This window comes from Brienomyrus brachyistius, chromosome 18 (genome assembly GCF_023856365.1).
Source record: "Brienomyrus brachyistius isolate T26 chromosome 18, BBRACH_0.4, whole genome shotgun sequence".
NCBI classification, from domain to species: Eukaryota; Metazoa; Chordata; class Actinopteri; order Osteoglossiformes; family Mormyridae; genus Brienomyrus; species Brienomyrus brachyistius.
The window spans coordinates 16884775-16956863 of NC_064550.1; the positions used below are offsets into that span (position 1 = coordinate 16884775).

Here is a 72089-nt window from a genome sequence, read left to right on the forward strand (position 1 = left end):
CTTTGAAGATTAGTCCTTCTTCGCTTCCCTGCTGGTTATTGATCAACTATGGATTTTTAAAGTATGTTCTTGCAGTTTCACTGAGATTCTATCTAGTGGAAGTAATGGTGACCAGCAACGTTTGAGGGTATAAAATTACCTGAAAGTGAAAGAATACAAGAAGTGCGTAACGGGTACAGAGCAGCAGATCCTGCAAATGACTGCATTGGAAACACTTCGGCAGTAATACGGAGCTACACACGCGCTGCGAACCAAACATTTCTGATGTTTTTAGTAGCCGCCCCATCATCTGTCATTATGTTATGATTATGCCATAATTAAGGGTCCAGGCACCGGCGGTGCTGGATCCCTGTTGGTTTTCTACTGAGTATTATAATTATTTTTGTTTTATTCTTGGTTCGTTTTTGTTGACTTTTTGGGAACCCGTAGGATCACAGCCTGAGATATGATCTGTGGCACCAGTTATTAAAGAATCAAATCTCTGGAACCCCAGGCCACTTGATATGGGCAGGAATTCATAAACATGCATGGTCCAGGCGTACCCTCTGGGTCCGCAGCTTAAGTGCTGGCAGATCTGAGAAACGAATAACCAGAGAGACCTGTAAAGTGCGTGACTGATGCTTATTGGCCGTTGGCAGAATACGAGGTATTGAGATATTGAATATTAGGTAACTATGCGGTAAAAAGAGCTGGAAAAATAAATAATGGGAAAAATTAGAAAAAGTTCAAAGCGTCTGACACGAGAGGAAGGCACACCTTTTCTCTTTGGGTTGCCAGCCCTGACAGATGGGGCCCAGAGCATAAAAAATAATGTTTGAAGGAACACGCATCAGGTTTTTTGCTAACAAGTGAAGACATGGGGGGTAATGAAATGCCAAACTGCATGGATGAGAGACAGAGAGTTGAAGTGAGAGGGTACTGATTGGAAAATAAAAAAAAATATGCGATGCACGTACGTAGGTTAGAAAATTGTACCATAAAATTTATCTTCACAACCTGCATAATCAATGCTATTTTCATTATGACATCCAAAATTGGAATGGACTGCAAGCCAAAACACAAAACATGCAAGCACATCATTTTTCAGTCACAGATAACATCTTGACAAAAATGTCACAAAAGGTCTCTTCCAACAGGGAGGTGATATTGATCCACCAGTCAGAGAAGGACCAGCCATCAGATTAGTCTCTGGCAGAGACGAAGAAACCGATTCTCATGTTTGACAAGGTAATTTGGCTACAAGAACAGCCTAAGACAGCACAGCTAAACAATCACACAATTGGACTGAGATGTAGCTGCCAAATGAGCTCGACGGAGCACAGAGGAGGACTGACGATCCATAGAGCCGCATTCAAACATCAAGGAAACTTTGTTTTAAAGTTAATGAAAAAGGCACTACAACCAACAATGGGCCATGAAGGGTAAAAACAAAGGAAGGCAGGGTATTAAGAATGTAAAGGGCTAGAATTTACACTCAGGGACACACCAGGGAACAGTAACTGGGGTCCGAAACACATAACAATTATAATCCACAAGCAGAAACAAACGCACAATGACTGACAAAATAACAAGGCACAGGTAATGAGCACTAGACAAGAGACAAGTGTGTGTCATTGACCAATTAACCAGGAACATAGAGGAAAAGCCAGGATGGCCAGCTCGACCAAGGTTGGCTTAACACTTATTTCTACTTTGAAAAACGTGGTACGGGTGCATCATCTGTGCTGAGTTTAGAAACGTTTTCCCTTACGAGTATTTTGAATTGGTAAAATTTTAGCCGTTGCAGGGACATGCCTCAGGAAAAATGGGGAAGAATTTCTTTCAACTCCCAATTTATGCCGACCAAATAGGATCTGATATGTGGCAAAGAATAGGCCAAGAATCAGGGTGTATGTCTGTGTCACGCGAGGATTCCACATAACCTCCAAAGGGGAAAAGACAACTGGGTGTGCAGCTTCTCAAAACAAACATGAGTGTCCAAGCAAAAAAAATCTCATCTGTGAACAGACAGTTGGAACGTCCTCCCCCATATGACTTAAACCACCCTGACTGCTTCTGTGCCTCAGGATGAAAGGGAGGGGGGGGGGGGGAGTTGGTATCAACCAGTAGAGACATGGGAAAGTGTCACACAAGAGACAAAAGTATTTTTATGTTCAATTTAAAAATAAACAAACCTGTCAGTGGAGAGTCTAATGAGCACTAAACCATAACAGCTATGAACAGCTATGCCGAATAACTCTTAACCCTATTAATGACGAGACTGTATAAAAAGGCCAGCTGGCAGAAACGTCAGGAAAACAGCAACCGCCTATTCAAACACGCCATTTATAAGGGCTGGGGCAGCTTTCTAGGGCAGCTTTCTTCAAAAAGAGACTCAGCCCGCTATCAGGTTAAGCGAGCGATAAAAGAACATGTCAAACAATCTTTGAGCAGCCAAATGTCTTTTATTCGCAGTTGTGAATCACACAGTTATGAAGTCTTTCTTCTTTTGTTATCTCCGCAGAAGATTAACACATTTAATGCTTGACTAGAAGCCCTGTTTCCCTCGACTGTGCTGTGGTCTTTCCATCCAAAGGTTTTACTCCTTCTGCACTGGGGATGTTCCGACTTGGGATAAGCAGTTGGACGATAGATGGACGGAGCTGGAATCATTCAGCATTTTTCTGATTGGATGACTTCTCTTGATCCCGATTGGTTCACTTATTTTGCTTATTTGGCCTTAAGTGACGCCAATAACCAATGGCAGTAACCAACGATGGTTAATCCCCTCCCCCCACTTACAAGCCTAAAGCACTCATGGACGTTACTTTTTGCACTGAGAAATCTTCTAAGTCATACATGTAATAGCAACTTAATTTAAATGGAAAAACATTACCAATAGGTAAATAAATTGTTAAATTAAGAACACATAAAAATCACCAAACACAAATACAGGTGGTTCCCCTTAGCTTGGATATTGATACTGATAAATGTCAAAAATGAGCCTAATTATTGGTATTAACTATGAAAAAACAAATAATTTCTATTGTATAGGCAAATGTCAAGGACTCTTATCTGATGGATATGTGTGCTAACCAAAAAAATTAAAAAGTCGAAAGTACTTAATATATTTGTTTTTTAATGTTTAATTTGAGGTTTCTTTTTGGTCTATTGAGGTTTGCTTAATCTGGTAAAATAAAAACCAAACATTTCCAGTTGGGGTTCTATTAAGCAGTGTAGTCGGCAGTGCAGTGATCGTCTGCCTGCACTGACCGATGCTCGTCTATCAGTGCCTTCATTCCCGCCCTGCAACTTCAGTCTCAGGTTGTGCTTAACCTGCCAGGTGAGGACAAGCGGCAGAATGGATGAGAAACAAGAGAGTGATGGCAAGTGTGAGACAGAAAGCAGACTCACACTGCTAGGACAGAACGTTCTGGAAGCTGTCCCATGCAGCAAATGAGCTGGCTCAGTGTCTAAAAAAAAAGGAAAATGAGTTGAATGAAATTTTTGCTGCATCGCGCAAAAAATGCTGTGTGTGTGGCCACAGGATCATGGTTTGTTTAAATTAATTTGCTGCACTGGATTAGGGCAAAGGAGACAGCAACCATGCATGCACTGGACACGCTTGGTGCATAAGGGTAATGGTGCAAGAGTCCCTTGACATTTACAGAGTCTCTGCATGGTTTTTGCGCAGTGAATCCCTTCCAGTGAGGTAAAGGAGTATATTAAAGCGTGGACGCTTCCACAAATATATATGAAAAGAATATTGAAAATATAAATTACATGAACTCTATACTATTAAATTAATCACGTTTAAATTTCCTTTCCTAAGAGTGCAATAATTTACTTTGTATCTTGTTAGTAGAAGGAGAACAATTAAAAAAGTTGAATCTCACACTATTCATTTCAAGTTTCCTTTTAAATTGAATTAAACAAAAATCTAAGCTGTCAACAGATGCTTCAAAATGCCTTTTCAAATGTCTTTTTCATGGAAATCTTCTAGAACGTTTTTGTCTCCTGTGTTGAAAGGTTAGCTATAGATACCGGAGTTTTTCCTCTAAAGGAAATAAAATTACGCTGGGAGTCAACAAAAGTCCTGGCTTTGCGATGCAGTGTTTGAAATGAATGATGCTGCCCCCATCTAGGAATTAAATATGCAAACCCTGCCGGACAAATCAGAACAATATGTGAGTTTATTACTCTCCCTGAATGCCCTGCACAGAATAGAAAAGAGAGGATTCCAAATTTTTCCATGCAGGCATGTGCACACACACACACACACTCACACACACACACACACACACTCACACTCACATAAACACACACACACACACACGCACACACACACAGACACACACACACACACACACACACACACACTTACATAATATGAAATACCCAAAGGGTTCAAATCCTTGTCGAATTTCCAGTTTTGAAACAGTAAATATGTAAGTAAACGTTATCGCACCTTGTTAAGAATCCTTAAAGCACATGACCTGTTTGGCTGGTGGCTCTAACAGACCTTTGTCATAAATACAATCGTGGTGGAGAGAAAAAAATAAATAAATACAATGCCTCAAAGACACAAATGTATTTCAGACACAAAGATCTGCTGAAGGTCACTTATCAGACCCCTGGGGCCTCCACATACCAATGGACCTCTTTTCAGGCTTCTCTGCGGACTTCCTCTTGATGTACCTACTTTATGGCATCCTTGAGGTAATTTCCAAGTGGGAACCAAGAAGCAAAGTGCAGCCTCTACAACAGCGGGCATCCACAAAACCCTGGAGGATTAAGAGATGACTCTCTCTAAGAATGGCAAAGCAAACTCATCACTGAACGGCAGCAGCTATGCAGACAACAGAGATGGATAGTTCAGGTGCAGAAAGTAGAAACCCAGACTGTGATTTTGTTTCAACCAACTACTTGAGTATAAAGAGTCAGATTCACAGAGTCAACTGGTTGATTGAAGCAAAATTACAGTCTGGATTTTTACTTTCTGGACCTGCTATTTCCACCTCTATCTGTTACTGGGACTCCTTATGCTCCACTGGTTGATTGAAACAAAATCTTGGTCTGGACTATGACTTTCTAGACTTGATCATCCACCTCTGGCAGGTGAAACCCTTCACCGATCATGAATTTTACAGCTCACATGTTGCGTAAAAGTAGTTCACTGCCAATGCTCTACCTTCCCTTAAGGACTGCCGAAGAAATAATACAGAAACCATGAAGAAGAGTGGAAGTGGGCGGTAGCTCTTCAGTCAGGAACGGGGTGCTGAGGTCCAGAAGTGTGATGGGAGGCAGACTGTGGACGGCACCAGCACATGCTGGACGATGGCTCGGCGTTAACGATGCCCTAGGCTCATTACCATGGCGACCTGAGTAATGTTCATGACTCATGCTTTTAAGACTTTCTTTTTTTGCTTGTAACTGTTTGCTGGGACTTGGAATCCAAAACCCTGTTAAACCCCTGAATTTTGTAGGTCAGAAAACCATGAGTCCCGTGTGCGTGGAGCAGTGCAGAGAATGAACTCACTTTGGTAAGCTTTCTCCTCCATATTTTAGTTTTTTGCCATTGGGAAAATTTGTCTTGGTAGGATATTAAATCACAAACTACCATGAGAACAACAGAGCAAACAGCAGATACAGTTTTCTGAGGCTGTTTGTCCATGACATCATTTACTGCTGCACTGCTACTTCAGAAAGGACGTCTGTGGGCTTCCAGCCAAGATGAACCTTCTGCCCACTGATGAATCCCACAGTACAGGGCTCTCAAAGTCCAGTCCTGGGGGGCCACAGGCCTGCACACTCTTTGGTTTCCCCTCATTTAACACACCTGATTCAACTCCCTATGCTAATTACCACACAGCTCATGAGCTGAATCATTTATGGTGGAACAGGGAAAGAACTAAACTACACAGGGCTCCGACCCCCCAGGACTGGGGCTTGAGACCCCTGCCTTAGTACATTCTAAATCAATGCTCTTCTTTTATTCTAGAATAGGACTGAAATACTGGAATGAGATCTAGAATGGAATAGAGTTTTTCAATGGTTTTTGCATTTTGTAGGAGATGGAGCTACTGTGTTTGATTATGGCTGAATACAGTGAAAAGAAGATGCTGAGTTAGTTCTAGAGGTTGTTTTGCAACTAACAAGAGTTTAAACATGCAAATAATTTAATTTCAGGCTTTGGCTTTGCTAATCCATGACTTACTACCTGAATACACAGCCTACTCAAAGGTTTTAGGTGTAAATCTGTACATTGAACAAGCCGATGCCAGATATAATGGAGTTACCCTGTTTCTGCTCGGGGTCCATGACAGATAGGACACATAACACCTTATTAGTGTAGTAATGAGCATTTCAGTGAAACAAAACCAACAGCATGTTCTTGAAAACCATTCTGATTGAAATTGAAATTGTTTGTATGGCTTTTTGAATAATTATGAACCTGCAGTGAGTTATTACAGTTCTGTTACCTGCATGCCTGTATTGATAATTACATCTCATTCATTTAATGGGATATTGAGCAATTATCCTTGATTTCCTATGTAATTCAATTGTTACTTCCCCTGAAAATAGTATTATTTCACATCTTTATGCAACTCCTACAGTCATTGCACGTTATATGTGTTTTTCATTTCATTAAGTTTAAAACAATATGTGCAAAATTCACCTCATTGCAAGTATCAATACAGAATGAATCAAACTGATAAGATAATAAGCTTTATGGGACTGTATTCAGATTTATGAGAACAGAAGGTGCAGCAGAGGGGGGCGTGGCCCCCACACGCAGCTGCAGCTCCCCAGACTCTCATTCTCCTCGTGAACTCAGCGCACCCCAGTCCCAGCTGCAGACCCGTGTAAGGAATGGCAGCCAAGACACATGCACCTTTAAATAAGCCAAGACGTGAAAAGATCCCACGGCCTGATTAAAGGCAAGCGGCGGGACGAGTTAAAGAAAAACAAACAGATCAAAGACAGACAATAGTTCTCTTTCACACACTAAAGTTGCTAACTTAGCTGCACCACCCAAAAAATGCAATAGTGTGGTGCGTGTCTCAGGAAAGATAGACATTCTTATGGACGAAGAGGATAAGCAACAGAAACTGTATTTTCTGTGTCAGAGACTCGATTCTTTACCCGCTTTGAATAGTGCAACTTTACAGTGCATTGCAAAGAAAGACTCAAGAGTTAGGGGGGGGGAGTAAAAGACTAGTTGGAAAAAATGGTGCAGAGGGAAATGTTGTGTCACTCAGTGTGTTATGACACCATGCCTGTGACTGGAAGGTTGCTGGTTCATATCCCTGACTCGGCAGAATGATGTCACCGTTGGGCCTCTGTGAAAGGCCCTTAACCCCAAGTCGCTCAAAAAATGGTTTAATCCTGGTCCCCCTGAAAAATAAATGCATGGCACTTTGGATAAAAGTCACTATGAAATGATCAGCACAGGTGCATTGGAATGCTCGTAAATAAAAGAAGTTCATGGAATCTACAATCAATTGTTGCTCTTCACAGGACTGCTCTTAAGGGTGAAACGGGACCTAAGGAGGGAAGGTGATTTTGTAATGATCCCCCTTCCTTAAAGATGAGCATTGTGCATTGTGAATTGTGCATTGAGGCTCCTGCGCTCAGGGGAGAGATGACAGAAAAAGGGGTTAGATATTTTCGTGTATTAGATGTGTCAGGGGAGGATGGTTCGACATATACATCCTCCACCACACACACACACACACACACACACACACACACACACACGTAGGGTATACCTATCCTTATGGGGCCGGCTCATTCACTTCTGTGGGAAAAATGCTAACGCTGACTATGACAACCTTAACCCCCACCCTGCCCTAACCATAACCATAAGTAACCAAGCAAAATACAAGAGTTTCTGCATTTTTAGTTTTTTCATAGCAGTCACTAATTTTTATAAAATAGAGTTTTATAAAAAAAAAAAAAAAGGATTTTTATCATGTAGGGGGACATTGTGTCCCCATAAGGACAGGTATACCCGCTCACACACACACACACACACACGATTAGAAGACAATGTTTAGTGAAGATGTTCTAACTGTACAAATGACTGTAGTAAGTGGCTAACATTTTAAGAAGAGAAAATTGTAGGGTGTCTCTCTATATTCAGCTATTCCCCCTGGGCAATTTACATTATTACTGGACTAATGCAGATTAAGTACCTTTGCTCAAGAAAACTACAGAACTGCTGCCCCGGGGATTGAATCCTCATTAGTTTACTTACTGCCCCAGATAGCGTTCAACTGCTTTATAAAGATACTTTTTATGTGAGGCTTTCAACAACTAACAAGGCTAATTTCCCTGTCGTCCGCGTTTGGAGTCCAAGTGACCATTTTCCTGCGATGCACTCAGCCTTTGTTCTCCTGGTCTGAAAAGAACATTCCTGAAACGTACTGGATACCGGAAACTAAACCGGATAACAACATGGGAACTTCATCTTTATCATTTCAAGTAATTCCTCGGAACCAGATGCTGTCTCCCATAGGACCACCCACCTGATTGTGCTCCTTTGTTGTTAGGTCGCTCAGACCCACGGATCTGTGGTTTGCCGTCGTGTGGCAGTCAAAGGTCCATGAATTACCCACTGCCATACCACCTCATATATACAGAGATAAGCAAAAATACATCAAAATGTATTCCGATACGAAATGCAAAATACCCTATTTGTAAGTGTATCAAAATAACCAAGCAAAGTATCAAAATAATCTACAGTATTGTGCATTTTGAAAATACAAAAATACATTTCACATACTTTTATTCTGTATCAGTCTGTTCCCTCACAAGCACACTGGCTGAAATGACCAAGCATAAGAGCAACATTTTGTCACTGCAAAAGGAGACACAATAGAAATGTGAAACCAAACAAAATATGAAATATTCTGAGGTATCTTCATTTTTTTTCATTGCTTTGGCGCGTTTCTCAAATGACAATTAACATTTGCAAAAACAGCAAGTGTGTCACTCCTGCACACACAGCATCATCTCTCATTGCATCGTACAAATTTCTAGATGTTTTAGAAGATGTACGCAAATGGTTTTGTACAATTGCCATCATTTGGTACAATTTTCAGCTGCTTTCGTCTTGTTGGTCAAAATGGTAAAAAGTAGTTTCTCACTGTAATAATTGTACACCCAACATTGTTTGTGTAAGTGGTCATTGTGTCAGCCATGTATGCAAAACGATTCACCAATTATTTAGAATGACTGAAGGACATATTCCATAAATTGCAGTGATAGATCACTGATGTACTTTTGATTCCCGGAGTACATGCTTTTGTTGCCATTTTGTTGTTTTTGCGTGTGACTATTTTGGATGCTATTGTACTGTGTCTTGAGAGGTGAAGAAGTTCCCATGATGAGCCCCTCCCTCACTCTGAGGAGAGACCATTTCAGGGTTGGTGTGTCATTTTCTTGGATCCCCCCCCTCATCCTCCACTCTGCCATCCAGCCCCCAGGGGCGATGGGCTCTCAACTCTTTGTTAAAACACAAAACAGCCCGTGAGCCCCAATCCACACGGTGGATTCCGTGAAGGAGGATTCCGTAAAAATCTGAAAATTCACAAAAGCACAAGAAAATTCAATTTGTGGGTTTTATTTCTCTGTGTTATTGTTTCCTGGTTTCAGGGCCCCCGTCGCATTTCTGTATTGGTTTGTATCTGCACTATTGTTCATAATTTCATTTTCGTAAATAATAAGAATGACATAAGACGTCTTTCCTCTGACCGCTCTGCTTTTGTTCGTCTGTATAAACAAACAAGCGGTTTGCAGTTTCGCGATCATTGTCCTCAACCTCTCTGATGCCACACAAAAACAGGTCTGTAGCATGTGCTTCCACTGTGTTCTATATTTAACAGCCGTTTTATGTAAAACAGATATTATTAATTGCCAGAAAACAAAGTATTTTCCTGGATGGATTTGTGTTTTATCTCCAGGGAATAATCTGGAGAGATTCCTGAAGACACGGTGAACAGCATCACTGTTCATTTAAGACTGGTCACTGTAAACACGGCTCTCTCTAACGAATAAATGCTCGAGGATTTAGAGCCAAAAATAATTATGTGGAGTTGGACCATTTGTACAGAAAATGGCATTTTTTAAGGCTGACATGCAGGGCTGACAGCGCTGCATTTGATTCAGCAGTCTTCAGAATGAATAGTTTGCATTGTCTTTGACTGCATGCACTGATGATTAGATGCCACAGATCCTGGAATGCTTTGGGCATAGCTGCGAGAACAAGAAATTGAACTCATTCATTTCATTACATTTTCCATAATAAACTATCTAGTTCAGAGCTGTGTTTGGAGCCTGTCCCAATATGGCCTGGGCATGAAGTACGTAAGTCATCACAAGGCAGACACACAGTCACAGAAATAACAGCCGACATAATCTGCATTTATCATGGCTGCTATACTTTGAGGGGACCCACATGGACGCAGGAGAACATGAAAGAGCCGTAATCACAGCTGTCTCTTTAAGAAATAGTTGGCAACACTTAGCTTGACAGGGCACAAATAATATAGTATTATACTATTACTTGAGGAGTAATTAACCACAATGTAAGTTGCATACTGATCTCATGTTAAATGATCATTAATGAAACATGACACATGTTTTATCTCAAACAGTTAATATATTTGGTACTATATCGGTTTATTATGTAAACTTTTGTGAACTATTGAAGGAACTGCTGAGGTAACAAGTATAGAATGACACAAATGAGACACTGATCTCGTGTTTGTTCACCATTAATGAATCGTGACGCCTCTTTTGTCTCAAGTAGCAACTATATTTGTTTATGATTTGTTCATAATTTGTTCTTCAGTAGAAACTGAGACATTACTAAGCATCTGTGTCATGCCAAGTAAAGTGTTACCAAATACATTTGACTTTTCTTATCAGTATTTAAAGATCATAGCAACATGGCAAAAGATTAGTGGGCAGTTCAGTGAAGTCTAATTAGCTGAGTGTTCATCTGGAACAGAGACTCTGCCTGCACAGAAGCTCTCAGCGTCAGGTTTAGAAATCACTTGTTTAGAAGTTGAGTGGGAGTTTGGACTGAGAGGATTAAATGTGAGCTCTTTCCAGAAGAGATAAGGGCAGACTAATGGTTCTTTTAGGTGAATGACTGTAGTTTATATATCAGTATATCAGTTAATTAGGTCATAGGAGACCCTGCAATGGAGTAAAATGTCTTTGCCAAACGCTGGGCTCACCCTAATTTGGGTGCCTTCATTTATCCTGAACTTCTAGAAGGAGGTTGGTGTTTACTGGAGCTCTGACTCTTACATTACTGTCCTTTACTGTCGTCCAATCAAACAAATGTTCTAAAAGCTTCAGTACGAATGACTGCTTGGCCAAAGGGCCCTTACTTAAAATGAGGCCTTTTTTTTCCACATGTCGTTATGTCAGAGAGTTTATGGTTCTAGGGGGGGGGAGGGGAGGGGGCAGATAATAAATGGAAATCAAAGACAAATAAAACACTTACACTAGGATGCAGATGGCCGTCTTCACCAAAGAAAAAAGCCCCCGCTCTGAGAAATAAGCTGGCAGTGAAAGAGAGAACATTCGCAGTGTTGGTTTGTGGTCCCATCCCATTCGCAGTGTTGGTTTGTGGTCCCGTCCCATTCGCAGTGTTGGTTTGTGGTCCTGTCCCACTTTTCTGCGCGAGGTCAGGCTGTGGTCTTGTACCCATCGCAGCGAGGTGTTTGTCTCCAACACAATGAGCGTGATCAACTGTAGGACTTCTTTCATTCCTATCCAAATATAGGGTTTACCTTCAGGAGGCAAGACCAGACTTGGCAACAAAAGGCCTCAAACAGCAATATCAAAGAGGAGAAATGAAACACAAACAAGCTTAACCGTCGTGCTGCGGAGTCTTGAATAACCTAATGCGATATAGGGATCTCGGAAGCATTCAATAAAATCATAGGGTTTTCTCAGCAATGGAAGTCAAACAACTTCCTTCGTCCGCTAGTTAGCAGTGCTAAAATTCATGATGAACTCGACAGAGTCCACACGCAACCTCAATGGGCTTCTAACTTCACTGCTGTCTGAGGTGTTTAACTGCCACAGGTTTAAAACACAACAATGCTGAAAGGCACCGATACGTCAATAATGTTTTATTGAGCACTCATTCTCAAAAACAGAGGTACGGGAATGCAGAATACTCAAAGCAGTTTGTCCAGCAAGTTTCAAAAATTACGGTTCCGGTATCCCTATCCAGGTTGGTGGAGGGAAGGAGAGACAAATAGAGAACCAACGAAGGAAACACACATACAGAACTTAAAAACATAAACAGTCACACGTGGTAGAATATAAGACCTGTAAGCATTACGGATTCAGTTCACTGATGAGATGACATGGAAGAGTTGGAACAAGGATGAAGCAACATTAATCCTATCAAGAATATACACATTCTGGCTTTAGACTGATAGCACCTGAAGTTGAAGATCATGCAGACGTAGCCTTTCATATGTAGTTCCTACCCACTTTCGATGAACACAAAGTCTTGGGAGCCTTTCTAACATCTGCAGGCCAGACTTCACTGGTTTCTCATAATCATCACAAATACGCATGGAATCGCATATATGGGCGATTCTAAATATTTTCACTATCGAAGTAATTCTTCTGCGTCCAGACTTTTGAACCGAATGATGAGGTTCAAAAGACTCGAACTTTATTGCGTCGACGAAAGGTTTCCATCGAGTCCACGCCCTTTTCTCTGTGCCCTGGCACAGCATGAGGCGCCTGCTGGGGGGGGTCACAGCTTGTTGCAGGTTAAGAGGTTCCTCATGCAGCCCCCAGGTCCATAGCGGCTCACTGCCTGGGCTTGCGGTGACGACGGACCAGTCTTGTTTTCCTCTTGACGATAGCTGGAGGGGAATAAGGGCAGGATCATTAATAAAATTTTTATTCACCCCCACGGGGAGATTCTTTTTTCTCCTACCCCATCTTGTTCTCCATGACACACATGTAAGGAGAGAGCGAGCTTGGCAGCCAAGAGCAGCCAACCTCGAGAGGCACCCATGGAGCTGGGGGTTAAGGGCCACGCTCAAGGGCCCCAAGACCTGACTATTGTGCCAAGGCTGGTCTTTAGCAGGCAACCTTCCAATCACAGACACAGAGGCTCAGCCACACAGGAAGCCCTTTCAAGCTTGTCTATCAAAATGCTTTTTTCTCCCACCATGTCTGGAAGCAGTGTTACCCTGTGCAAGAGTAACTTAAGCTGTGGGTAAGCACTATAATTATTATTATTGATATTTAAACCTTTGGAACAAGGCCATAGCATGGAGTTTCGCGGGGGGGGGGGGGGGGCATGGTTTTAATTATAATATAAATTGAGGGGGACAGAGTATAGTGAGCACATCGGAATACTTGGTGGGGAGGATGTGTCCCTCCTCAGTATATATTACTATTGCAGCCTTGCTTTGGAACACGACCTTCCAAAATCAATGTCATTAAAAAAGTCTGTCATGTGAATGTTTAAAAATTATATATATATATTTTTTTTACCAGCAGGTCTTCTAGCGACAATTTGCTTCCCTACTCCACCCTCTGCAATGGAAGGAGACAAGAACACCAGGAAAATAGGGTTAGGATACAATAAACAGAGAACAGCGCCAAATGCCAAGTCAATGGAGCATCAACGGATATGGCAGTGCAGTTATTTGAACAACATTCGCTTTTTTCAGGTAATTCAGAAAGGTCAACACCAGGGTGGGGTAACAGTAGGAGGGTGGGGCCCACCTTGGATGATTTTGGTGATTTTCTCTGACTCTGCATCAAACAGCTCAGGACTGGTGATCTTAGAGAAGTCTGGCCCTGGAGGATAAAAGTTTAACATTGATTTGTCACCCTTTTGTACAACGCAATGTACAAATGAGGATCAGTGGACAGGGTAAACCTGGGTCCCAGGAGTGTTTGGGGTTAGGGGCCTTGCTCAAGGGTTCGCTGAAGACGTCACTCTTCCACCCACAAGATTTGAACCGGTAACCTTCTGATTATGGGTATAGAACTGTACTCGCATCTCACAGAGCCACACACCACGCCCACTCACTCATAGCGCATCAGTGCTGTCCACCATGAACGCCACTCCTCACTGCCAGCTTCAGAATTCCAAGCATACCTTTGATGATGTGAGGATCTCCACGAATCACGGTGGTATGTGTGCTGATCCCTGTTTCACCTTCAAAAGTCCAGCAACAACCACGGTTAGTGCATTTAACAAGCGGAGAGGGAAACGCAGGCATTCAAGCCCTTCTATAGCGCTTCTTTGCCAGTTAAGGCTTCCAGCAGGGTGTGACTCAATGTCCTTCAAGTCATGAAGGAGATGCTCCTTGTTCAGTGAGTCAGAGGAAAACGCCGTCAGCACCAAAGTGTGACCTAACTGCGTCTGAAGCCATTAAACATGCTTCATATTTTAAAGAGCCTGTCAGCAGGGCAGCCCGTAGTGTCAGAAACTCCATTTATTACAACTGTATTGGCACCCAAATTACTGTCTGCTTCTATTTTAAAAAAAAAAACATTACAAACCTGCAAAACATTAAAATAATAAATCTTATATAAGATTAATCTTTTTAATTTAGGCCAATTTAATTAAATTATAATAAAAATAAATAAGAAGACATCATATTATTTTTTGTCAAAGATTAGACTTACATTTTGATATTATGTAAATTTGTAAATGAATCACTATGCATTTTAAACTAATAGCAGGTCATTTAAATTTGCATTTCACCATGTCTCCTGCCTCCACTGCACCTCATTTTGAGGCAGCATCGAGAAAGCGGCTTCCCTCTCATAACTTTTAGAATATCTGCCTTTTTAGTAGCTTTCACACACTGGAAGGAATGCTACAGCTGAACTGTAATTCAACACTAACACTAACATACACTAGCTGGTCCATTGTTAGAGAGAGAACGTGCCCCCCTTATCAATTGTTTCCATAGTTATTCATGCATCGTAACAGCCCATTGCTGTTAATATCATTTGCATACATCGCTTTGTACACAAATTGGATGCAGTCGGCCAAGGCTTCCGTAACATAATGGTGCAGAAAAGCAGGCAGGAGCGCAGAACCTCATGCAGTACCAGAATTTCTGATTTCCATGGATAAACTCTTCTTTAAAATAGATACATATAAACAGTGCATGCACATGACAGCATGAAGAGATCTAGAATTGTCGCTGTGTGAGTTTCCATGGGTACATGCTCTTTACAGTGTAGCAATGCATCTAGGTACCATTTAAGCTATTCAGTTCTCTGCTCATTGCTCGGAAAGGGGCTTGTTAATTTAAGGGCAACACCTGGGGCTTTGCAGACCGCGAGTCGATGCAAATTGCCCGATGCCATGAAAGCATGTCGTCACCCACTGACCTCCCTCTGTGATTCGCTTGATCTCTTCCTCCCCCAGTATGCGCACATTGCTGCGGAGGGGCTTCTTACCATCGGAAGTCTCTAATGGAATGACATGGCAGAGATAAGGCAGGTACTGACCTTTCCGGAGGGGAAAAGATAAGAGGCTGTCTGGTGCAGCTGCCACCTTTATCGAGCACCCTTCAAAGATGTGCGTGCGTGTGTGTGTGTGTGTGTGTGTGTGTGTGTGTGTGCGAGAGGAAACTCAACTTTATAAAAAATCGGTGACTGCAATCACGAAACTAAAAATGTCAAAAGCCTTGGTCACTTATGGTTCAGGTTAGGGCTGGGAGATCAGGGTTTTCCAAAGGAATGGACGGTCCCCTATGAAGGTATGAATTCAAATGTGTGTGTGTTTGTATGTGTCTGTGTGTGTGTGTGTGTGTGAGAGAGAGAGACCATGCTTCATCCAGTCATACTGACTGAGAGGAAAACACTCTTTAGCATAAACAATTAAGAAAACAAAAAAAGCTGTACCTTAATCACTAATTATTTCTTATAGAGCAAAGAACTAATTTCTGTCCTTTAACTGAACCACAGAGACAAAAAAAATGTGATGTAAAATTTATGTATGAATATGCTGAAATATACAATGGGTTGATTTGAGCTTTGACCTTTCTAAACAGCGGAGTAGTGGCCCTTTTGCTGTTTAAAGCTCTTAAGCTACACTATTTTGAGAACCGTCTGGCTGCAGGCACCACTCTCAGCCCCTGCCAGTCTCTGGCCCCTACTGGTCCACACATGCTCCAGAATAATTCACCACTCTTAGAACAGCCTTGGGACAAAATAACTCAAAATGCTGTTTACGAAAAGTTGTGTGAATTCATAAGATTTGTGTAAGACTTTTTTTCAAACACGTTAAATGAAACCGATAACGTACATTTTCCTTTGGTCTCTGTGGATCTGCCAAAGCAAGCAGAAGGGGCCTGTGAGTAGCGAACATGAGAATAGCAGGGTCTGTGAGTGGTGGGCCTGAGAGCGGCAGGCCTGTGAGAGGCAGGGCCTGCGAGTGGTGGGCCTGAGAGCGGCAGGCCTGTGAGAGGCAGGGCCTGCGAGTGGTGGGCCTGAGAGCAGCAGGCCTGTGAGAGGCAGGGCCTGTGAGTGGCAGACCTGAGAGTGTCGGGCCTGTGAGCGGCAGACCTGTGAAAGGCAGGGTCTGCGAGTGGTGGGCCTGAGAGCGATGGGTCTTTTAGTGGCAGGCCTGAGAGCGGTGGGGCCTGTGAGAGGCAGGGCCTGCAAGTGGCGGACCTGAGAGTGTTGGGCCTGTGAAATGCAGGACCTGAGAATGGCAGGCCTGTCAGAGGCAGGGCCTGGGAGTGGCATTGCCTGGGAGCGATGGGTCTTTTAGTGGCAGGCCTGAGAGCGGTGGGGTCTGTGAGAGGCAGGGCCTGCAAGTGGCGGACCTGAGAGTGTCGGGCCTGTGAAAGGCAGGACCTGAGAACGGCAGGCCTGTGAGAGGCGGGTATGTGGGAGGCAGGGCCTGTGAGTGGCGGGCCTGTGAGTGGTATTGAGAGTCTGCAGCTGTACGTTATTGACTATTTTAGCATGCTATATGCAGCTAGCCCTGTGGTAACTTTTATGGGAGATTTTTGGTTTTCATACTGTCATCAGGAAGCAGTAACACCTGGATATGCCAAAAAAACAAACATCTAACTGAGAGTGCTTGCCGACTTCAGCTCGCCTGTGTGTATTTCTGCAGCCAGCCATCAGAATTTCTACATGAATAACCAATATTATTATTTTTTCCATCAACTGTCACTGACCTTCTTGCCAAATCTTGATTTCTCCCTCCATGTCAAGCTCACCACCGGAGCTGCTGATCACATACGGAGACCCTGCAAAGAGGAGAGGCAAAAGCGATGGTGGCAGCACTGGGGAAAACAGGGTACAGTTTCTCCTTTTCATACGTATGACTGTTTTCTTAGGGACCTTACAAATCAGTTATATTTACAAAACAATACTTTATGCTCACTTTATTGAAATTCTAGATATACCTTCAGTAACCTTTATGACTTTCTTGATTGGTTCACTTTTCATAACCCTGATAGGCTCAGTGAGATAGGGATCATGACTGATGATCTTGGTAATCTCAGTGATAGTTGGCTCACCTTCAATAATTGTGGTGACTGGAAAAGTAAGGGAAGAACAAAGGAGAACTAATATTAAAGACATAAACAGCCCGATAGCCACACAGCCAATGAGAATAAGACATCAATCCATCAATCAGGGTCAAAGTTCAAAGTTCACGGTTAATAGAGAGCACATTTTGTTGACCAAAGCAGGTGCAAGGCAGCCTTGGGACAAAATAACTCAAACTTTCTGTAAATGGACAGAAAGGAGTTTTGGCAAAACATTTACATTCTTATGGGTGAACAGGCTAGATTTCAAACAAAGACTCCAAGCACAGATTAGCATGTATTTCTTATGTATCATGGGGGGAAAGCAAACCAGCATATGAGAATATTTCCATCGTTTTAAAAGATACAGATGTTAAAGATATTTTACAACATGGCACCGGCCCAGTCATGCACTTCCTTGTGACACTGAGGTTTATATATCATTTTCCATGTTCAGAATTCACATTTACTCCCTCTTTATGAGTGATAATGTTCTTTCCTTCTACGCTCTCAAATGATGGTGATGTCATATACTCAAACTGGACAAACAGGTACAGCAATACAGTATAATAATGGAATTGTACGCATTGTGTGGGCTTGGTGTTTTGGTCCTTTACCTGTTTTATTTATGATTATGTCTTGTCCTGTGATTCGCTGGGTGGTGACCGTTTTCCTAATCTGCTCTAAAGGACAGAGAGGGACACCGTGTTAACTCCATTATGACAGCACTAGTCGCTGAGAACATCGCAGTGGACTTACTGATGAAGGTGAGGGGAATCTCATGGTATGTGTATCCAGCCACGTACTGCATGTGGAGAGAAAGTGCAATTGGTGAGCATTGCATTAGTGCCCCCGGGTTGAAATCAAATGGCGTGTAAAGGGTGGGTCTTCGGTACCTTAATCTGTATGTACTTGATGAGTCTTTTCAGGAGCAGTAGTAAGTCCTCTCTCCCAACTGGTAAGTCTGTCGTGTGGGAAAAGGGACAGTGAGTTCCCTTTTAGACACCCACCCAACATGTTGTGAGGCTGAAAAGCATGGCAAACATCCAGAGGTAGTGAGATGCTCGGCTTAAGCGAGGCAGTTGCCCCAACTTGACGCACTCTTGGGAGCGCAGCCAACGATGTGAAAGCTGTCGCCGAACTGAGCAACGTCAGCCTAAGCCCCTGTTATAAGAGAGACAGCTGACTGACTTACCCGCAGGGTAGAGCAGGGTCTTCACGATGTGGATCACGCCATTGGACGCCATGAGGTCATTGTCAGGTACATTGATTGAATTGACCAGGATGCTGTTATTAACCTGGATGACAGGAAATGACAGTCAGTAACATAATAATCCAGTCAACTGTTTTTCATAACTCTATTTTCCCAATTAAGGTCACGGGGGTCCCAGGCCGGCTAGCATGGGGGTCTTGCTCATCATAGGGAACACATACGCATCATAGGGAACACATACGCATCATAGGGAACACATACGCATCATAGGGAACACATAGGCACTTACTAATTGTTTCGTAGAGGCAGAAATTCAGCTGAAAGGCTTATTTAAGTTACAACAGGCCTGATTGCACAGTATGTGGGATATGATTAGATCTAGCACTTATATCATCAAACTGACAGCCTGCAATGCTAGATGTGTTTGCTACTATGATTGACTGTCCTTATTAAAACGAAACCATGAAATCTCATCAAGAGTAATAAATGTCCTGTAATTTAGCCTCATTTCTGAGGTGGGTGCATGTGGGTCGCTACAGCTGCAAATCTGTTCCTGCCCATTCACTCAGCTTTCATAACACTCCTTCCTACACAGAAATCTCCTGTTTCAGAAGGTCGCTGTAATCACTATTTCAGACGCACTCATCTTCAAAAGGCACGACTTCGCAACACAATGCTGGAGATGAATTCAAATCTGCTGGCTGTGGTCACCAGATGCAATGACGGGAAATTAGAGAATGCATTTGTTTCAGTCTATTGCAAAACAATATCATTGTCTTATTCATGGAACGTTCTTGGAAATAGACCCAGGAGGACCAGTTTCAAATACAGGTAAAGAGTTAATTTCTATGCCCCTGTGCTGAGTGCTAATTCAAGCTTGTCTGAGTGAAAGGTTAATAGAAAAAAAACTCTTGTCATTTTAAGAACCATTTAGGACTGATATAAAAATCCATATAGAGCTTCTCTCTGGTAGCTGATCCCCCCAGTTAACACTGACAGTGAGGAGACCATTTCAGAGGAGTGCATTAGAACTCAAGTTTGATGTTTGACGACCTATTGCTGGAGCGTGATTGTGACCTGCTTGTGCCCTAGAAACCATATTTTTACAGTTTCCTACACTGGTTTATGAATGGTTTTACAGTGGTTGGTCTTCACTCTTGCCAAATCGATACAGAAATCTCACACTGCTCTTTGCTTCAATGATTTAGTTGTGGACTATGTATACAATGTGATAAGGGAACTGAACTGAGGTGTGAATTTAAGCAGATATTGATTTAAAACCCACCCAGAGAATCATAAAAAATGTAGATCCAAGTCGGGTTTTAGTATTATATTACCTGGAAAATATTAATAAATAAAATGCGAAGACTCTGCTTTGTTATTTGCAAAAATCTCCTTGTTGTCTCTGTTGTTTTCCCTAATTCGGCTCAGGTCTAGGGTATGAAAGTTATGGGTTTTTTTACCGACAACACTTGAAGGTTCTTGCCCTGGATAGTCTTCAGTAGGTTGGTGACGCCCCTCTCCAGACCACCATTGATGAATGTACCATTACTGAAGTGGTAGAGCAGGATGGTCCTTAGGACATTGTGGTCACCTGAATGAAATCGAGTGGTGTTAAGCATATAACAATGAAATCTATCAAAGCTTGGATATTTTTTATCTGAAATTAAAAAGGAGGGCAGATAACGGATAAAACACATGAAGAAAGAAAATGGATGAACATACTGCTGAGCAGAGCAAAGTCCTCCTTGGTCAGGCCATCGAAGGCATCGTCTGTTGGGGCAAACACGGTGTAGCCTCCGTCTTGATGGAGAAGTTCTGTTAGACCGGCAGTTTCCATCAGGGACAGGAAAATCCTACAAACAAAGGGGCCACGTAGACATAGCCAATGAAATTACCTACAGAGCAATGGCACCCTAACCCTAACAGGAAGAACTGTACATAGTACAAGTCCCATGGACAGTGGTGAGCATTTCAGGTCTAGAAGCGACAAATCCAGACCAAGATTTTGTGCCATAAAGAGTAACGGTCACAGAGTATTCAACTGGTTGGTAGAAGCAAAATCTAGGTCTGGATTTGTACCATCTGGACATGAAATGTCCAACACTGTCATGGAAGAAAACAGAAATTTGAGGACTGGGGCTGAATGACATATCCTCACTTGAAGCGTCCGTCGTTGATCAGGGACTCATAGATGCTGATCTTGGCTGGTTTGATCAGAGTTGCCATTAGATGGAGGGCCCCGTTACTCCCTTCCTTACTGCCTCTCACCATACAGGCATTCTCAATGCAAACAGACTGTGGAGAGCAGGCTGGGTGTCACATATTACCATAGTCACGTAAAAGATGCACTGGCTTCAAGTGTCAATTTAGCTCATGAAAACATCGCGCGGCTTCAGCAAGTCGTCAGCTGTGTATTAGTATTGTGATGTAGGTGTCATTGTTCCAATTTACCTACAAACTCTACTTAAACATAGACTTAGGGAAAGAATCTCAATGGTAACCTGGTGCCTGTACCTACAGCATATTGAAGAAATGACTTCATTAGCATGAGAAGACTCTCAGTGAATGCCTGTCTACCCGCTAATTGAGGATGAAGGAAGAGCAACTCACTGTTCGGTAGATGAACACCCGCAAGAACTTCCCCCCAAGTGTCTCCAGGAGCTGGCCATTGTATAGCTGACTCAGGGTAACCTTCTTCTTCAAGATGTGGTTCTCCAGAATGACCTTCAGGAGGCGCTGGTCCATGGTCATCACCTCATCTGAGGTGTGACAAGGCACAAGCAGGTCACAGTCACGCTCCAGCAATAGGTCGTCAAACATCAAACTTTAGTTCAGTTTCGCTTGACATGTGTGGTACTGAAAATTTCACTGGGAATTTGTCCAACGTCTCTTTCCGAGCAATCAGTTATTATTTATTAGCGTAGTAATAACTAATTCTTCATTTCTTAATGCATAGTTATTAATAAAAAATAGCCGTTCTTCAAAATCTTAGGAATGATTATCCCTTGTCACAATGATAAAAGCTAGTTGTTCACTGGCACTCTCTAAAACGCCAACCCTGCAAAACACCCGTAAAATCATACAAAAGCATCCAAAACCAAAACAAATATAACAAGCAAGTGAACCAATGACAGTAGCTTCTTGGTTTCTGAACTGGACGTTTATGGGAATTTTGGGACTCTGGATTATTTTACAAATTGAAAAGAGAAATGAAGGGTTTTCTTTTTTACTTTAGCTACCTCACCCCACAGCCCTGAATGAATCCGAACGATCCCCGAATGATTTGTTTAGCTCAGACGTACTAACAACTACGCTCTCAGTTTGAGAACCGGGGAAAAGCCCCAAATGTCTTATGATCCCAGCGATGCTTCCGGCGTGGGATGAATAACGCCTCAAACAGGATGCTAGACAGATTTGCCGGACGCAGTTTTCACAGGCCTCCACACCCCATCACCAGGATAGAATATCTGACAGTTTTCCTGAACAGATGGCTGATGAATGTTTGCCTTGGCAGCTTTAGCCCTCTAAAAAATAACAGGCAGACCGATAGGATAATTACTGTCGTTACTGTTGTTAATCTGTCATACTAGGTTTATGATTGTCACTGCATACTTGTTCCAATTGGAGTTTTTATTAGCATTGATCATTATAGCAATAAGCAGTTATCCACATCAAACACTCCAGATCATACTCAAGAGCAGCTTTTCGGTACAGAACCTTCAATCCGCATGCTGACCTACAGCTAACTGAATTTGTTTAGTTTTTTTTTCAAATGAATTTTATGAGGAAAAGAGCTATTTATTGCTTTCCCCCCAGAATAGTGCCTATAAGTGGTGCAAGCTGTTTTCGGCCATGGACCTCACCAGTGAAGACTCCGTTGAGTGGGGCCAGGGCTGTGTATTCCACATCCGGCTTCATGGCTGCTGCAAGGCCCGTCTGAGAAACCAAATCGCCGAAGACGCTCTGGGATTGACCAATCAGCTCTATCACCAGCTTAGCTAAAAACGCCAGAAAGACAACCTCATTCATCGTCAAACGGCATAACTACTCCCTTCCCAAAGTCCTATATATTCTTTGTCTCGTTTTCAGTTACATATTTATATTATAGCAACAGACATGAAGGGCCTAGCTCATTATTTTCATGAAAGAGTTGCAGTTGACCGTTCTGCATCGCAACTCTCACCATCGCGGTTTCAATGCACCGCTGGGTCAGCTATTGGAATTAAATGGGAGTTTTGCGAAAGCCGCAAACGACACGCAAACCTTAGGTAACTCATAAATGTATAAAAGACGAGTATGTGCACGGTGCTGGTTTGGAGGACACCACGCATGTTTACGGCAGCCTGTCACAGGGATGTCATAGTGATCCTGTAAAAACCATAGACACACTTTAGTCAAAGAATGAGACGTTCATCCTATTTAAAGGATTAATAGAGTGATTCATTCATAGATTGTGCAGGAAGATAGAAGGAAGAAGTGTGAGCAGGTGCTTGTGGGAGTTTTACTTACACTAAAATGTTTTGTAGGCAGAATGAAAAATGAAGGTAAGTCCAAGCAACTAAAGGAGGCAGGACTAAGACATTGCATTGGTTGTTCCTGCCTTCTCTTGCCGCTTGTACCCACCTCCTCTACAATCTGATTGGTTATCTCTTGGAACCAATTAAATTTTGTTCTGCCCTCAGAACATTTTTGTGCAAATAAAACCCCCATGAGCTGAGCAGGTGACTGTGGCTAACCTGAATCAGGCATGAGCACCTGATCAATCAGGTAGATGACACCATTGGTGGTGACGATGTCCTTCTTCAGCACCATCTTTATACCGTTGATGGTCAGGCTCTCGCCATCACAGCCGATCTCGATGTTGTGACCCTCCATTGTCTCGTAGGAGGTGCCGAACATAATGGCTTCAGAACACAGCATTGTGTCCAGAAGGTGGAATTTCATCAGCGCTGGGGGGGATGAATAGAGTCACAAAGGGATGAGAGACATTCTCACACATGCCCACATTCTCACACTCTTGCACATTCTCAAGCGCCCATCCGTAGTGACATAAGGCCATTAAAATGTATCTGCAAAGACAGACACAAACGGGCCACACATGCCGGTGAGCAGTACTGCTGACACGTCTAGTTCATATTGAAATGAAATTGGAAAAAATACAAACTGGGAAAATATTTGTGCCTCTAGCTGCTTGGCAACCTGGTTCATGCTTCCAGCATATACTGTACTTAGCTTAACCAAAGTGATGGTTTTAGTTGAAAAACACTTATTGGGCAAATTTATATATATTTTTCCCTTATATCTATAAGCATACAGTTGACATATTCTTAGCTGAGGAGTACTAATCGAATCATGCTTGATAGGATAAAAGGCAAAAAAACATCGAAGAGATTTCTTCTTTACAGGTTTAAACAGAAAGTTCGTTCCAAAAGTAATTTATGAAGGATTTAGTAAATATTTAATCATCGCAAGACATGCATTTAAAACACATGGATATTGGGCTTATATAAATGTACATACATGGACACAGGGGTGTTGAGGGTCACGATTCAGGGGGCCCAGCACTTTGAGGGGCCCCAACCCTATAATTGTGGGCCACCCATTTGGCAAAATCTACTAAGTGCCAACGCAAACCAAGGGGGGGGGCAGGTTTTCTATCTACGCCACTGTCAATATCAATGGCAGCCTGCTGGTTCTCACCTCCAGGGAAGGACAGGGGTGGCGTTTACCACCATCTACTCACCCTGTCACCAGCTACTGCACTAAACATTCAAGAAACGCATTAATCATTTAGGAGGCTGAAGCAGCATGTTCTGCTAACCAGCTAGCTAGCTATGACTTTCCGACTGCTTGTTAGCTATTGATTAAATTGCTGAAATGTCTGTGGGGGGATGTGGGACCCCCAAAAAATGAAGAAAAAAAAAAACAGACCCTGGGGAGGGGTCTGGAATCCCACCTCTGCTCTGAGTGTGTGCAGTTTGCAGGCTCTCCCTCCGTCCAAAAACACGCGTTGAGCTACTTGGCATTTCTAAGTTGCTTGAAGTGTATAATTATGTGTACGTGCCTTACAGTGCTCAGACATCCTGTCCAGGATATACCCCAGCCTTGTACCCTGTGCTGTCTGGATTCGTCTCCAGATGACCCTGAGCAGCCTAAGTGGCTCCATCTTACAATCTATAACCGTCTATGTGCTTCCTGTTGGAACAGGGATCGGCCTTAGCATTTCTGAACTTCTGTTGCCGGCACCGCGATGGTCGTCAAACTGTTTGCCGTCCGTCTGAGAATTTGACAGTGGTCAACGGCAGCCTTCCCAAACTGGGGAATGTAGGCCTCTAACCCAAACAACTGGGGCGAGGAGTCCAGGGTGACTCGATTCATGGCCTGTTCCCTTTCAAAAATACAAGTACTGCCAAGGTAGCGCGTTTGGGCACCGGTCTCTTAGTTAATCTTGGAAGATGCTTGTGGATCAAGTTCCACTTTACTCTACCATAGGCATGTTTCTAGGTCCTTCCGGCTTGAGCAGCACTTGCTTCTTTGTTTGAGAAGGAGAGGGACGCGGTCGAATTACCTTCTACAACGCTCTTGTTGTTCATGATCCTTGTCAGCGCGCCTCGGTCCAGCTTCTCAAAGGCTTTGTTAGTAGGAGCAAAGAGTGTAAAGTGTCCAGACTGTCCCAACGTGTCCAACATTCCAGATGCTAATGCCACAGCCTGGAGAGAAGATGGGGTAGAGTCAGTTTGCACCCCCCTTGCTTAGCTACTCTTCCACATGACAGAGGGATAACAGTGACAAAAAAAATGTTGGCTGTGACCTTAATGAGGCCATATTGTACTTATTTTCACTGTTTATAATTTTATTTTTGGAATCTACTATAACAGATCTTCATGCTTCAATGTTCCAAAAACATATTTTTTCTCATAATGTACATTTTCTCATACTGTCTATTCACTCTGTCTCAAATGCTGTTAGAGCTTTAAGCCCCACCCCCGATGAGCTCAGTGGGTTCTGATTGGTCAGCTTGCCCTACATGTTCTGTACATAATCTTACAGTCTGCAGTTAGATCCTTGTAGGTAGGAAGGCAACAAGGATTGTATTACGCGGTGACCTCACCATAATACCTCATCATTCTTAACTAAGGTACCTAGAACATTCCAAACATCATCCTGGTCTACAAATATAACATTTTACGTATTTTCAGTGTGTTACCTTGCCTATGACACTTACACTCAGAGATGAGAGGTCATCATCGTCTTCAATGACCTCCTTGATGGTGTTGCTTACAGAGGAAATGACACGGTCAATGACATGCACCACCCCATTTGTGGCCACCTGATTGCCATGGACAATCCTGGCACAGTTTATGGTTACAACCTGAAAGGAATTGGAGATGGAGACAAGGGTCATTGACCTTGTGTTACACCTTTCTCGCATAATTATAAATTATGATGATGGTAAATTTGCATTTTGAATGTGAGCACAAACGTTTTGACTGAAACGCACCCCGTTGGAATAGTGGTTGACATAAAGACTCTGGCCGTTGTACGCTGAGGAGATCTTCAGGCCATTCCTGAGGTCCTTGGTCAGGAGTCGGCCGTTTGCCATGTGGTAACGGAGGGCGTTGTACAACTCAATGTTTATGTTGCTCACCAGGGCGTTTCTTAAGTCCTGCCAATCAGGGCACATAAATTTAGTTTGAAACTGGCCATTACTGAGCTCAAATGAGAGCTGATAACAGATGAATATCAGCCACCAGTGACTTTACTCCACCATCTGATTCTTCTGTGACAGTGCAGAGAATATAACCCAAAGAAAACATTAATCTGCAAGAATGTACTAAGTGTGGTGTTACAGAATGCCTGGGCTTTGTGATGAGGATGACAAAGATGAGGATTATAATCATCGTCATGAATGGAGTGCAACTTTCCGCTTTGGGAAACATTATCGTCCGTGTCCACAAACCTAAGTACTATATGCAGCATTAATTAACATTAACACAGTAACACCACACTGTTTGACTCACAGGTTCTAGAAGGTCCCAGGCATCGTTGCTGGGGGCAAACATCGTGTATGACCCTGGGCCCTCGATCTCCTCCTTCAGCTTGGAGATCTTTGCATACTCCTGAGTAGCTGTGGCCTTCACAAGACCCAGAGTGCCATAAACATGGTCAATGGGGACCGCTAGGGGGAGGGGAGATGGGGACCAAGTAAGCTTCTATAGTGCAACAAGTACAGCATTGTACTAACAATGCAAAGGTTGTAGGGTCAAATCCCAGAGAGCACACTTAAATTGCAACCCTCTTTATTGTAAGTTGCTTTGGACAGAAGCATCAATGAAATGTATTGCATAGCTTAAATAAATGCACCATTTACCCTAAAAGGTGTCAAGAACAATTCCTCATGTTCACACATTGTATAAACCCATTAAACCAAGTGAAAGAAGCAATATTAAGCCATCGACCTCCAGTAACCCCCTCAGAGCACGTTAATGTACTCCCTGAAGTGTCACTATGGGAAGTGTTCAATTATTTCATCATTATCAGTTCCAAAATATTCACCATTCTTGAAGGTGACCTGTATTTTAAGTCCCATGGATATAACCATTAAGGTAATGTTTTTTGTGAATGCCATATCTGTAAGAATCTATGCACACATTCATGACACATTATAGTGCATTCATAAAGCATTATAAACACGGCTATAAACATGTATAAAAAGGTACCAAACATTACAGTCATGTTTATTATGCATTATGAATTATTTATGAAGCTCTCATCTATAATGCACTATAGATACCTTCATAATGCAGTACAAAACATCCTTAATTTTTATATTGACAATTATAATGCATTATGAAGGTATCTATGATGCATTATAGATGAGTGCTTCATTGGAGCTTATGAAGTATTATAATCCATGCTATAGCACCTTATGGCTGTCAATAGAAGATGATGTAATACTTCATAAATTGATGGAAACCCATTATAATGGATTATGAAGGCATCATTAATTCATTATAGATGACGGCTTTAAGTAACGTGTTCCCACCATGAACACAGCCAGATCACTCACTGAATAAAATTAGGCCCTTTGCTCAAATGTCCTCCAGGCGTGACCCCTGCCTGTGGGCTCTTCACGAGGCCAAGCCTGAAATCGGTGTCCCAGGCTAACCTGCACTCGAGAGGCAAATCGATCTCTCCGCAGAGCCACTCACCGGCAGGGCATCCCTGCACGCCCTCCATCACCATGTACCCGGGGCAGCACTCGTACAGCACCGTCCTGGACCCGGAGACCGAGACGAAGAAATAAGAGAAAAAAAGGGAATGAGTCTTTAGTTGGGGTGCAAAAATGTCAAATCCATCTGCTGCAGACTGCTGGGATAATCCCGAAATCTCACAAGCAGAGATGCTGAAGAAAACACACCGCTAGATCATTTTCTGTTTTCACTCGATTTCATTCAGCAATGCTTCCTGATCCATATCTAGCCATGGCTCACAGCTCAGGCTGCAGAAGTCTACGTCTGGCTTAGGCTCTGTGAGGGATCACTCTCGTGGGTCTCGGCCCAACTGCGGGGAGGCACACAGGTGTGACCCAACATTCAGCAAAAATGATTTAATGTCCCGGCAGGAGGGGGTAGATTTGAGGGGACTAACAGGATGATGAGAACTACAGGACATATTAATGAGGCATGTTGCCCCGAAATGACACACGGGTATGTGGCACCTCCTTCCTAAGAGGGGGGGCTGGCATCGAGCACGGAAAATGAAAAACATGAAATGAAAAGCCGTGAAGGAGAATGAGCTGACGTGCACAGCTGCTATGTACCCAAAGGATGATTAAAAACTCTTGCAGAGTTGGAGACTGAAAGATGGAGTCAAGGAGGAATCGAGAAAAAAACAAACAAAGATTTCAAAGTATTTGAATGCGACGTCTTAACATCCACTTGGCACTTGATCAGTTCCAACCCTTGTCGGCCCGGCATGCCCCAGTCCTTCTGGGGAGGCTCGCGGGACACGTGGCCCCTCTCCTCAGGCAAAATAAACAAGCTGTTCTTGCGGGACTATTGTTCTCCAAGGGTCTCCTGTCAAGCTAATGACACAGAGCAGGGATTCCAGATGGACTCGGGTAAGCAAGCTTGGGATGCTCGAACACACATGTGCACACACACACGCACACACGCGCCAAGGGAACGTGGGCAATCATGCATTTGTACATGGTGCTGCTTCTGTCACCTAGTCTTTACCTGCAGGGCAATGAGGTAGAATGTCATTAGCTACATTCACGGCTGGATACCAGAAGGTGGGCTACAGAGAGACATACACACAACAGCTGTCCCGCATTACAAGCTTCTTCTAATCCGCATCAAGTGAGCTTCCACTACGTCATATTACATTTGTTTCGTTAGTGGAGGCTTGTGTCCAAAGTGTCATATGAGCAAAAATCAAACAGCCAGTCAGTGGCCTTGAAGCAGTTTGGGTTAGGGGGGTTTCTCCACGGCCCACCAGTGAAACCACTCAGTCAAGCATGGGCGTTTGACCTGGTGACCTTCCAATCACAGGCATTGATAGGGTAAGACGGGACATTCGGAAGAATTTCTTAAACTGGAGCACTGGGAAGCATATGGGGTTAACTGGCCACCCAGTTGAAATGCAGAGTGCTGCACAGGCCTTGGCCTGCATTGAGAGGCACTCAGGAATCCCCTATAGCCTTTTTTTAACGCCCCGGACGTCCTGCACTCATTGTGGATAAATCAGCATCGCCGTCTCCCCTATCTCTTTGAGTGATGAATTTGTATATATATCGTTTAGAAATTGAGCATCTGCAAAACAAACTAAATAGTCTTACAGAAAAACAAATAAATACTGAAAAGATTTCAGAACACTGCAAACTCAAATGACCAGGCATGCTCTTGCTATAAGTGTCTCTGTAGACGCAACGCGCTTGCAGTAGGAGTATGGGGGTTGTGCTGGACGTTGAAACAACATTGCACATCATTGTTTGATTTACACTGCCAGCTACTTTCTCAGAATGGGGGGGGGGAGGTCAGGGAGATTGTGAGCTTGGGGGTCAACACAAGACATAATCGCTGTTGGCCATGTTTCCTTTCCAGTACGGGAACAATGCTTCCAGTGTGGGAGGAAGACTGCCACTGGTGTGTAGGTCATCAGTAGATGGGGGGGGGGGGGGGGTCAGACTAAGACTGGCCAAAGTTCCAGAGGAAGGAAGCGTTGGCATGAATCTGACAGTAGACCAAGCAGAGGATGGGTGGAGAGATGGAGTGACACTTTAACATGGAGACCCATTCAGCTTGAGGGCCTCCAGAGAGAGGGGGAGTGGGAGGGGTCAACAGCGGGAGGTGGGGAGGGTGGTGTGCAGTGGTATAAGGGTTAACGTGCCAAGGGCTGTTTCTGGGGGGCAAGAGGGGCACAGTTCACTTCAGCTGTTACTGTGCTTAAAAATCAAAGAGAAAACAGAATCGATAAAGCCGGGGCATGACAATGGTTCACACACACACACACACGCACACACACACACACACGCACACACACACACGCACGCACGCACAGGTTTGTAATTTTATCTTTGTGGGGACATTCCATTCATTTCTATGAGGAAAACTCTAATCCCACCATGGCAACCGAACCCTTACACAGCCCTAACCTTAACCAAAGTAACCAAACAAAACATGAGGTTTTCGGCATTTTTTGTTTTTTGATTGCATTCACAGATCTTTGTGGGGACCTGAAAAATGGTCCCCACAACGTCAAAATAACAGGTTTTTATCACAGTGTGGGGGACATTATATAAATGTAATCCACACACTCACTCACACACACAGTCCTGTACTCATATCTTTATGGGGGCTATCCAATCATTTCTATGAGAATGGTGTTTAAATGATCTTCATGTTGGTGTTAAACTATGATATTATGATATTAGTGTGGCAGCTTAGCCACCCCTCACCCCCCAATGCACAGGTCATTTTTGACTCGACCACTAGCACACCTTGTTTGGCTACTGAATACCTCATTGAGTTATTAAATTTAATTAATTAGGTGAACTGGTGGTGAAATGGAACTAAAACACGGAATGGCTGAGGTGCCGCGGAGGAGAGGATTGGGAGCCGAAGTGACGCTCATCTGGCCGTCCAGCATGATGTCAGTGACGTTTTGGAAAGTGGAAGAAATTCTTGTTAATTTTTTGCTATTGTTAATTTGCATATATCCTAATGTTAAATAATGCAGTGTAAATTTTTCTTAACAAATACACTCTAATTACCCAGATAAATAGTTTTAAATATTTCCTTTGAGTACCTCAGATTTTTGCACAGTCCTGTATAAATACATGAAGTGGAAGAGCTGGCGTTTGTAAACCAGCGAGGATCCAGGAGGCTCTACTGAGCACGTGCCAAGCAGGTGACCTCATCTGCTGTTTAATATTCACTGGATATTGCGGCGTCAGCACCATAATGGAAGGAACCACTAGCTTCCAGATGTTGGAGGGGGGGGCCGGTGGGTGCTACAATTTCCAGCAGTGGGGAAGGAACAACGAAGCCAGAGCGGACAAATCTGGGCTCTCTGCCGCAATTAGGTCATACCCCACGGAGAAACCTCCAGTCCCTCTTCGATGTCAGGGCCAAAGCCAGCTCTGTGCCATACAACACCCCGGCCAGAAGTATAAAAATTCAATTAGCGAGCCCCCTCCCCCCAGCACCCTGCAACCACAGCTCTCTTGTCTTCATGTTACTCCCCAGCGAGTTCTCGCCTGGCACCTTTTGATGTCCCTCTCCTACTCTGCTGCAGAATCACTTTCTGGGCACAGGTCTGAGAGGAGTAGGTTGGGGGTGGGTAGGGGCACTCCAGTGGGGGTGTTTTGACATCCAGGGGCTGCCCAACGTGCCCAACTTTCTCCTCGCCAGAGCAAACACTGACTACCGCCTCTGGAGACCTTTACGCAGACTCCTATCTCTCTGTCGTCCCTTACTGGCATTTACCTGTGTAACAGGATCCTTGAAACCAAGTACTGGTCTATTTAGCTCCGAATTCATGTCAAACAACACGCTTAAGGGTGTAACAGACCGATCCCTGGAGCACTAGCCTCTGCAGCTGAGGACCCACAGCATGAAGACCGGCAACCGGAACGAGTCTCCCGCCAGGAGCCGAGGGCGTGACCTAGAGCCCTAAAATATGCACTTCATCACATGCTTCGAGGCCGGAGGCCACACAAAGAAGCATCCGACAAGCAGACAGCAAGCCACTGACCACTCTGCTGAAGGCCTCATCTGACCTTTACCCTTTGACCTTTCACACCAAGATCCCCCAGCGTACTGGGGACACTAACGCAAGCGGAGACACTTACGCCTTCTTCCCACAGATTGAGCCCTGGTACCAGTTCCGGCAGGTGCTGAAATATTTCTTTTTGGTGCCCATTATCTGCTGGAGGGCACACATATTGGGTCTGAAAGAAAAGAGGAAGGGGTGGTATTTTGGGGTTAGGGTTACCAAGGTGATTACGGGCTTGAAGGAAAGACGATCCGAGAGACACTGTCCTGGATGGGAAACTTGCAATAGCCATAAATTACGCCATTGAGTTTAATTCTAGTATGATGGCGCCTTATGGTATTGTGGTAGCTTAACGTGACTCATTACACTGTTGCAGAGGGTGGGGAGATAACTGAATTGCAAATGGAAATTATAGCCGGTGAGAAGTAATCAAGAACATAGAATAAAAACATGTCTGTAATTTTATAAGTTTATGTGACATTTTCATATTGCAAATGTAATATGAATGTAATGTTTAAACTGAATGTTTTATTAAAATTAATAATGATGCACACAAAACAGGTTAAACGAGTTACACAAAATATAATTAAATCTGCATCTTTACACAACGTTAAATAATTAGTTCTCAAATTGATTTCAGAATTATTAAAATATTTCCCAGGCCTAAAGCTATAAATTAAAAGTAAAGGTTTAAAGGAAAATGCACTTTTTAACCCAGATCATCGGGGTCAGAGTCCACCTTCGGTTCTCCTGGTTTTCTGAAACACAGTTTGACACGGAAACATCTTGAAGGCAGCAGCATGCAATGCTGTCCTGCTCCACGTGTTCCTTACCCCTTCTCCTTTGCACGGATGCGGCTGTGGGTGACAATCTTGTCGTAAGCGGAGGACTCGACCTGGTCCGGGCCGGAGAGAGCCAGCAGCACCCAGAGAAAGGCAAAGACAAACTCCATCCTCACCCCAATAAGCAGGAAAAATGGGAACCGGCCTCCGTACAGAAAGTTTATATACCACCACTGTCCCGTGGAAGTGGGAGGAGTGGTGTGTGTGTGTGTGTGTTTTTGTGTGTAATCGGGGGAGGGGACCCCAGCCTGCTCCCTATACCACCTCCCCCTCCTTGAGATCCAGGGAAAGCTCAGACACCCAGGGCTGAAATTTGCATGCCCCTATTCAACAGCAGATCTATCCTTGCTGCATGTATACGCATCTCAGCTTCCCAGGTAAGGCAGGCAGATCCCCCCCCCCCCCCGGGATACCAAAATATGGGGCATGTGGGAATCTGCAAGCTAGTGCCTGGGGGCTAATTAGTTTGGAGATGCACATGTATGTATGCCATGGCTTATTCTCCCCCAGGAGGAACAATGAATACAGTAACTTGCATTCACAACCTCAGCCCCGTTTTGCAAAGAAACATGGTATGTTCATATGTTCATAGGCCCCCACCATGAGGGAAAAAAACAGCTTGTTAATGGTTGATTTTGCGCTCATCTGAGGGTTAGAGTTGACACTGTTGTTCTCCCTCACAGAGTTTTTTCTTATGAAGACAGAAAATGTACCTTGTCATCTAGGGCTGGGAAGATGATCAGCCTACCAGCACATCCAGGACGGATAGAAGCATTTCAAAGAAACAATGTGTAGACATCATTCGTTTGGCTACTAGGTGAGTCCTGCCCTGGCTGATTGTGTGTGTGTGTGTGTGTGGGGGGGGAGCAGACTGTGTTACCAATCACTAAGTTTTGGGCTCCCTCTTGTGGTCGAATAAAAAACAAACATTGGGGGTTTGAACGTCAAGTATAGAGCCCTACGGCCAGGCCTCAGCTTAGCCTTTTAAAAAATCCATAGGGGCAGCAGGTCCGGGTGGGGGCTGAGCAGCTTGCTGGGCTGAGACCCCTCCCCCCCCCCCCCGTTTCCCCTGAAACTATGGGAGTTTTTAAATGACATCCCCATTAACATCTTCTGTTTTTTGCCATTTCAATTGCCATACCAGCAAACTGCATAAGAAATGCATCCAATATTGGAAGGTGCAGAAACATGTGGAAGTTCAGCGTGGATGGAAAATAGTTGATGATGGAAATATTTTGACTCAGAATAGCAGAAGATGTGGCACAGTTCTGGAGGGGGTACGTCTGTCAAAATGTCTATTTAAAACAGGTATAGGTGTGAAAGGGACAAAATTTTGCTTTTATCAGATTCAGAAATCCATAAAGCCATTTCATGGACATGAGACTCCCAGGAGTGATGAAAGGCCAAAATATAACCTCACAAATTCAGACTGGCTACTTTTCTTTGTGAGTGGATCCATACAAAACTCCTGGAGGTGGGCAATGGAAAATCACCTGTAGAAAGACCTGTGTCTACATCGCTCATCAAAAGCCAATCTAAAAACCTCACCTCCCAAAGCAGAAGGGCACTTTAATTTTGAAATATGAAATCATTCTTGAAATATAAGAAATGCTCATTTTGAGCAAGAAACATTTTGAACTTTCTGCCCTCGCTGGCGTGGGTTAGCTGGTCCACGATTCAGTGAAAATGAAGGTTGTTCTTTGTTCCATAAGGAGGTAAATTCTGATTCCAACTGTCATCCGCTGCCTGTATTTGCTTACATATCCTGCAATTGCGAACAATTAGCTGCACGCTTGCTATGCTTCCCTTAAAACCTCCCACAGCAGGCTGCTTACACAACCTCATCAGCGGGGCTGCAGCCTCAAGGTTTGTGTTCATTCCCCAAACATGGACCACATGCCATCTGAAACCCCTCAGAGCATCTGCAGTATATTAATCCTGCACAATTAAATGCCCGCTTAGTTTGTGAAAACCAGGGCTTGATAAATTTGCGTGAAAGTCACTGCCAAAATGCTCTGGTGATTCAAGCGTAGGGTGTTAATAATGCATGAAAACCATTGAATGGTTCTCAAATCACAACAAACAAAAACAGCAAAGGACTGATTGCGAGGATTCAAATGATGTTTTTCTCTTTTGTTTCATATATCCTGCCATCCACTGCTTTCACAACAGTCTCTACCTGTGCCTAATTATCCGGAATTCATAACTCTGTAGTGTTCTAAGACCCCCGGGGAGCCTGATAGAATGTGCCCTTGCCTTTTGACCAAAAGGGGGGGGGGGGAGTGATCGTGGCACTGGTGCCAAAAAGAATATAGCAGATGGCTTTTGCCTCAGAGAGCCCAAGACAGACATCACACCCTGTGGAGAAAGACAAATAGAAAATGACCTCGGTCAGCAGGGGAATCATGGGTTGCTGTGGAGGAGGACACACATTATTGATGCCATTCTTACAGCGTTTGCGAGCTACACCAGCGTTTCTCTACCCGATTCTCGGGAACCTCCAGCCAGTCTACATTTTCGCTCCCTCCAAACTCCCAGCCAGACAGTCCCCAAGGACCCCTTTGAGAAACACCGAACCATGCAACACACTCATGGTTGGACCCAACATTAGTCCGACAGACAGCCCTGTTTAGAGGAATTTGCCGCAGTCCCTTGAAGTCATCGGCCCCTCGGCAAAGGCATGGCAGTTCTGTCCTTCATTACGGACTCTTAAAAATGCAGAAGCATAAGAAGAGGTGCCAGAATTACTGGTCCAAAAATCACAGGTGGGGGTATTTATGTATGCTACGCTATCCACAAGATCACAACATTTACCTAGCATAAAAAGCTTCTTTTGAAAACTGACTGGGGCATTGATGATGATGTGTCCAGCGGTTTGTGCATTTAAAGCTCCAATCCATCTCTGAGAAACCTTCAGGCCCCCCGGGCCTAAGCCAGGGCACCACTTAAAACACCTTTAAGTACATTTGTGTTTTCATGTACGGCTCTTTCACATCTTTGCGGAAAAAAACGCCGCAGAGTTTTGCTGGGAATGAGACGACGTATCCAACAGTGCGGAGAGCAGGGACGAATTTAAACGAATCCCTTATCTCAGAGCAACTCTTAACAGATCCCCGAATGGTACGTACGCTCATTCCCGCCTATTAGCATATTTTTACATAACAAAATGTTAGCCTACAGTAAAAATGACAAAAGCCTGGTAGGTGGGAGAAAAATCAATTTTCAGCACCATAAAAGCCTGAAACATCAACCTGGACTCACACCCTTAATTGAAGGGAGAAAAAACACCACGAAGCCTTTTAAAGCACCCAGTGATTAGATGTGATTAAATAAGTTACACAAGCTTCCACCTCATGTTGCCATAGTTACCATGAAGACAACCAGTTCCTTTGGACTTTGTGTGTTAGCAATATACTTTGTCAAACATGTTAAAAAGCAACTATTTAACAATAAATAAGCGTATTTATTTAGTTATCGATAACAGATTAAATGGTACTTTTAAAAGTAGAACTTAAATTTAAAAAGATATACCTATAATCAATATCAGATACATATATTTTATCACCCAATACATGACTCATATAGTACACAATTGCAATATGGTTTAATGAGAATCTGAAAAGAGCATATTGTTGGACTGCTAAGTAACTGTGCTTGGAATACATGTCGGGGTATGTAACTTCAACAGCACTGAGGAAAGGAACACGTTTTGTGCCCCTGGTACAAGGATAGGTGGTGGTTTAGCACGTCTGGTTCTTTCATGCTGAAATCGAGACACACCCCTCATCATGTGATACAAAGTGCGAATGAGAGGGATAGAAGTCGGCCAGGTGTTCAGTTTTTATTTTGCATAGAAAGCGTCAAATTAAAGATACTCTGTCTTAAGAAGTCTGTCCGATCCTCTGAACGACACCCGGTGTAAAGTGCTAAAGCTAACTGAGTAAGGCGGAGTACGGGCTCTGTGGATGTCACAGGCACTAGACAAGCTGGGGGCTATGAAAAAAGAATTACCATGGTATGTCCTTCTCGCTCCATAAAAAACAAAATAAAAAAAAATTAAAATGAAATGTCCAACTGTCCCCAAAGTGCAACGTAAATCATTTTTTTGTTTTTAGGTGACAATGCGATGCTTTGTGTGCTGATTCATATAAATATTCATGCAAACAAATAAATAAATACATGAAACAGCAGCACCTGAAAACACAGGAACATCTGCTCTGTTCTAGTGGATTCTTTCATCGGTGAATGGGGAGACAGTCATGTCCGCGGAGAGGAGCGCGAGGGGGATGGTTCAGGTAGTCGGTCTGCTCACCATCAGGTGAGTCTGTGTCAGGGACGTCCCAGAGGGAGCAAGTAGCCGTTTGGTTACAACTTGCCCCCTTCATGAATGAGGCACCCCTGCCTTGCTAGGAGGTGGTGTTTCTCAGGTCTTTGTCTGAAACACGCGCCCTGAACCCTATTCCACCCCAATGGGCACCACCTCCTTCACACACCACGTTTGATTGTCTCTCAGGCACATTTAAGCTTCATCTGGTGCACAGACAAAGCTACGTCTCTCTTGACAAAGTTGAGTCATTGTCATCCTCCCTGACCTCTTTCTGGAGGAACCTCTCCTCCAAATGTTCTTTTACTCCCAAGTCCTCTTCCCTATTCTCCTCTTCTTCATCTTTACTTTTCTCATACTCATCCTCTTCATGATTACCCTCCCCCTCCTTCTCACCCTGGTACCTGGACACTTCCCCCAGTAACTCCTTTCCAGCTACTGGCCCCGAATGCTCTGCCTGCTTCCTGCTGTGCTGCTCCGGGTCCAATTCGTCCACCTCCTCAGAGACGGAGTAGATCTTGCTGGGGGTATGTCCTAAATTTCCACCCCGGCGGCGCCTCTGATACAGACTGAAGTCAGAAATATTCTTGGGGAAGTCTTTCCTGTGTAGGGCAGTAGAGGTGGACGTTGAGGGGGCCTCAGCAGGAAGGAGGAGAGACCCATTGGCCAAACCGTTGAAGGCTTCCGGTGACCTGGAGCCAGCTGGGTTCTGCTTCAGCATGTTGGTGACGTCAAACAGGTTGAGCTTATTCTTCTGCTGGCCCCCAGAGGGCGCTGGTGTGTATTTGAGGGAGTGATCAGGGTAGGCGAGACTTGAGGCGGTGGTACTCCCCTTAGACCCGTGGCCTTTCATCATGCCCAGAACCTCATAGCGAAAGCTGGAAATGTCTTGCTTCAGTTCCTGAGAGATGAGGGAAAAGCAAAAATACCAAACAGCAGATTAATGAAGTGTTATTTCTGAATAAATCCTAATTTTCCCTTCAGGGATCAATAAAGTACCAAATTACTTCTCTCGTCTCATTTGATAAATCAGTTGGATTTAATACAGTAAAATCTATGCTCAGTCTAATGAGAGATCCTACTACATTTCCTGTTATAAACTATGAAAAGAATACATCGTTTTATAAATATTTATCTAAAAAAATCTGTTGGCTATCAGTGAGGACAGGAACAAATATTTTAAACTATATAAACGTTGATAGTATGATGAAACAGCCCGAGCCCAAAGAACCAGGCTTGGAGATGTTCCTGAATGAATGCATCGATTTCAATCCAAATCAGGAAATGGACCGGGAGTTGGAATTTAAATCTCCCTGAAATTTGGATTCAACTCCAATTCTGTTCCCAGTAAATATTTTCAAATTCAAACTCCAATTCCATGTTCTGATTTGGATTTGCCTTGATGAGTGCATTCTGGAATGGCCCCAACCCTGCAAAGAACATATCTTGAGGAATATGGTTTGATACATGTTAGTTCAGTGGCTGGTCTCGAGACAAACTATGAACAAAGAAGTTGTTCACGCATGAAATTTACATACGAAAAATCTCCTTGTGGTCCGTGATTTAGCTGCTTGGCCATGACCTTTATTTACAGTGTCCATTTGTACAGCAGGACATTTTAATGGAATTAATACAGTAAATCCATCGCTCAGGTGATAAGTGATTGTCGATAAAACAAAATAACAGTATAACCTATACAGTACAAATCGGACAAGGTGTTTCATTGGTGGTCCCTCTCTCACCGCCCCCCAATGAGGAATGAATTAGACTCAAATACAGACTGCAGCATGGATCTATGACTCTGCCTCCTGGAGATGTTGGAGGATCCCACCTTGAAGTTCTCCTCAGTCAGCCCCTCCTCCGTCTTGGCATCTCTGATCATGGCCGCCACATACCTCTTCACTAGGTTCCTCAGCACCTCCTGCGAAAGTTGAGCGGCAGTTTCTCACATGCGCATGCGTCACATGCGCGTCCCACATAACCCAGATGGAGCCCACCATTACCTGGTACTGGTGGTTTAATCTGAGGTTCTCAGCAGCACGTCTCTGTAAGGGTGGGGGGGGGGGGGTAGAAGTTGAGACCGTGATTCGCTCGCCTGATGTTTCTCTTTCATGCAAATGGAGGGCAGCCGAGCAAGTGGCACGAAATCATATTGCACCAAAGCTGGCTATTCTCTGCCACTTATTTGTCCGCGTGCACTGGGGCCCCGTGGAGATGGAACAAGCTTCGGCTGCTCTTACATTTCGCATGACAAACGTTGGCTAAACCGCCAGAGTAAGTCAAACCAGAAGAGGGAGCTTAACCAGTGCAGCTTCACATAAAATAGATACAAGTTCAGTTACATCATACTGTTTTAAAGTTTGATGCCAGGAGATCATTCATTTATTGCCGACAGACACTCTGCATTGAAGATTAGGTCTCACCCCGAGGGTTCCGATGGTTTCGGGTCTTTTTGACTTAGTCCGTTTGAAGACGTGCTTCTTTATCCACTTGATGAGGTACCACACGGACTTCGGGCTGGGGATGATATTAAAAGGAGATGGCAACGTGCCTCCTTCTTCAAAGTAACTCATCCACAGCTTCGTTCTTGCAAATTTCCATTCGATGTCTGCATGATCCTACAGATGTATGAGACCATGATAAACTCAATAGAAGAGCACATTCACACAGAAATTATATCAAACCACACGGATGACATTTCTGACAGAAAGTATAATACAATTCAACCTTGTTCCACATATGCCCAAGACATTTCATGTCACCAGTGACAAAAAGCTTTAAAAATCTGAACCAAAAGCTTTTATCCATTATGTATATTGCTCCTACAAGTGATGGGAGAGACTGAGTGGGCGTGGAAGGGAAATATATGGTGATAAAGACTCACAGCAATGTGCTGGTACGAGTTGTTCATCATAGCTATCAGCATGTTGAGGAGAACCACAAGAGAGATGATGTTGTAGGTGCCGAACATTGTGGCGCCGACAAACTCGGTGAACTTGTGGTCGGGCCCGACGTTGGTCACATAGAGGCTGATCAAGCCGAACACCGACCAAAAGAGAGACTGCAGCGTCTCAAACAACCTAAGGAGAAAAGGGAAGAAAGGCGGCTTGTTGCGAGTTTCAGGGAGTACAACTCACTAAAGGTCACTATGTAACTGTATATGTTTTCATCCAGTTCTACAGCAGATATGCAAAGGTATTCAGCCAGCGAACGCAGTCCCTCCTTATTCGGATGTTCTGCTTCCTGGGGCTTCTGGTGTCAAATCACACCATTGAACTCCTTCACAATACTGCATGTTTTACAGTCAACTGTTGGGCTACAACCACTTAGTACGACGCGAAGATAATATTAAATTGCCTCAAGGGTTCACTGTAGGCGCACACACTGTTATTCACCATGTCTAACGGAAAGGATTCAGACCACTTTAAGGCTTTAGCATATCTGCATTCCATGGACTGTGTTCTCAACAGGAAGACATGAAGCTTTGGAGGGGAGCCATAGTGGAGAGTAGGATTACCATGCCCTGTACATCATAGTCTGGTTTTACAGACCATTGCTGCATTAAATTCGAGCAATAATTAGCAATGCATGTTAAATCCAAGCTCATTCGTCCAATCAGTAAGGGTGAGTATAAATCTAAGTTTACGTTGAGAAGGCGTTGTTCTGCTTTTCGCAGCGGATGCCCTTGCAGGGTCTGGGGTCGTCACTGCCCTGTGTCTCGTAGTAGAAGTAGAGCTGATTGAGGCCGTTGGCGAAGGCCAGCAGCACCAGGCAGTAGATGAAGAGGAACTTGAGGATGTCAAGCAGCATGCGGCCCAGCGAGATCTGCAGCGGGCCCAGGTGCGAGTTGGCCGTGAAGAGCGAGATGAGTCGCAGAGAGCTGAAGATGTTAGCGATGGCGAACACGGCCTCCGCCACCAGCGTGGGGTGCCACATCTCCCAGTTGTCCCTGGGCTTGCAGCCGCTGTACTGAAGGGGGGCAGAAAAGGAACGCAATGGCACCGGTGAGGAGTCGGATGGAGCAGGGGGACAGAGCACCGATAACTTGGGTTGCCGAGATCAATCCATCCATCTGATCAAATGGGCCAGTCTAGGTCTGACCACAACACGGAGGAATGGGACGCAGAAGACGATGGTACAACACGATACTACCACACAACACGATGGTACAACACGATACTACCACACAACACGATGGTACAAGTAACAGGCTTAGTTATTTGTCGAAATGCACAGGTACAGGATGGCGGGCAGGACAGAAGAGGTCCAGGGAAAATAAACAAGAACACTGAAAACATAAAACTAAAGAAATAAATAAACCAAAAGGAAATACCGATAACTGCCTCATCTGCCTCTCAAAACCAGGAGAAGTGGCAGCAAACAGAAAGGTCAGCCTTTCCCAACAGCCCGACTTCATTGCAGTCTTCGATGACTAAATACACTATTTACAAACATATACACTCATAATATACTGCATGCCAAATGAGTTACATTCAATAAGCAAACTGAAACTTCAGGTAAAGTGAAGAAAAAGAGGAAAATTAGGCTATGAGACGGCATGCAAATCATTTTCTAGCTGTAAGGAGCACAACCCTTGGTTCCTCAGTGTCCTCTCACCTTCATGAATGCTACAATCTTCAGGGAGATGGTTGCCAGGTAGAGAGAGTTCATGACAAAGTCCATGAGGTTCCACCAGTCGTGGATGTAGTCCTGGAGCCCGCCGTCCCACATCTGTTTAATCTCCGTCCAGATAAAACCTGCATGTGGGAAGGAGAAGAAGACAAACGATCACCAGTCACCATCACCGAAGATGTGTCTTCTGATCTCATGTGTCTGATGATGTGTCTGAACATGATCTCAACTATTTGGATGGTGGATGTTCTTTAAAATCTCAATGCAAATACAAATTCGAGTAGAACAACTGCAGATATGTTTAATTAACGCCAGCTAATGCACAGCACATGCGAAAGAGCGTTTAAAGTTCACATCTGATATCTGTCATCCCCTTGTGATAGATATGCTTACTTTTCTTTGGCAGCACAGGGATCAGAAAGAATTTGGTGCAATTTCTCAGACTTTTCCTTCTGTGTTCTCATGCGTCCTCCCAAATGTAGAGGTTGCTAGTACTGACTTTACATCCCCCCATATATATGGTTAGGAAATGGCATTCAGCTGTCATGCACTTTTGGGGATTTACGGTTTAGACCCTTCCAAAGAGGGGGTACTCAAATAGCAGACTGCAGTCCACATATGAACCGAAACACCATAAGATCTTTCCTGCTGGTGGGTTTTGGACCTCGGGGGAAGATAATCGAGTACCCTTTAGAACACTGAGTATTGCTTTAGAACATTGGGTACTGCATTAGGACATCGGGTACTGCTTTAGGACATTGGGTACTGCATTAGAACACCGAGTACTGCTTTAGGACATTGGGTACTGCATTAGAACACCGAGTACTGCTTTAGGACATTGGGTACTGCATTAGAACACCGAGTACCGCTTTAGGACATCGGGTACTGCATTAGAACACCGAGTACCGCTTTAGGACATCGGGTACTGCATTAGAACACCAAGTACCGCTTTAGGACATTGAGTACCCACAAAAGGAACAGCTCAAATCTCACTGTAAGCTAATCTTTCAGCACCGTGATGGTTTGCTGTTTCTACCAACTCGAGTCAAGGTGCCAGCCACCTGCCATTACCTAGGACCCAGGGCAAGATCATCCATTCTACGGCGGTGGGCGCCGGCCCCTGCCGGTTGGGCTCTGTGGACACAATGTGCTGGGAGGCCAGCAGGAGGAGGAAGAGGAAGGTCAGGTAGGAGGCTGTATGGCAGATGAACTTGATGAAGGGCTTGCGGATGAAAAGACCGTAGCGGCTCTTGGGGGCAATCAGGTAGAAGAGGGAGAAGAGTGGAAAGAGGAGGCCGATGAAGACACAAGTGAGGAACTTCCCCCCCCAGTGCCGGCGTCTCCAGCCAGGAAACTCGTCGTACCACCGCGAAGCAAGCAGTTGCTGACAGTTGGGTTGAGCCACAAACTGTAGGTTGAAAAGGACAAAAGGACATTAAACAAAAAAATGCTAAGGAACAGGAGGTCAATAAGAATCAGGTCTTGGCATTTTACTGAGTGATTATGCAGAGAAAGGTGGAATTTGTGGGAATAAGTGTCCTTTCACATTCTCTTACTTTTGTAAGTCAGTCACTACAATTCACCGATTTAATGAACAGAATTCAGCCCTTGACAGATTCTCTTTTCAAATCAACATCAAGCATTTTTTTCCCCCAATAAGCCAGGCGGAGAGAAAAGAGGCATTTTCACCTGTCAACTTTGTCAGATACATCAGCGATAGGTACCGCCCACAACATGGCATAACGCGACTCCTGCTTCTTGGTTCTGCCTGTGTGGAACCATGGGGAACTTGCTGGGGAAGTTCCATCCAGCTTAGTTTTAAACCCGCACACGCTTCCGAGAAGCTCATCGCTTTTCCCAGTCAGGCCTCCCCGTGTTACCAATGTGGGCTGAACCATTTATTTCTACAGCTACATGGGCAACCGCTGCAAACCAGGTTATTGAAGTCATGATGTCATCAAAAAGCCAGACCTATTTGCCTTCTGTACGCCTTGAGTGATTCCAAGCACACATGTTTGTGTTTAAGATCTGCTGCAGCCTTGCTATGGACTGGGCTATAGCCAGTAAGTAACAGAAGTATGTTAATTTTATTAGATGTTTTATGCATTTCCTTTGGCAAAATGGTTCTACATATGGTTAGACTTTCATTGGCTTGGAGTCCCTGGATTAAACACCAAGGGGGAGGCGGTGGAGAGGTGAAAGGAAACTGCTACCCTGCGATCTGTGAGGTTCATGTCCTAATTTAGGCTGGTGATGAGGGCAGGTATTTCAGGGAGCCTCCTCTTGAATCTCCACTATAAATACCTTTAAAACAGTGGTGGCCAACCTGTTGATCATGGCGTATTTCTAGGTCAATCATAGGACGATTAATCGATAATAGTTAATTTCATTGGTGGGCAACCGATCGATCGCGATCAGCAAAATATACTAAAGGGGTCTGCAAATTGATGAAGGACCCCCCTGGTCAGTGAAAAAATATACCATCGCAATTCGCAATTCAATTAAATTCAGATCAAGCTTAGTGCAGATCAAATCTTTGTGCTTTAAATGGCATTCAAAACATCCCATAATAGCTCCCGGTTACTTCCCATCCATTAGTAATTCATTTTACTACCCTGCCCACGTTCCTGCTGTTGCGTCATGTTGATCTGAAATGCCACAAACTTTATCTGTAATAATCTAAAAAGAAATTAAGATAATTGATGTCTGGATTTGCACCCAGAGCAAATCAATGTAAAATGCATCATGATGGAGGACTCGAGACCGCAAATGGCGGTATGAGCCATTTTGTGGTCGTGTCCCATGCTTTTACTTCCAGAAGGCGGCTTCTCAAACACCACTCTGCAGGATATTATGGTGACATTCAGAATGCAAACGACAGCTAAACTACTGAAGATTCTCATGAGAGCCAGTGGTCAGGCTGAGAAACACGACCTCAGGGGGCAAAAACTTATTTCCTGCGTATTAATCTGTTCTGCTGCGGCCTGAAGGAAACACAGAGGATCAAGCTGCCGTCACTCAGCCGCAGAGGAAACACAATGCTCAGCTAACCAGGCGTTTACTCTTATACAGCCTCTGCCAGCTCCCTGTGAGGGGGCGGAGCCACACACAGCAAATGGGTTTCGAGTACATTTTCACATTCCTTCTTCTGCTTGACTAAATGATGCAAAGAATGGGCTCCGCTTAAATTAATATCTGAACAAATGGCTAAGGCCTAACGGCTTCTCAAACTCCATTAGCCAGCCGGAGAAATGGATTTCGCCGTCTCCTTTACCGCCATTTCTCTGCCGCTCTGCATTTGCCGGACACTGTGGATGTTTAATAAAGCTCATTACTGGCACAGTAAATAATCACTTCTAACGGGAACTGAAACTTGGTTTATGGCGGGAAAGCCGTTCTACAGTTTGTCGAGTTAATGATGGTTGTTTCCTGTTTTGTCATGACTGAACTGATTATAGAACGGGCTTGCTTTCCCAATGAACTTAACACCATGGCTTAAAAACGTACTTGTGTGGCACACATGGGAGCTCAAGGAGTTACACACGTGACATGATGTATAAAGCAGTTCGGTTCTCTTGTTTTAAACTTCTCAGCCATTGAAATATCAACTGAGACATGGGTGCAGATAAAAGGGGTGACACAGTTAATTCTTTGGCTTAATTCAAAGCCAGGCGTGAAATGTATACAGATGTGATTCTGTTGACAAGCCATGGAAAGTCATGTGGTCGTCATCAGGGTTTCTTGCTATGGGTTCACAGTAGGATGACATATCCTTTTACCGGCTTTAGTTTTTTTTTCATGAAAATACCACGTCTTTACACAAACTAGCTTGTTTATATTTTTAATTTATATTCCTATATTTCCAGATCACAAATGTTTGCTGAGGTAACATATAAGAATCCAGCACTGTCTAAACAAGCGTTAGCTGTAGATTAAGAATTAAATCCAACACGGATGTTGGCCAATTTCCCACCATCCTTTGGGATATTTAGCAATCACTGACCCCTCCCACATTCATTTTTAATGATCCACCCTGATGTGGACCAGCTGCTGAATGTCTTATAGATTTTGCTCCAGAATATCACCCTGAGCTCGGCAGGAAATATTTCTAGAAGATGTTTACCTTCAAATAAGAAAATCATCTGCTTATTTAAAATTCTGCCTGTTCAAAACGTAAAAACCTCCTTAAGTGCGTAACGTCGCTGTCCAATGAAAAACACGCACCCCAACCATCCAATAGTGCAAGAGCATGAAAAACACATTTTCTCAGAAACGTATGTAAACAGATCTTTACACAGCCATTAGTGAATGGTTTAATGTTAATGTAATAAATGGACACTTATTTATATTCACAATTAATGAGGTGATCTGGCTGGGTATCTAGTTATAAATGTTAAATTGTGAAAATTAGCTATATATAGAAATCCATACAAACGACCATCAAGAGTACAAAACGTTAACGGTCACACTTCTCTTAGCGCTCTCATCTACAATGCCTTATGTATACCTTCATAATGCATCATAATGAGCAGCATAAGTATTAATAAAGCATTACAGCATCTTCTATTGACAGTCATAAGGCATTATAGTGTTGATTATAATAATTTATAAGCTCCTTCGAAGCTGTCAAGTATAATGCACTACAGCTAGAAATATTATGCATTATAATGGTCGTCATAAGCGCTAAAGATGCTTTGTACTGCATTATTAAGGTACCTACATAAAGTATTAATAATGCATAATAAACATGGCTATAATGTGTTATGCCTTTTCATACATATTTTTAGCCATATTTATGCTTTATGAATGCATTATAATGTATTACATTCACAAAAAGTGTTACTATGTTAAAAAGTACAAACTTAAATACTAGTTAAATAGATGACTTCGTAAAACATGTTTTCACTGGTCAGTTAGATGTTAAACACTATCAATACACAGTTTGTACAGATGGCATACACCCAATCACAATCATCAAGTAGGAGGTATGTGCAGTTTTCATCGGACAGCGACAATATAGTCACATATTGCCTATTTGCCAGGTATCCTTCGGATCAAACCAGATTCCCTTAATAAGACCCTTTTTAAACTTTAGCGCTCACACTGAAGTTATTCAGCTGAGACAGCAGCGGAACGACAACAATCCCGACCTAGGGGGTCTAGCTGCAAAAACTCGCATCGATAGTGAATGTGGCCAATTGTGCGACAGACTAAGTCACATGGTGCGGACACTTTAGACAAGTGGGGGGCACCGGGGTGACTGGCACCGTAAAACATGGGGTGGGGGCTCTGAGGGGAGTAAACGAGAGGAGAGAGAGCACTGCAGCTAAGCTGACTGGGTTCGCCGTCGTCATGGGAACAAAGTCGTGTGGAGATTCCTCCCAAGTCACACTGAGGTAGGTGTCGGTAAGGGGGGGGGGACTCACTCGCAGTAAGATAATTATAAAAGGCAATTCCACCCAGATTGCTCAAGTGTATACTACCTGAACACAGATGACACAGCTGTCTGTCAAACACCACTGTACATTCTGAATTTCCAAAAAGGCATAACCAGGACATTCAGTCAACCCCTTATCCCCAAGATAACAGAAAACAAACATATGTCTGTAAAATGAGACCAACACCAGGGTTTACATAGTATTTTGATTGACAAAGCAAAACCTCTGACTGCATGAAGGACTGAGCTGCAATACCAGTCCTTTACAGAGGGGGGCAGCAACAACCACTGTAAATGTTTACAGGCTCCTGGATTGGCCTGACATCAGGATCTCTGAAATGCCTGTGACAACAGGCAGTAGCTGTCTTCAGTTGGTATAGCCTTTATTAAATTCACAACAGTTCCAGTATCAGTAAAACACAATTCCTTTCTATCATCCTAAAGTAAAAGGAAATGCTCTTTCACCGAGGAAACTGCCTTGTCTCACAAAATGAAAAGACTTTGGAGTGAAGTCAGGCAATCTTGACTCTGCGATGACACTGACACTTACGGAATATGTACAGTCACCAGTGCAAACAAACACAGCAGAGGACAGATTTGCTGCTAAAATGAGCCCTTCTGACGAGTCAAGAAAAAACAGAAAAAAACTCCAATGAATCTTCAAAAAAAAAGACCCTTTCAGTTATTTTTCTTACCTTTTTGTCCACCAATCCACACTGTAGACAAGTACAGTGCCTACCTAGAGCAATCCACACTGTAGACAAGTACAGTGCCTACCTAGAGCAATCCACACTGTAGACAAGTACAGTGCCTACCTAGAGCAATCCACACTATAGACAAGTACAGTGCCTACCTAGAGCAATCCACACTATAGACAAGTACACTGCCTACCTAGACCAATCCACACTGTAGACAAGTACACTGCCTACCTAGACCAATCCACACTGTAGACAAGTACACTGCCTACCTAGACCAATCCACACTGTAGACAAGTACAGTGCCTATCTAGACCAATCCACACTGTAGACAAGTACAGTGCCTATCTAGACCAATCCACACTGTAGACAAGTACAGTGCCTACCTAGAGCAATCCACACTGTAGACAAGTACACTGCCTACCTAGACCAATCCACACTATAGACAAGTACACTGCCTACCTAGACCAATCCACACTGTAGACAAGTACACTGCCTACCTAGACCAATCCACACTGTAGACAAGTACACTGCCTATCCAAACCATTTCATCCTACAGATAACTAAACAACCTACCTAGTCCAAGCCACACTACAGAAATCTTCACTACCTTCCTAAAAATATTCATACTACAAATACACTACCCACATACAATAATCCATACTACATGCAAGCACACTATTACCATACTCCACAATTCCTTCCTGCATGTAGTGCAGTAGTACAAAAATCATATATTAAAAACAAATAGCAACAGCATTATGAAGAACTCAAAAATTACAATAAATCATCAATAATATTAAGTTAAAATGATGACATCACAGAGCTAACCTTCCTGATGTAGCGTAACTGGTGCATGGATTCAGGAAAGTGGGTTTTAATGGAATGTCTCACCAGGGGTAGGGGATCAGAGCAGCTCTTAATGAGTGATGCTCCAGCAGGCTCACATGGGAGGCATTCTCGGGGGGAGGGGGTGAGAGAGGGCAACCCCAGGTGAGGGGGCCAGCCATCTCTGCTGATGTAGCCCTGGTGTATCACGGCTCAGTTTCCGTTTTGCTTGGCACTATATTCTTATGAAGAACTGCAAGCCCCTCCCTGTTTGTGGCCTGTCACAGGTGCGTCAATGCACCTCGTTCCGAGAGAGGCGCCCTCTAGAGGTGGGTCCTGGTATTGGTAATATTGTGGAATAATCAGGGCTACACAAAGACATGGCTGAGCCCTTGTAAAATTCCACAGGATGTCCACCCCCCTCACCGAAACAAAGCCACCACTACACACTCACACACTCAGGGACTCCCCCCTAGTGTCTGGGCCCCCTGAAAGTCTTTCCCTTCCTCCCACCTTCTGGCCAACCCTGAGAATAGTACACAAATACGGAATACACTGCTGAGTTAATTACAAGTCCCACAACTAATCAATGAACAACCAAGGAGTAAATGATCCTTAAAACAAAGCTAGCATCCAACCAGAAATCAGGTAGCGAAACCTCAACAGCCGACTATCTGTGAGGGGGCTTTTAGCACTGGAATTTATCACACCAGGAACCACAGATGAGCTTCTGCCAACTAATTAGCAATCATGCTAAAGTGTCTCCCTTTTTCCCTTCATAGAAGACGAAGAGCTTCTCCTAAAATGTAACAGGATTAAAACATCATTTTAAAGAGGGGAAACAGAGAAATGCAAAAATGGAAGAAAAAAAAATCAGATAATACTTTGGATTGAATGAACCTGGGTTAATGTTGCTTTGTGATCTATTTGGTTGAGATGAACATACTGTGCTGCCTTATAGCTATTTGTATTCCCATTGGGCTGTAGGCGCGTTGGGCCATTTTGGTGCTAAGACTGGTCCTCCAAAGCGCAATCCGGGTTAAGCAACATATGGCAGTGATCCCATTTGGAGACAGAGTCTAAGAGCATCTCACTTGGGACCCTTACATGGTTTAACAGGTTCCTAGCACCAGCTCCAAAGATAAACACAAAAAAGCCCAGCATCTCACCTCCTTCTGGTGATACTTGATAGCCAGTTTCAGGCGGGCCAGGTCGTTGGTGTTCTCCTCGTCCAGCAGATTGGCGTCATCGCGGAAGTTGAGGATCAGCTCCAGCTCACGAGAGCTACGCGTCTGGTCCAGAAGGTCTTTAGCGAAGCGCTTGCACTGCTGCGACAGCTCCTCGTACTCCTGCTTGAACTCGTTCTCCACTTTGCTGAGCTCCTGCAGCTCCCAGCTGAGCTGGAAGGCAGTGAGGAAGGGGTCCTCGCTGGACAGGGCGATGAGTGAGGGGCTGGCCAGCGCTCGGTATATGTTGAGGCGGGAGCGGGAGTGGCGCAGGCTGTCCACATCGGAGCTGGACACGCACTCCACGCAGTTGCAGCGCACCTCGTGTGGTTGAGGCACCGACACGCCTTTCTGCACCAGCAGCTTGATGATCTCGTAGTCATTGGTATGTGCTGCCAGGATAATGGGCGTGATGTCAGGTGTGAAGTCTGAGAATTGCTTATCCAGGAGGACAGGAGGAACCTGTAGGTGAGATGGGGTCCATCCTTAGTGAAAGACACTGAGGTTTTCCTCTCCTACCCAGGAGCAAATGGATCTTCTGCCCACCCTACCGGTGGCAAACAGCCACATACCCCCACCCCTCCCAGGGGTCCCAAGCACCCACCCCTGAGTGGCATCCTGATAAGACCATTGGTCCTACCCAAGAACTAAACATTACCTCACTTCCTGTTTGCTGAACATTACTGGCCAGATCCCGACGCTTTCATCTGGTACCTCAGATTCCCCTATGCCGTCCCGTTTCCCATCACCTGCCAGGAAATGATGTCATAAAGACGGCCCACATTCTATGTCAGCGGTTGCCAGCATGTGGACTGCGAGCTACTAGTAGCGAAAGCCTACTAGAAATCTGACATTTTGTTTTCCATTTCACAAACATGCATGTGTGATGAACACCGTCAACTTCCTACCGAATGAATGTGAAAGGAGAATTCAATCTTGGTTGACTTCTTCGTAAAAGTAACTCTTACGGTAAAAAAGATTGGTGAACCCTGCATGTGCTATTATTATCCTCGTAACCCCCATCCAAGAAATATTCTGCTGCCGAAAACCCTGGTCGTCTCACCATTGCACTGGGGCACCCCCAATCGCAGTGGGAGATTAATAAAAATCACTCCTGCCTGGTGTATGACAGGGATTGTGAGAGTGGGGGGTCCTGCAGAGGGCATCGGGTGTCACTGTGTTCAGTCCCATGGGAACATTCCAGCAGTAGGATAGCAGCTAATTAGGAGCCCATTAGATTTAAATAAAACCCACCTCTTCCACAATCACCATGGCGTCAGGAGGAGGTTATAAATATCTAACGTGTCATAACAAGGCTTCACTCTGATAAACTCCCCTTTCTCTTGAAAGATCTGCTCGCGACAGCAACGCAAACAGTCTTTTCAACATCATACATTCGATGGTGTTAATTAAGCCAAGCCTTTTTTCTCACGGCCCGGCCCGCCCCCCCCACCCCCCACCCCCCACCCCCCACAGCAGAGCATGTGCCGCACGCTCATCAAAGTGTGTCTCTGGGGAAAGAAAAAGGAAAAACAATACTAAAGAGCACGTTCAGCCTTTAGGTTACTAGAATTCTGATCCAGAGACATGGAAATCTGCACATTTGCATGCCACACGGTGTAATTATGTATTGGCGAGAACACGGAGGGACTTGGACATGCAGCAACTGGGGTGCGACTTAATGCAATCTGACCCCAGTAGATGTGTCTTATAGCATAAGATATTCTGATTACAGATGATAGAATGTGCGTACCACAGTATAAGGTCATATGGGCATACATAAGGGTATGTGCATGTTCTAGAGAATAAGGCAATATGAATATAGATGAGAGTATGTACATGTACTACCTGTCGAATGCAAGGCAATATGAGTATACTGTAGATGAGAGTATGTATACGTACTAGAGTATAAGGCTGAGAGTTTGTGTGTGCTAGAGTATTAGCCAGAGTATATGTGCATCTGTTTGCCAGAGTATTGGTGACAGCATATGTATATACTAAAATTTAAGGCAATACAAGTACGGATGACAGTGTCTATATTAGAGTGGTAGGCAATATGAATATAGGTAAGAGTATGTGTATAAGAGTATAAGGCAACGTGAGAATAAAGTCCATATATGAGTAGTATGTAAGAGTAGACCAGGGAGAGTATAGATGAGTATAGAGTGTGTGCATGTATAAGAAAGAGACTGGTTTGCATATTCGTGTGGATACACTCTCAGTGGCCACTTTATTATGTACTCCTACACATACTAGCAGGTAGGGCAATGCGTCTTCCTCCAGACTTCACAGACTGATGCATTCGGAGTCGTCGGTGACACTCTCTCTTCACCACCGTCGTACTGCACTGCTATTTTTGCACTTGCGACCTTCCAGTTGGCTTTAACAAGTCTGACCACTCTCCCCGGACTTCTCTCATTAACTGGATGTTTTTTGTGGCCTTACGGCAGCATTCTTTGAAACTCCAGACAGATGAGAATGCGAATCGCCCAGGAGGGAGGCTGCCGGGACCAGCATGCCTGACGCCAGCAATGCACCATGTTTAAAATCAGTTAGATTACATGTCTAAGCCCTCTTGATGCTTGACTGCACAATAACTAAAACTCCTGTTCCTGTCTACAGGTTGCATACATTCAAATAGAGCCAAAGCATTAACTGTATGAAGCAGTCTGTGTTAAATCAGCAGGCGCCCATATTTAAATGACCAATGAATGCAGAGCAAATAAATGAAAATCTAAGCAAGTATAATATTCTTATATTTAGAAAAAAAAAATTTGAATTTCATTAATAAACTAAATGACACCTTATGAATAAGATTAATTTGCTTGCATTTAGGCATATTGTCTTATTTTAAGAAATCTTACAAAGTACAATTCTTTTACCTCACTGGAAGATAATTTTGCTACTTGTAGACCATCTTGCCTCAAAACAGACACAGTTTATTTTAAATTTGGAAGGTGTCTTTGCAGTGCGTATATGTGGGCAGGTGTGTGTGCGCATGATCGGCTCTGCGCACTCAGACCTGCCATCGAAAGGGTGTTGGGTCAAATCCGAGAGTCGGCAGAGTGGTTTCACTGTTGGCCCCTTGATTAAGACTCTTAACCCCCCCCCCCCAGATGCTCCAGGGACTGGCTGACCTATTATCTGAGCCTCACCTGAGCATCGCTTTGGACAAGAGGTGTTTGCTATATAAATGAAGTATAAATCATCCATCCATCCATTTTCCAAACCGCTTATCCTACTGGGTCGCAGGGGGTCCGGAGCCTATCCCGGAAGCAATGGGCACGAGGCAGGGAACAACCCAGGATGGGGGGCCAGCCCATCGCAGGGCACACTCACACACCATGTACTCACACACGCACTCCTACGGGCAATTTAGCAACTCTAATTAGCCTCAGCATGTTTTTGGACTGTGGGGGGAAACCGGAGTACCCGGAGGAAACCCCACAACGACATGGGGAGAACATGCAAACTCCACACACATGTGACCCAGGCGGAGACTCGAACCCGGGTCCCAGGAGGTGTGAGGCAACAGTGCTAACCAGTGCACTGCCATGCCGCCCCCAGTTATAAATCAGAATAATGTATTTATCTCCAAACGCTTCTACATAGTAAGAACGTATAATCAAAACAATCAATGTAATAAAATCATGCATGAGTAATGCAAAGTAAATGTGACGAATGTGATTCTGTGTCTCCCCCTCTCCCGAAGTCCCTCCCCCACCTGCATGCCCCCGCTGGGCTTCTTGTGATTCAGCAGCAGCTCCACGGCCCCCACCACCTCCTTGCGGATGGCGTGCAGCAGGGCGTCCCCCACGTAGACGTTGAAGCTGAGCAGCAGCTCGATGATCTCCAGGTTCTCGTTCTCGATGGCGATGAGCAGCGCTGTGCGGCCCAGCGGGTCGATGCAGTTGATGTTGATCTTGAAGTAGATCTCGGCCTCCTCCAGGGCCTGCTTGACGCTGGCGTAGTCGCCCTTCTCCACCGCGCTCAGGTAGGCCTTCTCCAGGGGCGAGAGCTCCGCCTCCGCCCGCACAATGCGCAATGGGATGCGGTCCCTGTAGGAGGAGTTATCCGTCCGCCGGAAGTACAGTTGCGCCATGCTGCTAGGCCATGGCACGCCACTGGGCACACAGGGGATGGGAATCCACAACAGAGGCCAGAGATTGGGAGACAGAAGGACAGTGATGTCATGCTACAAACAGCCAATCAGACAGCAACATGCATCTGGTCCCACCCTAAACTCCCACCAAAACCACACCCATAATCTACTCTGCTCATAGAACAGACTAGTGATACTTAACACATCCCCAAGGAAAAGCTCTTTCTGTCTACCCCATCTTGTTCTTCATGAGCCATATAGACACACATACAAGGTAGGGGGGGGGTCACAGCACAGGGACCCAATGGCAGCATCAGTCTGCCAGCCCCAGAAGAATATAAACCAACAACCTTCCGAACAGAGGCACAAGGTCCTACCTCACTGAGCCTCACACCGCCTCATAGCACCTACCTGAAACAATCCTGGCTACATGCACACGGCCACGTCCCCCCTACAGACGTACGTCTGACTCCTCATGGCATTTCCACCTGTGACCTTTGAGTGACAAGCTCCTCAACTGCTAGGACACCATCTGACTGAAGAGCGAGGTTCCCTTCCTGCTCTCCAAGCTGATGGCCCATGGGAGTAGATAGACTCACATCCCATTTTAAAAACTCTTGCCTGGAGAGGCAAGCAAAAGTTCTTATGTCTCATTTTGGCCACATAGTCATGCAATACATGCAGGGTTGTACACTCAGAAAAAAGGGTAGAAATGTGGACTTTTTCTTGTCACTGGAGACGTACCATAATTGTACCTTTTAAGGTACAGATATGGACTCTGAATAACCAAAAGGTACAAACAGCATTTATGTACCAGAGTACATAAATGTATTCTGAAAAGTGTAAAACGTACTCTGTAGGTATAGTAACCTGCAGCTAAGGGTACAACTGGCAGACCCTTGAGGGTAAAGCCGCAATGACAAGCAAAGGTACAAATCTTTACCCTTTTTTCTGAGAGTGTATGGTATTACTTGTTTAACACACACACACACACACACCACTAAAGTAGTGATTACAAGATTCTGCAACCAGCTAATGTGTGTGATAAGTGGCTCTTTTCTGGACAAAGGTAAAAGTGATGTTTCTTACAAACGCACACTGTCCTAACAAACTTACAGCCGGGGTCCTCAGGCATGTAAGCATCAGCAGAAATTTGGTGAAAATGCACAAAGGAAATCCCAAGCCATGTCCTCACATCTAGGGCTTCCCGAGGGCCTCCTGGGATCAGCCCCTGGTCAATACCATGACCCTATTCTTAATAAGCAGCTACAAAAGACAGATGGAAATTTCAGTAATATGAGCTTCTTTGTGATAAGCGACTCCTTTTACTTCCATTTTCATCAAATAATCACCTAACCCCCAAAGTTAACATAGAGAAACGATTTCACATCTTTCCTGTAGTAATGTTTTAAACCTCCAAGAATTGATGGTTTCCCAGTATACATACTGAACTGTAGCATTAGATTATACGCTGCCATGTTCTTTGTAATTCAAACAGACGTTCGAGTGGGACAGACATAGTTGACTAGAGGATAATATACATTTTCTAATGTAGAACAATCAGACTGAGAATTAATGACTGAGACGGTTATAAAACTTATTGTGTATAAAATATTAGCTACACACATACACAAAACATTCTGACTGTTTAGCAGAGTCCCACATTGCTTAATCTATCACTTAAAATCTTATTTCAACGAAATGGCCATTTGACTGCTACTTGGGAAAATGTTGTGCCCCCATCCCCCTGTTATGCACACAAGAAGCGCCAGGAAATATCAATTCACAAACACCACGTCTCCAGCTTAAGTCTGCATCTCCGTTTACCTCGTCTGCCGGCTTGATTTAATGTTGAGCGAACGCAGATCACCCTCCTGTGCCAAAAAAATTGCGGTATAAACAGTGTCCTTACTCCAAATAAGGCAGGACCATGCCACTGGGACCGTTTGCCGTCAGGAGATGTCCAGATCCTCACTCGGCGACCCATCGGGGGCAACAGCCGAGCAAAAGACGCAAAAGCGCTAAACGCTGGCCCACACACACACACATGCACAGGGGGTTAAGACACACTCCTCAGCAAACGGGCATCCTGAAATGTTTATTAGATAAATAAGTTCATTAGCACGGGCTAAGCGATTGGATACATACGGTCGCCGACTTTACAACAGCGCCCAGGATGAAAGCTAACATCGCCCATGGGGAGAGTGGTTCGCAACCCCTGTGCTCCGAAATCAAAGGCACTTCACAGCAAAACGTGCGTCTCCATGCCTTACATTATATTATACACATATAAAACACTTAACACTGCTTATTAACTGCCTGATCCCAGCGGAAAACACGGGACTCTTTCGATATTGCTGGCTGTCTTTCCAGGCATAATTTTTTTTCAGGAGACATGATTTATGGTAAATAATGCGGGTTGTCGTCTAAATTTGCTCTTCGCTGGAAAACGAGCCGGTTTGGCGGAATACGACGTTGGTACCGAAATGAAGCAGGATCATGAACCTGAGCCGGCAGCACGCTGCAGAAATAACACATTAAACTATTTAAAGTACATCTACAACACCGATACTTTTATTATATTCAACTTTTATTCGGTTTCGAGAAGGACCATTTGACATGTAATCGGTGATTCGCGTAGGGATTACCCTTAATTAAATATATATATATCAAACTTATCCTCAGCAACTGGATATTAATGGATGGAGCCTATATGTCAAAATTATAAATGTATAGTAATACTATTTCCAAACGCTTCCTTTTGCAACACGTCGTCGCCACAGGGCAAGGTTGGTATAAGTATCCAAATAAACAGGTGTTTATATGTGTACAGACTGACATGCAGGTATAAAACACAGTGAAGTTCGCTCGCCTGCGCGCATGCACATGAACAATGAAACTTACCGCTCCTTTCTTGATTTTTCGTGTATGAATAGATATTTTATTGTGTTATTTTTCAAGGAAAAATACTTATTTCATATTGATTCCACCGCATACGCACAGCGGGGAGCGAAGAGTAGAAGTAGCAGGGAAGCTGGGAGTCCCCTGGGCGGCGGATCCGGCCGAAGAAGAGCAGCCGAATAGTCCGCATTCATTAAGCAAAAAGCCAAGACGTTTGCAGTCTTGAAAAGACGCAGTTACGCTTAACCATTTTCTTCCGGACGGGTTTCCCCTTCTTGTTGTGCAACAGATGAGGCGACGGGAAAAATATTTCCTTCTGATTCATCTCCATACTTTGCCGACACGAACCACTTTCATGTGTTCGGCGTGTTTCCCAAACATGGTTGCCGCGAACTAGCGTTACTTAAAGCGTAAAACGCAAAAGCGCGTCCAGCCCAGTCAGTCGCCACAGCCGAGAAAAATGCAGTAGCTGCACATGCTTTGGCTGAGAAGCGCCTGTTATTACTGCCCGCGGCATTAACGCTGGTCCCCAGCATCCGTGCGCTCCCTCTACCCACGGGTGACCAACTGTTGCGAAAGGGACACATTTTATATGGGCTGGAGGCAGTACCGGTCCTAGCCGATGCGGCGCCCTAGGCGAGCATGACCGCCGGCGCCCCTCGTCCGAGGCAATGTGAAATTGGCTGGCAAGTCGGCGCCCCCCGAGGAACTTGGGCGCCTATGTTGCCTATGGGATTGAGGTGCCAAATTTCAGTTGTAGGTGAGGCTTCTTTCTTTAAATTTTTGTCCTGTGTTAAGTATTTGGAGTAGGTCTGATTATGATTTACACACATTCTCTTATAAAACAGAAAACATTGTCTTGTATGAAATTATTCTGAATAGGCCTATAGGAAGTCCGTTGCCACTCGTTACGTGTCTGTATTCATATAATTCCTTTGTTAGCGTTAAATACATATTTCATTTCATGGTTAAACAAATTCCGTAGCCTTAATCATAGAGATAAAAAAGCATCCTTCATTTGTGTAAGAAATGATGAATGACGTATTCAATTCATTTAAACTGAAACGAGTAAATTGGGATCAAATATCCAAATTCAGAAAGTGTGGTGGTGCAGTGGTTATTTGCCTCCCCCCCCGCCCCCCCCCCCCCCCAGTTCCACATGTAAAGGTATCCTGGCTTCCCCTCACAGTGCGAAAACATGCTAAGGTGAACTGGAGTTGCCGCATTGTCTGAAGGCGTGAATGGTGTGTGCCCTGCAGTGGTGCCCAGCCATGGGTTATCTGCTGCCTTGTACCCATAGCCTCTCATACGGGCCCCGGGGCCCCCACAACCCGGAGTAGCACAAGTGGCTCCAGAGATTGTTGGGTTAGGGTTAATGAGAGAAAGTGGGCTGTGCCCACCTGCAAACCAAGTGCATGTGATCCCCAAAATATGCTGTTATTTTAAAAATGAAAATGTTTTGTATTTTACTTCATCGATAAACCTGAAACAGTTAAACTGCACTGAGACTAACTGACCGAGTGATTGTTTCTGTCTCTGGCATTTCAGTATTGCGTGGCCTTTACGGTGGAAAAGGTAAACCATTGTGTGAAATCCCTTCATTGTTCTCTTCCGCTCTGCCAGGTCTGCGCCCCCATCCTTAAAGACTGTTTATCTTAGAGCAGCCTTTGTGTGGCTGTTATGTCATCACATAAACCTTGACCTGCCCTGAAAAAGTCTTGGCTGCCCCCAGGTTTATCTCTGCATTTCTCTTGAGGATCCCACCTCATCTACTGGCTTCATGCATTTCCACAAACGTGCTAAAATTGCCCTTTTCCTGCGACCGCCGCCCTCAGCTGCAGGGTTGGCTTTAAGCCTCTATACTCTGTATGCTATGGTATCGCAGGGCATTTCAGTCGGCCAGTCCTCCTTTATCAGACTCAAGCTAATCTATTAGGCTGATCCATTTATTTGTGTATTTGATGCTTTTATTCAAAGATGCTAAGAATTTTTACCCATTTACACAGTTGGCTGTTTTATCAGTGTGGTTCCTATTTAGTGTCCAACCCCAGCCTTGGACCGGCATCTTTATGGTTTCCAGTCTCCAGATATATGTATGTCAGTGCTCCCTTTGTGAGTGTCCACTGATGGGTGTCAAGCTGAAGAGCAGCCTGGTTCTGGCCAGCCCATTGCTCATGGTCACACGGTCTGCAGGACATCACCAGGCCCTACATCACAGCTGCCCACTCCAATCAGCAAGGGCCTGGAGATCAACCAGCCCAGCACCTGAAGTTGCAGAAAACAGTCATGCATTGCACAATGATGTTTTGCTCGACGATGGCATGCTTATATGATGGTTCTCCCGTAACATTATAATGGTGCTGAAAAAAATAGCCTAGCACCCTTGTAGCCATCGTAACGTCGCAGTGCAATGCATTTGTGGTAATGCGGGTGCAAACAGACCTACTGTGCAGCCAGTCATATAAAAGCATACTAATACAATTATGTACAGTACGTAACACTTGATAATGTTAAGAAATATATTACTGGTTAATGCTTTTGCTGAACTGTACTTTTAATTTGCCTTATTTTACGTTAATTATTTCATTAATTAGTTCACTCTGAATAAAAAGGTTTACTGTAGCCTAGGTGTGCAGTAGGATATACTGTCTAGGTTTGTGTAAATACACTCTACGATGAAATTGCTTAACGACGCATTTTTCTGAACGCATCCCCATTGCAAAGTGACGCATGACTAATTCAGAAAATTCCTCCCTGCATTCCGAAAACACTTGGCAAAAGTGTAGACCTTGTTAATGCCAGCCACACCAGGAATCCTCCTTTTTGTGTTATTTATGCTAAAGCTAACTAGTCATACACTAGTAACACCATGTCAGCTATGTATGTACTGAATGTGTGCTTACACTTCTCTGGCCACATATGTTGACCCACATAAGTTAATTTGCAAATTAGATTCAGAATATCTCAGCATCTCACTAATATCTACGAGGTGACACACATTTCCTTAAGAACAATGGGATGCCGCATTATAACTAATGTACACTTATATTACCCTAATCTACATTTATATTCATCCATCCATTTTCCAAACCGCTTATCCTACTGGGTCGCGGGGAGTCCGGAGCCTATCCCGGAATGGGCACGAGGCAGGGAACAACCCAGGATGGGGGGCCAGCCCATCACAGGGCACACTCACACACCATTCACACACACATGCACACCTATGGGAAATTTAGCAACTCCAATTAGCCTCAGCATGTTTTTGGACTGTGGGGGGAAACCGGAGTACCCGGAGGAAACCCCACGACGACATGGGGAGAAGGTTTAAACTCCCGGGTCCCAGAGGTGTGAGGCAACAGTTCTAATTTATATTCATATTTATGCAATTTTTTATTGCAGAGCCTTCCAGATTGTTAATATGGAACCCTGAAAGCGCTGATACAAAATATCAGTATGGGTGATTTTGGGGAGTTTGATAATGGAGAGCCACAGTCTAGCTTGTTTGGCTACATTATGTGCCATAACTCCGCGAAAGAGGCCAAACTTGGTGTTAATCCTGCTGGGCGGTGATACTTCCTGCCGCCCTCGGATAGCGGGTCTTGACCACACAATGAGTGCCCATGACGAGCAGTTCCAACGGCACCAAAAACGACAGGAGAGGCAGAGTTGTTGTGCTTCATTGTCCTGGATCCTGGCAGCAAGGGCAAGATGGGCAAGAGGGCGCCCCCCCCCCCCCCCTAGGGTCGACCAAACGAAACAAAGTGAAATTGGCCAGTGAAGTGTGCTGGGGGAGGGCAGGGGAGGTAGGGGTGGCAGCAGTGAGGCTTACCCAGGGTGCCAAGTGGGTTTCAACCAGCATTAAATACAAGATCAGATTCTCCATTTTCTCGATGGTTTTGCTGCAGGCAATGACAGCAAATGTTTCAGCTAAAAACATTTGGTTTAAGCAATCATGTTAGAATAGTAAGATCTGGTTACAAGTGGTTATGATTAATTACGTGCTTGAGGGTCATTGGGAGGTCTTTGGGGGATAATGAAATCGAAAGTAATTTTCCGAATCTCACATCAGATGTAACTCTTTCAAGGATATAACAACCATTATTGTTCCCTGGATGAAGAAAGTTGAACTTTGAGTGTAATTCTGTATCCCTGGTTAATTTGTAGGTGCTCAGATATATTAAAAATGTGTGGGACGTTCTCTAAGTCTGAAAGAGTCAGCAGCAACACACTAATTTCCATTTATGGATACTATATAACTGGCATCCAGGCCAGCATGTACCCAGCTCTGCACCCTGTGTTGTCTGGGATTTTCTCCAGGCCTCCCTGCAACTCTGACCAACATAAGCATTTAGAAAATAGATGGATGGATTTTATATAGATTGTGTGCATAGAGGATTTGCAAAATGCTTTTCCTTTGGCTCAAGTACGGTGCATTCATGTGTCTTATGACTGTAATTAATAACTGCAAATCTGAAGCAGATGCCTACCTGATGCTTTTATGTAAAATGATTTTATCAATCAAATATTAAAATATTAATCATATTTACGACTGGAGATTGTACTGGACCTCTTGACCTGGATAGGGGGGGCACCTAAATCCACGCCAGAGGGGACATCATGAGCTAGGACAGAGTTTGCAAGCTACCATTTTAATTGAAAACACCTGGATGTCACTTTAGCACTGAGCTCTTGCTGTGTGCTGATTGGTCAGAGTCCTATAATCGTGCACGTGTCACTAATGTTAATGTGAAACAGCTGGATGAGTCTTTCAATAAAGGAACAAAGCAGTAAAAGCACAAGAAGAACTGAACTAATTAGTTGAGCACAGGAGCCTTTCAGGTTTAAAGTAGAAGGTTAAAACCTTGAAGTCCCTCCTGACATGGACTAGGTGGCCTCTCTAGAACCGGATGAGGGTAAGTGATGATCTGGCAAAACATTGCATGGATTTCACTGGAGCAATTTAATATTATGTATCTTTCTCTGACATCAGCTCCCCCGGCTTTTAAAGCAGCCTGCTCTAGTCTGATTCTGACATGATTGGATGAAATAATTAGACCTTTCAGTAAAACTCATCGCCAGTGGCTGATGCACTTTAGCTCAAAATATATTGCAGAATATTCCATCTTAATGTGTGGAAGAATACTTTGCAATGTTTAATAAACCAGTTAGTCAAGTAGTTGATCAAAATATTTCAGTATCACTTGGCAGTAACATTGCCGTTGGGCATATATAAAATAAGGAAAATTCATCATAGAAGAATACTATTAGGTCACCATATTCAAAATGTATACATTAGAATACTGTATGTATAAGAAAAGGCTGTGATGCTTGATGTCCTTCATCTCTGAAATTTCTCTAACCAAATCACTAGTCCAGAGTCTTGCGGAATGAACTCAGGGTCTGTGTTGTTCTGCTAAAATTCCAAAAGGAGGAATTCAAAGGAAACTCTTAAAATAACCCTCACCCCCGATCACCTTCCATATAAGGACTTTTAATGTGAGGATGAAGATATAGGCAATTTACTGGGGGAGAATCATCAGAGAGTAAACAGGCGGCGTTATCACTGGGCCGCGTTTCCCATCCCCATCTCCGTGTGCAGAGCAGCGTGCTGCTCCGACTAACACACAGAGCCACCATCTAAAGCATTTAGGTCTCTAACACTGTGCTGCCAGCAGTGGATTACAGCTGACGCCTGGGACACGTTGTTAGCAAATTATGAAATAGGGCTGGGTCATGTTTTTAGAACTCGGTCTGCCCTCCCCAGTCAGTAAACACGGTGGCAAGAAGAAGTGTGTGAAGCCCTTCGAATTACCCGCATCTGTGTATAAATTCATCTTAAAATATGGTCTGATCTTCATGTAAGTTACTATAATGACCAAACACAATCTGTTTTAACTAAGAACACAAAAATAATTGCATCATTATTGTACATATGGAAGATGTCATTCAAACATTCACAGTGTAGGATGGAAAAAATATGGGAACCCACCAGGCTAGTGATTTTATTTATTTATTTTAGCAACAATATTTAGTTGACGTCAGGAGTTAGGCAACCTTGGAGTCCAATTAATGAAATAAAATTAGGGGTGTGACTTAGAGCTACTCGAATATTTTGAGCTTGCTATTCATAAGAAGCATCTGCTGATGTGAGCCATGCCTCACAAAGAAGAGATCTCAGGAGATCTATGATCGACAAGTGTTGATCTGCATAGACTTCAAAAGAGTTGAAAAGTCACCTCAATGAGTTTAGATATTCGCCAGTCCACAGCTAGGCGAATTGTCTATAAATGGAGATGATTTAGCAGTGTGGCTTCTCTCCCTACAATTAGGCACTCATCCATGGTGACTCCAAACACACAACACAGAATATTCAAAGGGTTTAAAAGAACCTTAGAATAACAGCTAAAGGCTTGAAGAAATAATTGGTACTGGTTCATGAGTCTGTCAACAATTCAAAACATTGACCAGGCATATCGTCCACCGCAGGACACCACAGAAGAAGCCTCTGCTCAGCAAAAAGAAACGCTGTCTCACGCCTGAAGCTAGCTACATACTACCTTCTTGCTCCACAGTGCTACTGTGAAGATGTTTTGTGGGCTGATGAAACAAAGGTTGAGTTGTTTGAGGAGAAACCGTCGCACTGCGTATGGTGCACGAGCCAACATGGAATCATCACCCTGGAGGTGAAGTCTGGTGGAGAGATCATCATAATTTGGGACCATTTTTTCTGCCTCAGGGCTTGGACAGCTTGCCATCATCAAGGGCAAAATGAAATGGCAAGATTATAAAGGTATCCTACCAGATAATAAAGGTATCCTACCAGATAATAAAGGTATCCTACCAGATAATAAAAGTATCCTACCAGATTATAAAAGTATCCTACCAGATTATAAAAGTATCCTACCAGATAATAAAGATATCCTACCAGATTATAAAAGTATCCTACCAGATTATAAAGGTATCCTACCAGATAATAAAGGTATCCTACCAGATAATAAAGGTATCCTACCAGATTATAAAGGTATACTACCAGATAATAAAGGTATCCTACCAGATTATAAAGGTATCCTACCAGATTATAAAGGTATCCCACCAGATTATAAAGGTATCCTACCAGATAATAAAGGTATCCTACCAGATTATAAAGGTATCCTACCAGATTATAAAGGTATCCTACCAGATAATAAAGGTATCCTACCAGATTATAAAGGTATCCTACCAGATTATAAAGGTATCCTACCAGATAATAAAGGTATCCCACCAGATTATAAAGGTATCCTACCAGATAATAAAGGTATCCTACCAGATAATAAAGGTATCTTACCAGATAATACCAGGGTAGCCAGCTGAAGCTCAAGGACATTGACCCTAAACAATTATGAAATAAATCTGTTGCTTCATGTTTTTTTTTATCTTTCCCAGATGTTAACCCAAAAGAGATGGAATGATGTGAAGGGAGCCAGACATCCAAAGGATACAGCAGAGCCGAAGCAGTTCTGTAAGGAATAATGATCCTGAATTCCTCGTGAATATTGCACAAGTCTGATCCACAGCTACCAGAAGCGCTGGTTTGAGGTTGTTGATTGTTGTCAAAGGAGGTTCAACTAGTTATTAAATCCACAGGTTAATTTTTGACATTGTCTTAAGCACATTGTCTTGTACTTGTAACTTAGATAAAGAATTGATCACATTTTATGAGTAATTAATACAGGAAACCAGGTAATCCTCGCGGGTTCACATAGTTTGTCTTTTCATTTTATGTTTGCAGTTAAAAGGGCCAAAAAGTGGGCATGAGCAGGGGTTCCACTGGAGATTTTGGGCCCCATGAAAGCACATCATATTGGGCCCCCAACCCAGGTCAATCCGATTATGCTTCAGGTTCTTCAGGCCTCTGTCACTCAGGGGCCCTTGGATCATCTTAAAAATTAAACATAGAACTATCTGACATATCCACACATAAACATCTTACTCTTTATTACTCTTACACGTAAATATATTTACATTATTACACTTATACTCAACAAATGTTTACTTTGGTGGCAACTAACAGGAAAACAATTAGCTTCTTTGTGTTACCCCATGGTCTCCCTTGCTTGTGGTACTCATTCCATGGTACTCAGTCCATGGTACTCATTCCATGGTACTCATTCCATGGTACTCATTCCATGTGCGGTGCCACTGCCAAGTGAAGCAGAACTATGACACACACAATAAAGTGCCAACACTCACAGAAAAGCCTTTGACTCACCCTAAAGATTAAAAAAGGAAAAACTAAGAACAACTGGTGAAGTTTAAATTGAAGGGCTTCTACGTGAGACTCAGTGTCACATCACAGTTGTCAAGATCGGGCAGGGGGCAGGAAAAGTCCGCGATCATGAATAATCACCATAAAGGTTGAACATTTAATTACAGCCCTGCTGAATTTCATAATGCATTTTCTGCCACTCAACTCCATGAAAATGTAGCTGGTTTCTAAGGGAGCTTTCGATTTGCCGTCCGCCACGGCCAGTCACCGTCATGGCTCAGACCTTTCTGACGTCACCAAGTTCTTTTAGCAGAGACACAGCACTCCTGTGCTGTATGGCTGAAGCATGAGCTGTGATCCTACATAACTGCTGTTGTCATGCTCATGTCTCAGGTATGGGATAGTGTAGAATCATCATTGCAACGACGAATCCTTCTCTAGTCTAAAGTTATGTCCCGACTGGGTCAATATCATTTGACACCTGAACTTTTTTTAAACTGTTGAGATGCTTCACTAAGGAGCTGATAAAACATCTCATGATGGTCTATCCCTCATGGTTCACAGGATGATGGCCCAGATCCCCTCTGGAGACGTAGGACTGAATGCCAACGGACTGAAAGCAATTACATTTGGCTCCCTCCCCTTTTGCAGACACTATCCCAGAAGAGCATTACAAACAGAGGTGGAAACTATATTTTCCTTCGCTCAATCCTCCTTAGCTCTTTTGATCTTATTCCGGCAACTCATTTGAGCACCTTGCACTGTTTGCCGATAATGAGCCCAGCACTGGGTCAGCACCACAGGACATGCCGTGTGAATGCCTGCCCTCCTGATGTTCGATACTGTCGTCACCAGGGCACAGGACTGGAAAAGGCTGCTGAGATCAGATGCTCCATCATTAACCAAGCTGTAGACCACAGCACGGGTAAACAAGGGCAGCATGACTCTTGCGCTACACTTACCGTACACGGTTCCTCTTCTCTGACGACGCAGAAGACGCGCAGGGTAATTTCATTCATCAAAACTTAATGCGGCGTCTTTTTATGCAAATTGTGGACTCGCTTCTGGGCCAGTGATGACAGGCTTCTCTTTGGAGTTATGCCACACTCCAGTACAACGCTACTGAACCTGGAAGGGATGAGAAGCACCTTTAATGATACTTTATTGATCCCCATGGGAAAACTCTCCTTATACCTCCCCCAACTTGCTCTCTGTTGGTAAGAAGAAGCTGGGCAGCCGCCCACAGCAGTGCCTATGGAGCTGTGGGTTAATAGTCTTGCTCAAGGAGCCAAAAAGGTGCCAAGGCTGGGCTTGAACTAATGACCTTCGGATAGCGGGCACAGAGGCTTCGCCACTGAGCCACACACTGCCCTTGGCAGGAATGATGTGAATTGTTACACAAAGATGCAAAAACATCCCTTATTTCCTAGATTACGGGCCCCTGTAGTACAGGGTTGGCCTCCAACCAGAACCTCCACAATCATCACAGCCATGAAAACAAACATGTCACTCACCCCCCCATTTCCTAGGCTCTCGGCCCAGATGGGGACCCTGAAGGTACTGGGCACCCAGGGGAGCTGACTGGATGGACGAAGACAGCAACAAGAGCAACTCTCTGTCAGTAGACGATGGCAATGGGCCAAACTTCTTGATCAAAATGGGACTAACGCAGCTAACAGCGGTCATCAGTTACAACCAATTGATCGGTCAATCAATCAGAGCATCAGGAAAAGAGTGGAGGTTCACGCCTGAGTGTGTTCGTTAATGGCAAATGTGACACTTTTACACTGACAAACTATCTCAGTAACTGATGCGGGTGGAGCAGGAACCAGGGTCCATAATGGCTTGAATCGGTTGCCTCTGCAGATAAGTAAAATTTAAGAGGTTTTCATAAACATAAATTTTGTGAGAATGCTTTTGTGAAGCCTTCACACAGGTGTTTTCAGCTGCAAATATCTGTCATCACGTGAGGTTTAGATAATGTTTCACAGGAAGATCGGTGAAGTAGATGAGTAAAATTTATGAGTTAATCAGTTTTCCTACTGGTTCCCATCTGTCAAGTAAGAAGTAAATTGAAAATGGAAGAAGAAGTCCATGTATTGTTTGCTGAAGTAATAAATTACAGTGAAATTAAATTAATTGAAGGGGCAGAGAAAAGGAAGGATACAGAACTAAGGGTTTAAAACTAATTACAGCTGAAAATTTGGAATTCAAACTGATTCTCTTTGATGGCGTACAATTACATGATTACGCTATAACTTAATTTCTGTTGGACAAAATGGCTGAATGACTTTGTCAAATAATCTTGTTTTCACTTATTTCTTGTCTAGGGTCCAGTGACCCATCAGACATAATTCTTGTTTGTGATTTTAATGCATTATTATGACCGAATGTAATGGCTGACATTCCGCTTCCACACCCATGATGTTAGGGAATGCTCTGTGTTTAACTGGTAAATGCCAGTAACCAGGACACAGTAATCTCACTGACCGTATTCTCATTATTCCCAGTTATAAGAATAACCATACATACCTGCAGGGTCACACGGGCCTATCCCAGAAGCTACAGGCATGGGGGGGCGGGGGGGGGGGACTGAGAGGGGAGACCTAACGATGACATGGGGGAGAACATGCAAACACCACATATGCAGAGCCAGGAGAGAAACTCAAACTCCGGTCTCCAGATGTGGGAGACGAACCAGCTACAGCACTATCACGCCACCCACAATGTTAATATAAGTTTTATGAATTGGATTTTTTTTATGCTTGGTCCAGTGTGTACATAGAACCTGGTGGAGCAGGGACCTAGGAGAGAACAGTGCTGAAAGGGATCCCTCTAGATCTGCCGGAACTGATTTGGGTGAGATTCCATCAGACGCCCACAAAGAACGGAAAAGGACGATATACAAACAGCCGCATGCAAAGGCCAGGGCGTCGATGGGGGGTGACTGACATCTGCACAGAGAACCAACATGTTTAGACTTTGAAATTGGTCACTCTGCCCCAAGATTAGTCACAGGCGTGGGTTTGAGGCCACTGCTGACGTCCAGGATCATGCCTGCGTCCGCTGGAGAACCTGCTCCCACGGACCTCGCTCCACCCTCTGCAGGCCTCCTGCTGCAGCGGTATCTTCTCTGGCAACGGCGAGATACATCCATCCTTTTGCATATATGGCTGGGACTGCAGCTCCTCTGGCATCGGCATGGTATGGAGAAGTGGGTGGGGGTGTTACTCTCTTGCATGCAAAAATATCAAGTCCTGCCCTCTTGGCTTTGCCTAACAGCTGAACTCCACGGCTACAGAAATAGGTGTTGTCTTGAAAAGGGGGGGGGGGGGGGGGGGGGGGAGGGCGGAAGACCTTGTTACAACACATTATGTAATTATGCCACATTATGTAATGACTTGACGAAGTGTCAGTGGAGTTATCTCCGTTGGTTGTTTATTACATAATGAACATTATTACATTTTCATCATTAAAAAGTGGAAGTCTTGCATTTAGTAATAACCGCAGCAATACGTAATCATTTTTTACAAAATGCAGGGAAATTGTATCATATTGCTTTCAAGCTATTACAGAATGTGGCATATTGATACAAAATGCGGGTGTTATTACATAATGAAGTGAAACTTTGTTACATTTTGTCCAGTTATTACATAATGGGGCATTATTACATAATGCATTGCAACAGGCTTGTTATGGGACGATGATAAACAAATAGGTTGTCTTAATGCATATGGAGATCCAGCAATTTGAGCACACAATCTGGGGGCATTCGTATGAGCTCTGTGTAAGACCAAAGGTGCAAAAAGACTATTCATTTGAGGTCTTGACTGACTGAGGTCAGATCCTACAATCTTAATGTAATGTGTGTTAGTTGAATTAAAAATCAGCGTGATTTGAATGGACCCCAGTGTAATTACTTTGCTATGCACATGACAGATAGCATGTACTAATCTCTTTACCTATTTTAAAGGACAAACCTCACCACTAGGATTAACCTGGAGAAATAATAAACAAGAAAAACTCAATTATAGTTCTAACTTGTATTGATTGTGTTTCTTTGTACTTGGGGATTTGTCAGAACCGGCCTGTTGTGGGACCCAGGGAGCTGGGGGTTAACGGCTTTGCTCAACAACCGACAGGCATGCAGTGGCCAGCTTTGAATTGGCAACTTTCTGATTGCAGATATAGAAACTTAACCCACTGAGCCACACGCTGCCTGCTTTGTCCTCTTCTGAGGGTTTGCACCAGATGATGTTGAGACCACTCACAAAGAAGTTCTGAAAAGGGAGATGGGTATGTTTGAACAAAGATGCAGAGTTTAGTGAGGGAAAGGGATTGTGGGAAAGTGTCCCAGAGATGTTCCAGTTTAAGGGTCAGCTGAACAGGTTTATCCCTCATCCAAGCCTGCCAGCCCACAGACAGGCACAAGTGAGATGGTCCATGAAGTTCAATCTATGATGCTCCCATGTGAAGGGCAAAGACATGCAGGTTTTGGGGAGTGTTAGCACAGAACCACAAGCTTAGTCATCGATGAATAGCCCTCTGATTTTTCAGCATTTGATGGTTTGCAATCATCATTTTATGATGAAAAACACAAAAATTTGTCCCCTTCTTGATGACTGCCACTTTTTTCCAACAGATGGAATACCTGCTCTGTCTACTGATAGTATCTGACATCTAATAGACCAATGAAATTACGTTTTATGAAGTCATCTATTTAACTAGCAATTATGATTATGCTAGTTAACATTTATATTCATGACGGTCATTTGTATGGAATGATTTATATCGCTAATTTTAACAACTTAACTAACACCACTGTTATTTGTGACTACGAAGCAAGATTAGTTTGTTTCTTGTTGAACCTGACTTATTTTCCTTACTGACAACAATCGACGTACGTCCATTTAAAACATTAACCCGTTACTTCACTGACATCTGTGTAAAGATAAGTTTCTCTTTATGGCGCTAAGAGTGACCCATTATGTTGTTTTAGGTTTATTTTCAGAATTTTGTAGTTTCTGAGAAAATTCATTTTTTTCATACTCCCGAGATAATGGATTTTGACGATACGTGTTTTCCATCGGACAGAGGCACCAGCCCTAACAATGGGCTCCCGATGACTGCAAGCCATCGAAAGACTGTAAAACGGAGGTGTGAAGAGCTTCCGCCATCAACTCTGCCATATTCTCCCATTCACATTTAACACTAACACTGTCACGAGAATCAGAGACGAGGCGAAAACTGGTTTTGGCAGCTGTTAGCGATCGGCGTCCGCCTGTTAGCCGTTGCTCTCTGTGCTTACCGTCCTTTTTTAATTGGCTGTGTTATGAGCAACACCGTTGTTTTTTACCGCAGGTGTTTCTCTTCCCTTGGCCTGAAACGCCGCCTGCATGGCGGTTCCAGCACACACCGTCCCTCTCGCTCGGGAAATGCTGCCAGCTTAGGAACAGCCTTGTTGTTTTAACGGCACCGTCAGTACAGTAAAGCATTCTGTGGTCCTGCTTCTGAAATGTGAGAGACATTTACGACACGCTAACGAGAACTAGATTATAAAAGAGCACCTGCAGTCCTTCCTTTTGTAAACTGCGGACAGCGGCAATTTTTATCTTCCGTGCGTTACATGCTGATCACGTAAATGTGGAGATTCTCTGACACACACAGACTGTGTGCTTTTCTGAACTTTGATACTGAAGTACTAAAAAACTATAAAAGTTGTGACTCTACATTATTATAAACAGTGGAGGTAATAATAATGGCAGAACAAATGATGATACAATCAGAACTACATGCCAAGATTTACTTGATAACATCACCCAAATAATTTTTAAATCTTTATTAAAGTACTTTGTATATTTTCACACTGAAAGGCTGCTTAAACATACAATTCAAATGAGTTATTGTAAGTAACAGACACTGATACATGAATCAATTGCAATTCTTTTACAAGTAGAAATTCTCTTACAAGTTTTTAAAACTGCTGAAGCTTTTACACCCACAGTGGGTAGTGGAGATGCTTTTTGTATCAGTAATAAGTGTGAGTCATTGTAGACGATTATACCTGTTACTGACCAAATGCACACATACAGTATATACAAAAACACATCTGTGCTTTGACTCCAAATCAACAACCATTTTATATTATTTCAGCTGCATTATATTGCAAAATGTACAGTAAGGTTACCAGTAAGTCATTGCTGACATTTCAGTTTCCTGTGAACTGTTCGTATCCTCACGACAGTCACAGAACAAAGCCTTTAAAACTGAACATAGTCATTAAGGATATCAGTTTGCTTGAAACCCAAGAGATGCTTCCCAAGCACAGTAATGGCGGGGAAGCGTTCTGCCGCTATCATCATCGTAAACTCGAAGCAGCGGAAATGGGCGAATAACAAACAACTTTTAACAATCATTAACGTAATGAATGCCTGCAATTTGGGTAATCAAATACACTGTAGGCAGTAATTGGATTATGGTGAGGGGATGTTTGTAATGGGAGCCATACATTTTGATGACCTGTATAACATTCTAGGGATTGAGCTTATATATCTCGAAAGGGAAAAGAGCTCATAAGCAGACGTATGGAATACAGAGCACGCAGTGAGGTCTGACTCACAGTTTCATACAGAATTCAAATCTACATGCCTTGTCTTCGCCCAGGAAGAAATGTTTTTCTTGTGTAAAACCGAATACAGTGACATTGATTAACATTAAAGTATTGAATAGATTCACTACTGAATGCAAACATATGTCTGTTAGAATCCCCACGTAGCTCAGCAATCAAACTCAAAAGCTAGAGAAAAAACTAATG

The 72089-nt window shown here is 43.8% G+C and overlaps 2 protein-coding genes and 1 long non-coding RNA gene across 10 annotated transcripts; 1 reads left to right on the forward strand and 2 right to left on the reverse strand.

Moving 5' to 3' along the window:
* Positions 1 to 12119: 12119 nt before the first annotated feature.
* LOC125713174 (periostin-like) lies at positions 12120 to 33064 on the reverse strand. 4 transcript variants are annotated; one of them, XM_048984128.1, is made up of 24 exons: positions 32877 to 33062; positions 32120 to 32218; positions 27975 to 28039; positions 26784 to 26941; positions 26264 to 26428; positions 25988 to 26134; positions 25331 to 25472; positions 23499 to 23711; positions 22626 to 22760; positions 21373 to 21521; positions 20921 to 21057; positions 20485 to 20615; positions 20223 to 20353; positions 18742 to 18844; positions 18443 to 18510; positions 18306 to 18351; positions 18164 to 18229; positions 17538 to 17555; positions 17193 to 17264; positions 15391 to 15471; positions 14141 to 14200; positions 13762 to 13836; positions 13528 to 13569; positions 12120 to 12887 (listed from the first exon to the last, which is right to left on the reverse strand). In XM_048984128.1, the coding sequence occupies exons 1-24, from the start codon at positions 32993 to 32995 to the stop codon at positions 12832 to 12834; spliced, it is 2478 nt and encodes an 825-aa protein (XP_048840085.1). In that variant the 5' UTR covers positions 32996 to 33062; the 3' UTR covers positions 12120 to 12831. The 4 variants fall into 4 exon arrangements, with proteins under 4 accessions (XP_048840085.1, XP_048840082.1, XP_048840086.1 ...); XM_048984125.1 differs by having other exon boundaries at positions 17424 to 17555; XM_048984129.1 differs by lacking the exon at positions 15391 to 15471 and having other exon boundaries at positions 32877 to 33064.
* A 3263-nt stretch (positions 33065 to 36327) lies between these two features.
* Positions 36328 to 57621, reverse strand: LOC125713353 (short transient receptor potential channel 4-like). 5 transcript variants are annotated; one of them, XM_048984381.1, is made up of 11 exons: positions 57034 to 57621; positions 53752 to 54151; positions 49971 to 50489; positions 42913 to 43249; positions 41827 to 41966; positions 40856 to 41178; positions 40094 to 40289; positions 39633 to 39827; positions 39213 to 39254; positions 39041 to 39130; positions 36328 to 38110 (listed from the first exon to the last, which is right to left on the reverse strand). In XM_048984381.1, exons 2-11 carry the CDS (start codon positions 54127 to 54129, stop codon positions 37433 to 37435), a joined length of 2898 nt encoding a protein of 965 aa, XP_048840338.1. In that variant the 5' UTR covers positions 54130 to 54151; positions 57034 to 57621; the 3' UTR covers positions 36328 to 37432. The 5 variants fall into 5 exon arrangements, with proteins under 5 accessions (XP_048840338.1, XP_048840341.1, XP_048840337.1 ...); XM_048984384.1 differs by having other exon boundaries at positions 53752 to 56003; XM_048984380.1 differs by having other exon boundaries at positions 53752 to 56650.
* Positions 57622 to 61842: 4221 nt separating this feature from the next.
* LOC125712493 (uncharacterized) lies at positions 61843 to 64899 on the forward strand. The gene is made up of 3 exons (XR_007383327.1): positions 61843 to 61943; positions 64453 to 64528; positions 64799 to 64899. It is a non-coding gene; the product is annotated as an uncharacterized LOC125712493 (long non-coding RNA).
* Positions 64900 to 72089: the final 7190 nt, after the last annotated feature.

Coding starts and splice junctions, on each gene's coding strand:
- LOC125713353 (XM_048984381.1), bottom strand. CDS start 54,129: ATGGCGCAACTGTACTTCCGGCGGACGGATAACTCCTCCTACAGGGAC. Junction 39,828..40,093: donor ACTCGTACCAGCACATTGCT/GTGAGTCTTTAT, acceptor ATACATCTGTAG/GATCATGCAGACATCGAATG. Junction 38,111..39,040: donor TGACTGAGGAGAACTTCAAG/GTGGGATCCTCC, acceptor CTCATCTCTCAG/GAACTGAAGCAAGACATTTC.
- LOC125713174 (XM_048984125.1), bottom strand. CDS start 32,995: ATGGAGTTTGTCTTTGCCTTTCTCTGGGTGCTGCTGGCTCTCTCCGGC. Junction 18,511..18,741: donor GACCCTGCTCTACCCTGCGG/GTAAGTCAGTCA, acceptor CCCACACGACAG/ACTTACCAGTTGGGAGAGAG. Junction 13,570..13,761: donor AATCACCAAAATCATCCAAG/GTGGGCCCCACC, acceptor CTTCCATTGCAG/AGGGTGGAGTAGGGAAGCAA.